The 72,089-nt window shown below is 40.5% G+C and overlaps 1 protein-coding gene across 3 annotated transcripts; it reads right to left on the bottom strand.

Annotated features, from left to right (window-relative positions):
- Positions 1–37,382: 37,382 nt before the first annotated feature.
- Positions 37,383–40,242, bottom strand: LOC148015875 (uncharacterized). 3 transcript variants are annotated; one of them, XM_087664160.1, is made up of 2 exons: positions 39,997–40,242; positions 37,383–39,901 (listed from the first exon to the last, which is right to left on the bottom strand). In XM_087664160.1, exon 2 carries the CDS (start codon positions 39,699–39,701, stop codon positions 37,590–37,592), a length of 2,112 nt encoding a protein of 703 aa, XP_087520286.1. In that variant the 5' UTR covers positions 39,702–39,901; positions 39,997–40,242; the 3' UTR covers positions 37,383–37,589. The 3 variants fall into 3 exon arrangements, with proteins under 3 accessions (XP_087520286.1, XP_087520287.1, XP_087520288.1); XM_087664161.1 differs by having other exon boundaries at positions 37,383–39,855; XM_087664162.1 differs by having other exon boundaries at positions 37,383–39,844.
- Between the last annotated feature and the right edge of the window lie 31,847 nt (positions 40,243–72,089).

Below are 72,089 nucleotides of genomic sequence, written 5' to 3'. Positions count from 1 at the left end.
AGGACGCACAAGCTAAAACTCAAACAATTCCCCACCCAAATTAGCTTATTGTACAACTAGAGTTTTCATATAAAATTGGATACACCTCAACACCTATGAGTCTTGTATTAGAGACCCTTCCTCTTGGAACTAGCAGCTAATATGATTGTTAATAGAAGTGAAGGCATCATCACATGTATTAGACACATAAATAAGACCTTCATCCTATTAGTTTGTGGTTAAGAAATGGTGGACCTAGGTCTTTTGGATGAGAGTATAGTTGAAGTGGTTGAGTCTTTGCTCTGCTCGTGGGAAGATTTTGAATTTATATCCATTAAATATTGCAATATTACCAAAGAGTTGATTGCAACTTAAAAGGAAAAGCTCTCAAGGGATGATTAATTACCTCTTGCAAATGTTGCCTACACAATGCTAGAGGACCTAGAGGATCTTGATTTCCTAGCAAAATCCAAGTCCAACTTCTTACAAAAATTGTTTATACTATGCGCATAGTGGGAAAGGGTTGATTTTAGCTAATGACCAATGCTAGAAAATATCATTCCATTAACCCAAATGAATATGACCCCACCTACATTGCCTCTGTCATTTTGAGTACTCACTTTGAATTAGAGTCACTATATATGGATTGGATTTTAAGCAAGGAAGAGCTTCACATATCTAATATAATAGGTTCAAACTGATGTTTTGACCTACATCACTCATGTTGGCATGTGCGTATATAATATAGATCACTACATGATGCTTGAGTATAGCCCTCACTTTTATGGGTGATTGCTTCAAAGATAGCTATGTATTGAGTGCAACAAGTGCATCCATGCATCCACCAAAAACTAGCAAGGGCAAGGAAACACTAAAATCTCCACTACCAATAGACATAAAAATTACTTCCCCCATTTTAACAACCATAGTAGGAGACAATGCCCAAAGCAAACTAGAAGGCAAGGTACATGAACTAGAAGTACAAGTACTTCCCTCATTCTAACAACCATAGTATGAAACAATGCCAAAACCAAACCAAAAGACATTATACACAAAATAGAAGCACAAGTTGCAACCTTGTCTCAAGTGAGGTCAGAGGAGGGCACCATTGTCAAATCTTCCAAAAGAGTGGCAAAGTCAAAGACGTGGAGTTAGACTAAAGAGTGCTAAAGGTGCCAAGGGTTAAAGGATCATCTCCCTAAATGCCTCTTCTCACAAAGGGTCTTGCATAAGATTTTGAAGACATGTTGAAGGGATTAGAAGACCAACATGACTAATAAGATGAAGAATAAAAAGTTTCCTTGGCTATGCTCAAAAGAGGAAAATATGACAATGCAACCTACAGAGAAAAAGTAATCAAGGATGCATGTAACCTAAAGAGGGAGTCGGTAGCACTAAAAGCAAAGGAGGATACTGGTAGGAAGTTCAAGGAGATGTAAGACAATACAAAGTGGAAAGAGAGAAAAAAATGCAACAAAAGATTTTAATATGCCAATGCCATCAAGGATAAAGGTTTCCTAAAAGAGGAATTGAATGCACAAGCAGGATTGAAAGAACAACTATAGGTAGAACTAGAGAAAGCAAGAAAGACCAAAGAAAGAAGTAGATCAAGGAAACAAAAGAATCATGGAACTAGATGGTGAAGTGCCAAAAGTTGTACACAATTATGAACTAATTCAAAAAACAACTAGTCTATGAAGTACAACAAAGGAAGGAATTGAGCCAAGGCTAGATGGAGAAATGGGGAGAAATGTGCAACCTTGGAAATCTTGACAAATAAGAAAAATAGGGGATTGAAGCAAGCAAAGAAAAATATTTGCTAACTAAAAGAAAAGAATGAGAATACCATCCCTGACTTGGCCATAAGGTTAGCTCAATTAGAGTGTGAATGAAACATGGAAAGGAGAGGGCAATAATGATTCAAGAGATAATGCAGATCTAGTGCCATAGTTTTGCCAAGTCCTTGATGAAAGCATTGGATCATGTTAAGGTAATTCAGCTGATGAGCTTAACAAGAAGCTACAACTCACTAGAAAAGCACTCAAGCAGAGTACCTCAACTAGAATATGGGATGACCAATGATGATTTGATGTTGCAGCTAAGGCAGACTCACAATAGAAGAGTTGAAGATGATAGGCATTATGATCATTGAAGAACCTCTAGCCTCACCACCATCCTTGGAAGTAGAAAAATGGAATCCAACAGATACCACAGTGGTGGTATACTATCGGTTTACGCGACAATCAAGATCCGAAAAATTTTAAAAAAAATTATTAAAATTTATTTCATACACGTTTCTAATGTTTTAGTTGGTCTTTGGGAGATCAAGGAGCAGTCGCAATAATCAATAAGAATTTGGAGCTTTGTGGAATGAAAATAGCAATTTATGGTAAAGGGGGAATAGGAAAATCAACAACTAGTTGCAACATATCAATAGCCTTGGCCAGGCGGGGAAAACGAGTATTACAAATTGGATGTGATCCTAAACACGATAGTACTTTTACACTTACTGGATTTTTAATACCTACAATTATAGATACTTTACAATCAAGAGATTATACCATAGGAGCCAACACCCATTGTAAGTGCTCAAGACAAACCCACTCCCTTGGATACAATGAGAAATGCCAGATAGAGAAGAAGGAAAAAAGTGGAAAGAATTAGGAGGAAGTTTGCAGCCTCACATCAACATGTGCTAGATGTGCCCTTTCCCCAAAGGAGAGAACCTAAGCTCACAAAGGTCACAACCATGGAGTATAGTAGTATGAGGACGCTAATTATTCGCATGATAAAGTATTTGAAGTACCCAAGATGGTATGTGACCCAACTAAGATGGAGGAGAAACATTCTAGATACCAACACATATTTGGATAACATTTTGTAGTATCACACCCTTGAAATGAGGGGATCCTACTTATATGCCTTACCCACATTGACTATAGTTTCTCTAACAACCCAAGGAAGGATAAAATACATTTAAAAAATTTATTATTGTTTACTTTGCAAAAATAAAAAGAAAAATAAAAAAAGAAAAGGGAAATAAAAGATAGCAAAGCTCTAATATAGTATAGGTGCAAACACAATTATGCCACATTTCTTGGGAACCTCAAGTTAGGTGCATCCTATGGCCTTAGTCATGATAGGCTCTACTTCTAACGCCTAGCCCATTCCCCAAATCACAATCTCAGGGCACGTCAATGGCAAGGCATCCTGGGTTTTGCTCTAGTAGACTTGTCATCTTGAGGATTACACTACACCTCTCTTTGCATTAACTGAGTCCTCAAGTGTGGGACAACACAACAATGATTGGAATTCAACCCATCTCCCAATTACACTGTTAACCCTCAAACAAACAAGGTGAAAAATCCAGAAAATCTAAAGCAGAAGACAAGGCCAAGGCAAAAGCAGAATGGAGGATGAAGACATGCCAAGAAAAATCGGGAAACACAAGAAGTGTGAAAAAGTCCTAAATCAAGGAGAGGCGCACAAGAAAAAGTGCAAGTCAATACTTTCGTAAAAGAGCGCAAGGCGCATCTTGATTCATTTTAAGAGTGTTGGGCTTTGACCCGTGCAAATTGTAAAGGTAGATGGGCAGTAGGAAGGAAGCTAGGAAGATAGGAGAACAATGGAAAAAAGAGCCTAGGCTATGGCCGGCCATGTATAAAGGCGATGACCGTCCAAAGGGGATTTAGGGCTTTGTATATAAGGTTCAAAAGATGAATGAGAGCTCATTCTTTGGTGTGTGGCAAAGTAGACTCTTCTTCTTCTTCTCCTCTTCTCTTCTCTTGCTTGCTTGAGAGTGCTTGAGGGTGGGAGAGTGAGTGAGGGAGTGAGTGTGCGAGAGAGAGGGATCTTGGAGGTGAAGCTCTCCACCATCTCCTCTCTTCTTCTTCTTCTATTCTCTTCTCTCGTCTCACGCTTGGCTATGGAGGATGAAGCTTGGAAGTGGAGGCTTGAGGATGCTTGAGCTTGCATCAAGAATCGTGGAGCTATTAGAGTGCTTGAGAGAGGAAGCAACTCAATCATGCATCAAGGTAAACTCACTACACTTGTAGAGAGGGATGGCATGTCGGCTATGTGAGAGGTAGCCATTAGTGCTTACTTGAAACGCTTGAACAATAAGCAATCCGTGGGCCTTAGTGGTTGTTGCCTCTACATTTGTTGTCGGGATCAACGGATTCAAGCTTGAGTGTTGCGTGCTTCAAATCGACAATCGAAGTGACGGTTTCATCCTCGAACTGGAGCTTGAGGTAGATAGGAGGTTTTGGGTTTTAATCCATGCTACAAGTAAGTATTTTTGGTTTTTGATGATTGGTTGAGTAGGAGAATTCAAATCAGTACCTTGCTTTTGATTTTTTTTGCATTTAGGCTAGGATAGGAAGGAGAAATCAGAGTGGGAAGCTTACAATTTATTGTTGTAAAACAGTCCTACAAATGGTAATAATAGGGCAAATGGGAAAAAGAGAGGGCTCAGATGTCTTGGAGTCGCAGGTGGAGTGATTGGGAGGGTTGAGGTGCTGACCAGCTAGGGTTTAAGGTCCTGGGTGACTAGGGAAAACCTCATTTGCACTCCTAGTTTTGAGAGAGAGAGAGAGAGAGAGAGAGAGAGAGAGAGAGAGAGAGAGCTTGCACGTCCAGGCCTATGTCAGATTGATTGGAGCATATCGGGGCTTTCAATGAGTCTAGATATAGGTTGCCCTTGGCCTACACTCTTGCTCTATTCCTAGAAGTCATTGTAGGTGCTAACAACATTCAAGTGAGGATTTTTGGAATAAACGTAATCGACACGCACTTTGGTCGGTGGAATTGGATGCTCCCCACATTATTCGATTCCTAGAATTGGACCAAAAGACCTGTCCAATTCCCAGAATCGGACCAACAAACCCGTCTGATTCCCAGAATCGAACCAACATACCCGTTTTGATTCCCAGAATCAGACTAACATACCTGTTTCAATTCCCAAAATTGGACTTGGACAAATCCACCTAGTCCGATCAGACACGCCTGTCCAATTTTGAAAATCGGACCAACTCCAAATCAGATTCACCACTTTCATCTGATTCTGAGAATCGAACAAGAAGAAATCAAACACCACTTCATCCGATTGGATGCTTGACCTGTCCGATTGCAACAATCAGACCACAGAATCGGACCAATTGACTAGTCTGATTGGACATACCTTCGAATCGGACCAAGCACCCTTGGCTGATTCTGAGAATTAGATATACCCCAATCATACCAACTCAAGCTATCCGATTGTGACAATTGGACCCAACCCTGTCCGATTCTTAGAATCGGACACTAGTAAATTGGACGTCCGATTTTCAAAATTGGACACAACATGAGAAGGAAAATCTGGAAATTTGACAAACCCCGGTTAACGAGAAGCATGACCCATGTAGGGATAACCCACCAAACGTCTCACAAGTAGTTACAAACCTAGAAATTGTGGCCGAACAGTCTAAAAGGGTGTCTAGTGTTGTGGGATGATTGCAAGACCCCAACTGGACTGTGAATGAGCCAAACGGGATAGCGTAGCAAACAAACCTGAGAAGCCGGTGAGAACAGCTAGGAACCAAACACATGACCCTATCAAGCCAACTCGTAGACAAGAGTGCTAGAGCTGCACACACTTTGTTTTCTCACTCACTCAGATTTCCATCACTCAAAGCACACTTGAAAAGAGCTAAAAGCCTGATTTCGCACAATGCACGGAAACAAGCACACACACATGCACACTCACAGAGTGAGGGTAAGTTTAGGAATGGTTGTAATTAACAAGAAACTCACCCAAACTTAAGAACTTGAAGAAACCTACTACTAGGAGGAGACCCAAAGACATAGATGGGTGATCGAATCCCCAAAAGTAGGAGCAAGCAAGGAACACAGGTGAAAAACTAAACGCACACTATTGTGGAACTGGATCTACCCGGCCTTATCAATTTGATCGATAACTTGGCACAACAGGAAGCCTTGAACATGAAAGAGGGTAGCTTAGGTTGTAGGAGCAACGAGAAGCTTGACCTAGGAAACTTTCATGAGGCTGTCCAACAATTAGTAAACAAATACGATGCTCAAACTCGACTAGAGTATCGTGGTAGACCTATAGAGGACATCATAATATATCTCGAGGAGGAGAGGAAGTTGGCATGTAGAGCTTTGCAAGGCCTAGCCATGTACAACCAAGATTAGCAAACTAGGAACTTACGCTAGAGCTTAGAAATGCAAGAGATCTAGAGAGTGCTAGCCCTAGCCGACAGAAATCAGCCAGAGAGCGAGAGAGCGCTAGAAGGAGACCTCACTCTAAGCAAGCTCCTGATGAAGTGGATACTAGATAACACGGCTACAGAACAAAGCACTGTAGCATTGGCAACATCATTGTTGACAAGGTTGGGAGTTAACCAAGGCTCTAAGAGCCAATCGAACATCTACATGGTAGCAAAGCAACTGGACAAATACTAAGCAATCGACAACCCATACAGCTTTGTGGAGTAGTTTGAGAAAGTCTGCGAGGCCAACAGCCTCACTGATCCTATTCAACACTCCCAAGCCTTCGGATTGTGCTTAGGCAACAAGGGTCGCGGACATGGTACACAAGTCTAGATGCTACAAAGCGTGCCAATTTCAATGGCTTGAAAAATCTCTTCATTAAGAGATTTTTCGAACCTGGGTACTCTGATAACTTGCTAGTGCAACTCATGAACCTCAAGCAAAGAGAGAAAGAGGACATTCGAGATTATGTAACCCATGTGAGGAGCCTCTTCCCAGTGGGCGAGAGACCAACCGAAAGAGTGGTATCCACGGTATTCATCAGCAGTATACATAGTGAAGATCTCTACAAACCCTTGGCCGGCAACTCGAGCTTGTAGCGAGACGCATTGGCAAGGATCTTTGAGGAAGCTATTAGAGTGGATGATCAGCTGAAAGCAAGAAGCTCTAGAGGCTTGAATTGAGAAGACTCCAGTACCAGGGGTTTCGAGAGGGCCTCAATGCCAAGTAAGAGAGCAGGCCCAAGTGTGTAGGACAAAGGGAAGGGTACTACTCAGGGCAAGAGCTAGCAGAGATTAGGATGGACAGAACCAAATTACAGGAGATGATGAGATGACCAACTCGCCCACATGTCCATTGTGTGCATTGTGGTGGGAACCACTTACCAACCGAGTGTCATGACTCTAAGTCATGACTTTGTGCTAGTTGTGGTAGGCTTGGCCATGTCACCATGCATTGTCAATTACCTCGGAGACTTCCATACATGCAGCCTTACAGTCAACCCTACCTTGCAAACAGGCCACCAAACTTCTTTGGAAGGGGAGTCCCATTGACTCTTGCGGCACCTAATGATGCTAAGCCACCCATCCCTGGGATGGAAATAAATCTTACAAGTATTCCTAGACCACCTGGACCCTATGTGACCCACCCACTGAGTGATACTCCAGTCCACTATGTGGACGAGCCTAGCAGTGATGAGCCTTATGTAAACCCATATGTGGACGAGCCTATGTGACCCACCCACTAAGTGATACTCCAGTCCACTATGTGGACGAGCCTAGCGGTGATGAGCCTTATGTAAACCCATATGTGTCGTACGATGAGGAAGGTAATGTAGTCATTATGGACTACCGACCAGTGCATGTGATGGCATTAGGGAGGGGGAGAGGCAGAGGCCTAGGAGCACAAACCCAAGAGGCGATCGTGTGTTGGAGTTGTGGTCACCCAAGACACATTTCTTCGCGCTGCCTCGAGAGGGAGCAAGCAAATAGAGATAAGACTGACCTAAGATGCACTGAGTGTGGAATCACTCCTCTCTTTTTCGATTGCCCTAAGCAGAGACCATCCTCTAGTTTGAGAAACGAACCATCAGTTTTGTTAGGGTTGTTTGGTGTCGAGACACTTGATGGGGAGGCCACTCCTATCCTATTACATGTCATGACCCACGCGTAGACAAAGCAGACCAACAAATCATTGCCAAGGCCTAGCAACCTTGATGCAACCTCAGTTGGAAAGAAGAGTCAGAGACGAAGAAAGAAAAGACCAGATGCTAAGGTCACCCTCAAAATCGGAAGTGCCACAACACTACCTATGTGGGGAGGAAAGGCATTGACGCAAAGGAAGAAATGTTGGCTCCACGGACGGCTAAAAGGGAAAGTGCTAAGGTCAAGGAGTACCCCAATCCAAAGCGCCAACTCGAAGCCATTGAGAAGGTGAAAGAATGGGTGAAGGAGGCCCAGGAGCACCTAAAAGACGTTGAGCCCATACTAGAAGCCGAGATCGATGATCTCTCAAGCATGAGTGCATCAATCTCTCTACCACGATCAAAATCAAGAGAGGTGATAACACCACAAGCTAGCAACCTCCTCAATACACTGGTGACCATCCCTATAACTCTAAGCTTGGGTGACCTACTTAGGCAGCTTCCAATGCTATGGCTAGATTTGAAACAGTGGGTCGAAGAACCAAATGAGCCAATTACCATAGACTTGCCTGAGCACAACGTAGAAACTCAAATACCGAGTCTAACACTACATTCCATGCCTAAATCCTTGCACATCAATGCTTTTTGGGAAGGCGCAAAAATGCATGCAGTATTGCCAGTCCTAGCTATGGGGGATGTCACAAGAAAGGGGATTGTAGACACATGGGGACAGGAGTGAGTGTGCTAAGCCATTCAATACTCCAGACTTGGGATAACCCATTAGTCAAGAGTGCTAGGTTCAACGTCACATTGGCTAACGAAACGAAGGTGAAACTGTTTGAAGTGTTGAAAAATTGGCTAGTGAATATTGCAGGAATCCAATTCTCGATTGACTTTATAGTCATGAAGGGAATGAACTACGACATCTCGCTAGGCCGACCCTGGATGTGCAACATGAGAGTCATAGAAGACTTGGAAAACAGTCTCATCTTCTTAGGCAATTGAACAGAGGCTGTAAGAGTGGAGATGGACACTTGGAAGACCACACCAGTCGACCTAGATGCCATCTCCACCATGTTGAACGGCAACAAATAGTAGACTAGGGATCCTATGGTGCCCTTACCAAGTATATCCCATGTCCTGAGAATGAGTGGGACTAGATGCATGTTATGCTACCATCGATCTATTGTTCTCAAACACTGAAGAGTATGAATACGTCATCAAGGCAACTGCTAAGTTCAAGGACACACCTTCAATGCCAATCTGCATGATGACCGGGAGCCTACGTGGAAGGCCGAATCATGTTGCATTCCGAGTCCCAAAAAATAGATGAGAGCTCCTGGAGATTCTAGGGTACTTGACTGACAAGTCGACTGGCAATCCAGCAACGAATCTTAAGCCGCTCCAAGACCGCTTGGAGGAGCCCAAATGGTGATGGTCCAAGATACATGATTTAAACTTGAGATACAGCTGGGCTCTAATCCTCGACCAACAAGAAGAGAATTGTCAGAACTAGGAGAACAAGGAGCGATCGAGCAAAGACAGCTCTGACAACAAATATGAGGACTACTTTTCCTTCAGTGATAAGAGCAAAAGGGAAATCGATACTCTAGAGTACAACACTGGGGGGCGTATAATTGAACAAATACAAGTAGACCCTAGACCACGTAAGCAGATTGCATTTAGAGTAGAGAAAAGAGTCTGATGCATGGAACTTGGTTGGAGCACACTGGTGCAATTGAATACGAGCACTGACTACGAGCAGGTAGGCCTAGCGCAACCGAGTGATGCACCATTGCTGCAAATGGATTCACCTTCGGAGCTACGACCACCAGGAGAGAGCCCCTCTTCTAGCAAAGATGGAGAGTTTGATTCTGAAGCTCAATTAGTGACCTTGAAATACCTTGGCCTCCCAAGACTGGACACACTAAGGGGAACCTACCCATCCACCTATGACGTCGAGGATAAGGGAGGAATGACAGATGCTAAGCAACAAAACATGGACATAAGAACAACGAAAACCACAAGACCTACCAAAACGATTCACCAAGTTCAAAAAGGGAGATAGGGTGGTGATCTTACTGGGAGCCAAATGATAGGGGCAAGCAAGCAAACCAATCGAGGGACCCGCCAAGGTCAAAGAGGTCACTTTAGCCAGGGAGGGGAAGACCCCATGACCTGTCTTTATAGCCGATGACTTGGCTGAGCAAGATGAAGCAAATCTCATTACTCTCTTGCGAGAGTATGTAGACATCTTTGCTTGGTCCCTAAAAGAGCTCAAAGGGGTAGACCCAAGTGTGGTGACTCACAACATACCCATGACACCTGATGCAACATCGGTCAACAAACAGTGACCATATCCCATGAATCCAAAGCATGCCCATGCAGTCAAGGAAGAAATCGACAAGCTAATGAGAGCAAGATTCATCTACGAAATTGAACACACGGACTGGGTTTCCCCCATAGTTATCGTATTAAAGAAGAATGGAAAGATTAGAGTGTGTGTCAATTACAAGAAGGTAAATGCATATACAAAGAGAGATAATTACCCACTGCCGTACACCAAGCACATGCTCGAGAGAGTGGTTGGCAAGGAGGCCTACAGTTTTTTGGATGGTTTCTCTGGATACAATCAGGTGCAAGTGCACCCTAACGATAGGCATAAGATTGCATTCGCCACTGAATGGGAAGTCTTTGCCTACATAGTCATGCCTTTTGGATTGACCAACACGCCAACCACTTTCCAATGACTGATGTATACAATATTCAAAGACATGCTGAGGAAGGAGTTAGAGGTTTTTGTGGATGACTTGTGTGTTCACTCTACTTGGCAAGAACACCCGAGCGGTCTTTGAACAATGTCAGCTATATCGCCTCCCATTGAATCCCTTGAAGTGCTAGTTCTAGGTGAAGCATGGAGGGTATCCTCTAGGACACATGGTGTCAAAGAATGGCATTGCCACAGATTTCTCGAAGATCAAGGCCATTGTCAATCTTCCACCCTCAACTGATTACAAGGGTGTTCATTGCTTTTTAGGACATATAGGGTATTATCGATAGTTTGTATTAAACTATGCATTGATTGCTAGACCTCTATACAAGCTATTGATTATATTTGAATGGACTGAGGAATGCCAATGCGCATATGAGGAACTAAAAAAGGCTCTAACCATAGTATCGATACTATAAGCCCTAGATTGGACACTCAAGTTTCACATGCACATCAACACTTCGAAATTCACCATAGGAGCTATGTTGTGCCAACCTGGTGAACATAACTTGGACTATCCAGTGAGCTTTGCTAACAGAAAACTCACTGAGACTGAAATGAATTACTCTACAAGAGAGAGAGGGCTTGGCCATGGTGTTTTTCGTAAATAAATTTTGACATTATCTCCTGGCTACGCCTTTTACTTTCTTTGTTGACCATCAAGCCTTGTTGTATCTGGTTAACAAATCATGCGCTACAGGACGCATTGCTAGATGGCTTCTTCTGCTTTTGGAGTTTGATTTCTCTCTGATGGTGTGTAAAGGGAAATAGCATTACATGGCTGACCATCTATCTTGCATCCCCACGAGAGAAGTGGTCGGACAAGGCATTGTGGAGGCGAGCTGCCAAACACGCATCTATTCTGCTTATCCAGCAAAAAAGATTTGTTTAGAGTTGACATGACGCCACAAATGTCATAGTTCAAGTGCTTGAACACGGACTACTAGAACGACCGATAGAAAAGGCCCGACTCAGGTAGCTCATCCTGAAAATCCAACCCTATCAGTTGATAATAGCTGGCCAGCTTTACAAGCTGGGGCAAGACGATTTACTGTGCAAATTCATGTGCGAGCATGAGATGCATGACGTGCTAACAAAGGCACACAGCAGAATTGTAGGAGGACATTTCTCTGGAGACACGACAGCCTGCAAGGTGTTGCAATCCCAGCTGTGGTGGCCCACCCTCTTCCGAGATGTGGCACAACTTGTGAAACACTGTGATGAGTGCCAAAGGACTAAAGTCAATTCATAAGGATCACATGGAGCTAACCCCAATTATCTCATGACAACCCTTCGAGAAATAGGAGATTGACTTTATCAGACCTATTAGTCCTGCAGCACAATATTCACAAGACAAATACATCATTATGGCTATCGATTATCTGCCAAATGGGCAAAAGTGTGAGCTACGAGAAAGAATGACGCCGCTTGGACCATTGCTAAGTTCCTATGGGACAAGTAATCTCATGATTTGGCTACCTCATCAAACTAGTTAGTGACCAAGACGACACACACTTCATCAACGAAGTGATAGCTCACCTCATGTCCTCCTTCCTAATCATCCATAAAAAATCCTCGCCTTATTACCACATGCAAACGGTCAATCCAAATCAACAAATAAAATCCTAGTAAACTTCTTGACCAAAGTCATCTCTACTTCACACAGTGATTGGGATAACAAGCTGATGGTAGCCTTGTGGGCCTATCGCACGGCTTACAAGACAGCCAAACCCCTTCAGATTTACATATGGTACAGAGACAGACCTTCCCTTGGAAATCTTCGTACCAAGCCTTAGGATAGCCCTTCAAGAAAGATGGATTGGGAAGGGGACATGGACAAAACACTTGATTGAACTTGAATGCTTAACGAAAAGTTGGCTTCTAGCCACCCATGTGCTCATATGCGAAAAGGAAAGACACAAAAGTTGGTTTGACAAGCATGTCAAGCAGCGTAGCTTTGAACAGGGTGACTTACTACTGCTATATTCAGTCAAAGGACATAAGAAAAAACTGAAGTTTCGCGGGCTAGGACCTTTTAAAATTCGAACCATTAGCCGAACTAGCAATGTAGAACTCGAAACCCTAGAGGGTGAGGGCATAGGCCACTTCAATGGTAGCCACATAAAGAAGTATTTCCCTCCACCCACCCATTACATGAGCCCCCAATGCTAGCAACCCTTGTCCACGTACGAGTAGCCACTATCACTAAGGTGGACGGTGAGGATAAGAAGCAGTACCACCAGCTTACCTACGCATGACGATTATTGCTAAACACACATGCATCATCAATGCATTGATCGATGAAGGAGCTAATTTTAATATCTTGACTCATGATCATTGGACCCAACCTGGCAACCCGCAGTTGTAGCCCACTAATGCTAATATCACCCCTTATGGAGGCCAACCCTACACACTATTAGGAAAGTGCAAAGTTGTAGTTTCTATCGAGTCTGAAAGCGTGCCAATAATCTTCTATGTGTTGCCCAATACTAAGAATGCATGCACGGAATCATTGTTAGGACGAACTTTCAAGAAGTAAGCTCATTGCAATGTCACCTATCAGTCACAGCATATACACCTAGCCATGGGCAACGTTCACATTGTTACAGCTTTCAGTAAGGGCAGCATGACTCTTTCCAAGACCGCGAAGCCACTGGTAGAGGAACCCACCATCAAGATTAAGGAGGGGGGTCGTGGCTCATCGCAACCTATCAAGCCTCGACACCAATAACCCACTGGAACCAACACTAAAGCCCACAAACCCTAGTTCAAATGGGTCCCTAAACACAGAATGTTGCCTAGGAATAGCAACCCATGGCCTTGCAAGGCTCATGATCCGCACCCAAAACCTAGGATGCCAAGACAAAACTATAAACACCAACGTACGGTCAAGCCGTAATGGGTCCCCAAAGCCTTATTGCAAGCGCAAGGCTACTATGTGGGTAACACCTAGATTTGGTTGCCTAAAACCAAAGCAAACAAAGACCCTACACAAACACCACCCTCAAGCTTGACCACACAAAGCATCGTACTAGAGACACTCACAACACAAGAGAATCAGGATGCTCAGTCCCCATAGAACCTCCAACGCCTAGCTTAGCAAGGTCTGAATCAATCTATTGTCTAAAATCGCAACCTGCTACTAAAAAAATGCCCAGTTCTAGTACCCCTCAAATCTTAAATGCATCTAGTAGCACGACAACTGCAGCTACCACGAAACCTATCGAACATGAGGCTAAGCTCCAATCTATAGAGCAAACCAAGCTACGACCATTAGCCTTCTAAACTCTCTAGTCCTATCAAGCCTCAACCACCCACTGGCCTTCGACCCTATTATGAGCGACGATCAATTATGTCCTTGGCTGCATACTTAGCTAGAAATATGAGGACAACTTGATTGCTTGCCTCCAATGCTTGGACGCTATTTTCAAGACCTTGACTAAAAGCTACGATTGACTAGACTTAGGCCTCTTGGAAGAACATATAGCAAGGGAAGTACGAACACTCCCTTGCTCTTGGGAGGAGACAGAATTTGTATTCATTAAGGCTTTTGAAGCAGCTCAAGAGTTAATTGCAACTAAGATATCCCAGGAGCAAGCAATCAAGCAACATCTCATTACGTCATATAGCAAGAATACAGTCATGGCCACAAACTAAGAAATCAAAAAGTTGAAACAGCTTACCGACCACGACTTCCTTACAGAAATGATATGCTTTATGCCTGCAATGGGAGCTAGAGGGATGCCACATAATGACCAACATTGAACAGGAACGTGCAATCAAGGCATCTGAATATGACCCAACCTATGTCGCTCCAACTTCCTATAGGGTGTTGTCTTCCATTCATAACCGACCCCTAGAAGAACACATTGAGGGACATCCTTATTTAAATTGCACCCTCACTAAGGAGGAGTTGCAGTTGCTAGTCGAGTGGACTCTAATGACTTCTTGCTTGACACCCTCACTTACATTACGCACGTAGGCATCCACCCTTTCGACATGGATAGCTATGATAAATTCGAGTATAATCCGAATTTCCACGCCTGGCTCATGCAAAGGTAAAGCACTAAGATTATGTGTTGAATGCCCTTCATCCTCTAACCCTTTAATCCTAGGAAGGATTCTTCTCAATTCAAAGAGGGGGGAGGTAAGGTGAATCAAACTAAGCACATAAGAAAAACCATAAAGGAAAATCACACATGAGGGACCTCAATGGTAGGACAAAGCAACTTGTGACTAAGGAATTGACAGTAAAATTTGAAATCAATAGACTACTGGGAGGAAAAAGTCTACTTCTGCACTCAAGCATTTAAGTTCACTAAGTATGTAGTTGTTTCCTATTGCTTGTAATTATTCTGAAAAACATTAATGGTGAATATGACTTCATGATAGGCACCCATCATGGCAGGCCAAGAAAAGGCTAGCAAATTGCCTTTTTTAGAGGAAGAACAAGCAAAATATGGACTTTTAGTGGAAACACGATCCTTCAACCAATTCAAGTTCTGGCATATCTTCAACCTAGAAGATGTGGTCATTGAAGAGCGGACCGTGAGACAGATCATCGAGCAATGCAATCTACAGAAATACGTGGAAGCAGTAAGCCAAGGGGTGGACTATTTCCATTGTGCAGAGTTCCTGAGGACTTTCCATAGGAACCGCGGCACCGTAACTGTGCATGAGTGTAATAAAGCATAAAATGCCTTAGTCTAGGATATGTTAGGGTTTGGTATAAAAGGTGGAGATGTAACATGTGAAGGATTTTTTTGGTCACTTTCAAAAATACAAGATTGAGGGATCCTTCCTCCCACCTATCATAGGGATGTGTACCTATGTCCACCATAGCAAGAGGTGAGTATCTTGTTGCAGCATTCATCTTTGATTCTCAGCCATTCATGGCAATATATTTTCATGCCTAGCCACCTTGACTATGGTTTCTTTGGCATATTTGGTATATTCTTGTATTTTCCAGTTATTTTGTTTGCTGTGAGAATTGCCTCTTTTACATTGGTATCAGAGCATGGATTTTGATCCATGGGAAGGGTCATTTTCATGGTGGATCTAGTCACATACTTGGTATAGGGTAACTGGGAGGACAAAGTTTGGTAACATGACTAGTTACAGTTCAAACCGTGACTAGCCATGGCTATCTGCATCAAGTTGTCACTATTTTGGAGGTTCATGGAGGCTTTATGGTAAAAATAGCAACTCGTGGTCAACTCATAGGTCATTTTTGGAGGGAGATTGGACTAACTAGAGTTAAACAAGGATTAGGGAGGAGTAAACATGTTTACTTTTTGTTAACCAAGGGTTTCTTCTTCTCTTCCCTCTTTCTCTCGAGCTTCCCTACAAGCTACCATGGAAATCTCTACTCATATCTCCTTCCAGGAACTTCCATCCATCAAATGGCAGCAGGATTTTTCTACAGGTCATGAGCTTTATGTAGAGTACCCATATGGTATATTTGGACTCCATTTGATGCTTGTTGTAGAGGAGTATGTCAATGCCGTTAATACCAGAAGCTTCACACGCTCTATGGGTACAGCTGCAGTTTTTGAAATGGCTGCAGAAACGCCTCCCATCAAGAAATCAACTGCAAAGCCATGAGGTCCCTTTTTCTCAAAAGGAGAAGAAATTAAGAAGGAGCTCAAATAGGGCTGCAACCATTGCTATTGTAGTTGCATTGTAACGGCACTTGGTACATCGCAAGTTTTGATTGAAGTAACACTTCTGAGGTATGCAAGATGCTGGTCTCAAAAGGAGTTCTTATAAATAGAAAACCCTGACAGTTTCTGACTCACAGAAGTAAGCAATCGATTAGACCTTTCTTCCATTGCTTCCTTGTCAACTGTTTGATGATCGGCACTTGGACAGCATTGAAGCTCCTACAGGCTATGGCGCTCCTTGCAAACTCGAGCATCTTTGGCTGCTTTTACGGCCAATAGTGCATTTGCATCTTCCTGACTTCCTTGTGCATTTTCTGTCCCACTCAAAAGTAGCAAAATGAGAAGCACTAGCTGGCTAATAGCCACCATAGACCACGAAAGGCACATCTCAAGCGTATCGTAAAAACCTGCCCTCATCTCCCCCTTCTTCCTATGCTTCTTCCAATTCCTTGCCCCCCCCCCCCTCCCCCCGTGTAGAGAAGGCAGCAAAAACTCCGATTGGCCAATCATCAAAACCCTGTGCTCCACTCAAAGGTTATGCCACTTCTTGGTCATGCCATTTGGGCTCTCAAATGCCCCCGCCACTTTCAAGCTCGCATGAACAAAATATTGCATCCTCTCTTATACAAAACAGTCCTAGTATTTTTTTATGACATTCTCATTTATAGCAAGTCCAAGGAGAAGCATTTGATGCATGTACGAGAGGCCTTTGACATATTAAGAAGACACATACTCTTTGCCAAAATGTCAAAGTGTTCTTTCATGGAAGAAGTGGAATATCTAGGTCACATTGTGGGAGAAAAAGGGATAAGAGTGGATCCTAACAAAGTGAAGTGTGTCAAAGAATGGCCTACATCGACTTCTTCTACCTCTTTGCAGGGATTCCTTGGATTATCAACATTTTATAGAAGATTCATCAAAGATTATGCTCATGTGGTGGCTCCTCTAACCGATAGGCTGAAGAAAGAGTCTTTCTTTTGGGACTCCATAGTCGTCAAGAGTTTTAATGAGCTGAAATCTCTCTTAATTTCAACACCTATTCTTGTTTGCCCAGATTTCTCTAAGGAATTCACTATATGCACGGATGCTAGTGGAAGAGGAGTTGGGGCTATTCTCTATCAAGACCATGGAGTTATAGCATATGAGAGTCGTAAGCTTGATGATAAGGAGCATCAACTACATGTCTATGAACAAGAGATGTTGGAAATTTTGCATGCTCTTAAAAAGTGGCATTATTATATATATGGCAGCCATTTCAAGGTTAAAAGCAACCACCGCATGCTAAAATATTTCCTTTTCTAACAAAATTTGTATCCTAAACAATGGAGGTGGCTAGCTACTCTTCAAAGCTATGATTTTGAAATATCCTATATGGCTGGAAAAGACAACATTGTAGCGGATGCTTTATCAAGAATGTGGGCATGCTCCATCTCTACAATTTCAATTGTGCATAAGGATTGGATCAATGATATTCAAGAAGAGTATTTTCTTGATGAGCAAGCATCAAAGATAATGAAGAAATTTTAGCAAGGAAAATGAGAAGAGTATTCCAATTTCAAATGACATAATGGTCTTCTATGGTATCGTGGTAGAGTCTACTTGACACCACAATCTTCTTTCAAAAACCATATTTTGCATGAGATGCACTCTTTGCCTTTAGCGGGACACCATGGGCTATTCAAAACCTTTGATAATATCCATAAGAGCTTCTATTGGAAGGGTATTTGGAGGGATGTTAAGGATTTTGTTATGCAATGTCTTCCATGCCAACAAAATAAGGACTCTTCTCTTCTACCCAGTGGCTTACTTCAGCCACTTCCTATTCCTCATGGTAAGTGGACTGATATTACCATGGATTTTATTGTGAGATTATCTACAATAAAGTATGGGTGGAATAGCATTTATGTGGTGGTAGACAGGTTGACTAAATCGGCCCATTTCATCCCTACCAAAGCTCAATTTACAGCAAAGCAAGTGGCTGAACAATTTATGGAATCTATCTTCAAGCTTCATGGAATGCCAATGAAGATTGTGTCCAATTGAGACACTAAGTTTATGGGCACTTTTGGAGGAGTTTATTCTCTTCAATGGGGACTCTATTGACTCTTAGTACAGCATACTATCCGCAAACTGATGGGCAAACAAAAAGAGTTAACAAATGGTTAGAGGTATACTTGCAGCACTTTTGCCATGACACACAAAATGCTTGGGACCATTGGCTTCACATTGCGAATTTTTGCTATAACAATACTTATCATATGAATATTGGAATGTCTCCTTTTGAAGCTCTATATGGTTACAAAGTGCAAGTACCCTTTGCCTTATTCCATGAAGATGTGAATCCACAAGCTCATGAGGAGTTAGAAAAGATGGAGGCTCTTATGAAGCAATGCAAGGACAACATTCGGAAAGCTCAAGAGAACATGAAAGCCTATGCGGGATGAGAAAAGAAGACATGTGGAGTTTGAGGAAGATGATTGGGTATTCTTGAAGGTTCCCAAGTCACGATATGCTTCTCTCAAAGGAGGGCACAATAAACTTGCTCATAGATTTTATGGTCCTTACCGCATTGTCAAATGAGTTGGGGATCTTTCATCAGCTTGATTTACCTTCAAGCACAAGAATTCATAATGCTTTTCATGTGTCTCAGCTTAAAAAGTATGTTGGTCCTCAAATCCAAGTTCTTGAAGAACTCCCTCCCTTGAATGATGATGGTTTGATTAACTATGAGCCCGAAAAGATTATTGGTAAGAGGGAAAAGGTTCTAAGGAACTGAATTCTTGTGGAACACCTTATCAAATGGAAAGGTTTGCCTGTTGAAGAATCTTCTTGGCAACAAGCATCATACTTGGAGCAATTTCCATGGCTTTTACAAGAGGACAGTTCATGAACAGAATAGTAAACAGCTTGCTGTAATAATTTCCTGTCAGAAAGTTAATTGCTTTATCTTCATCAAAATTTGATTTTGAAGGCATGATTGGATACTACATGTTGTTCCCTACATTTCTATATATAGCACATGGAAATCGGACATTTCTAGCTCAAGATATGGCCAATTTTGTATGCATCCTGTTTTGGATAGCATACAGCAGTGTGTTCCATTTACATGGTCATTTCTTCATCAAATTCTTGATTCTTCATCAACATAAGAGCTCTACTTCAGCATGATTCCATATGCTTCAAGCTATTCTTGTAATCATCCTTATAATTTGTTCCCAATTCAGCTTTGAGGACAAAGCTCTTCTAGGCCAAGATGACTTGTAATAAAGCATAAAATACCTTAGTCTAGGATATGTTAGGGTTTTGTATAAAAGGTGGAGATGTAACATGTGAAGGATCTTTTTGGCCATTTTCAAGAATACAAGATTGAGGGATCCTTCCTCCCACCTATCATAGGGGTGTGTACCTATGTCCACCACAGCAAGAGGTGAGTATCTTGTTGCAGCTTTCATATTTGATTCTTAGCCATTCATGGTAATACATTTTCATGCCTAGCCACCTTGGCTATGGTTTCTTTGGCATATTTGGTATATTCTTGTATTTTCCAGTTATTTTGTTTGCTATGAGAATTGCCTCTTTTACAATGAGGGAGAGGGAACTCATCAAGTGCAAATTGAATTGACCCCAGAGCTGGTGGAAAAGGCATTGGGCTTGGCAAACAAAGTAGAGAGGAAGACAAAAAGAGATGTATATGGCTTGCTAGGAACGGACAAGGTTAAAGTCTACACCAATGACATCATTAGCTTGGCAGATATCCCTAACCCCGAAATCTAACTCCAAGCCAAAATGTTGCACACGTTGTTTTCTAGTCAAAGATACAACACCATCATGAGCCGCATCAATGTCCCCCTTCTAGAGAGTGTTGCAGCAAGGTCGAAGGATGAAGTCAACCTCAAGGATTTTGTGAGGAAGACCATTGAGACCTCAGCAAAAGCCTTCGCAATGGGAGGATAGACTACCAGAGGAGAATCTCCCACCACCAAAGATAAAAGGAAAGCCTCGTCTTCAAAGCCTACAACCATTGGATTCGGAGGGGTCCTCACCACGATCATCAGGGAAGCCTTGGGACAAGGGCAGGAAGGAGGAGAAGGGGTAGATGAAACACCAAGCAGGTCACCACCTCACCAGGAATAGGAGGCGCAGTCTAGTGAAAGGACACTGAGTGAGGAAGAAGTAGACAGGGAACAACAAGAGTAAACTAGCCGAGGAAAGGCTAAGAAGACGAAGAAGAAAATTACACAAAGGGCCTAAAAAGGCTGAGGAGGAAAGAAAGAGAAAGCAGGAAGAGGAGGAGGAGTTGAGAAAAAAGGAGGAAGACAAAGCCCTCGCCACGTGCCTATCAAGTCCAGCATCAAGATCAAAGAGATTAATGTTATATAGACCGATTCTAATGATGACACTATACTTGAGCTTTTTTTCTTGATGTTTTATAGTTGATTGATGTCTCATATATCTATGGTTAGTGTTGGCTACTTGTTTCATGTCATCCCTCATCAAGAGTGGTTCCGCTCCTATCGTAGCATGACCGGATTTGTCAAATTGGATAATGATATGGCATTGGATATTGTTGGTATTGAAAATGTCCAGCTATAGTTTCCTTCAAATAATATTTTTACTTGTGCATGTTATGTGCCATGTTTTGGCTTTGATCTCAAAATCTTGCTTTCAACTAGACAATTGGATAATGTCAATTATGTTTGTATCTTTTGGTGATTCCTCATGAAAGCTTACCTATGGAAATCTTGTCTTGGTACAAGTTGACTATTAACCTCAGAACAAGAAAAAAGCAAAAAAAATGGAGAATTGCAAGTCGGAAGCTAAAAAAGGTAGCCCAAAATAAAATCAAACACAATGGAAGAAACAAGAAGGGAAATGGCCAAATGCACAAGGGCGGCTTCAAAAGCTAAGGCAAAGGCAAAAACACATTTTTAAATGCAAGGCACCCCTAAAAAATTTTGTAAAAGAGCTATAGACCCCCTCTTGTGCAAATTGTAAAGATAGATGGGCGGTAGGTAGGAAGCCAATGGGAAAGAGGGCCTAGGCCAACCATGTAAAAAAGGGGATTGGGAGATGACCATCCAAAAGGTATTTAGGGTTTTGTATATAAACTTAAAAAGTGAATGAGGAGCTCATTCTTTGGTGTGTGGCAAAGTGGAGTCATCTTCTTCTCTTCTCTTCTTGCTTTCTTGTGTGTACTTGAGAGAGGGAGTGTGAGAGTGTGAGACAGTGAGTGTGTGAGGATAAGGGATCTTGGAGGTGAAGCTCTCCATTATCTCCTCTCTTCTTCTCTTCTCTTGTCTCATGCGTGGCTATGGAAGATGGAGCTTGGATGTGGAGGCTTGAGGCTACTTGAGCTCACATCTCGAATTGTGGAGCTACCGGTGTGCTTGAGGGAGGAGGCAACTCGTTTGGGCATCGAGGTAAGTGCACTACACCTCGGTAGGATCAAAGGTGTGTGGGCTAGGTGAGAGATAGTCATAGGTGTTCGCTTGAAATGCTTGAACAATAAGCAGTCCATGGGTCTTGGTGGTTGAGCATGAGCTCACCTCTACATTTTAGTTTCATTGCTGAGACCAATGGATTCAAGCTTGAGCACTTGCGCATCTCAAATCGAGCAATGAAGTAAGGGTTTCATCCCCGAACCGAAGCTTGAGATAGGTAAGAGGTTTTGGGTTTTTAATCTTTGCAACAAGTAAGTATTTTGTTTTTTTTATGATTAGGCAAGTATGAGGAATCATTTTAGTGTTTTGCTTTCGATTTTTGTTGCATTTAGAGTAGGATAGAACCAAGAAATCAAAGGCAAAACCTTTAAGGTTTCTGATGTGAAACATGCCCAAATAGGGCACAAACAGGGAAAAAATGGGGAAAAAGAGTGCTTAGAGGAGTATTGGTCAACAATAACAATGTTGAGACACCATTGATCCACAACTAAGCAAAGCCTACAATCCTCTCCCCTTCTTCGGGATAGGCTATTAGGCCATACATGTTCTTTTCAAGCAAGTAATGCCAGAAGGGTCTTGGTGATTGTTTGACTTTACTAATCCCCTTTTCCTTGAAGAAGATTGATAATTGGCATATGATCATGGTTTGTGTTTAGGATCAACCAAGAAGGGTGGGACTAGGTCTAAGCATGGAGGTGATTCATTTCCAGTCCTATTTCCATTAAGGAAGAAGGTAACTCATCAATACAAGAGGGTAGCCCATGCTTTTGAGCAATTAGGGAGGGTGGTATTGGGTACTGGAGATGAGTCGCCGTAATTAGGATCACACAAAAATGGATTGCGTAGACTTTCTATCAAGCTTGATTATGAAGAAGGATTTGGACTTTTGGTTGTAACCCAAGTAGTTTGTCTTCCATCAATTGATAGGTGATCAAGCTCATCAACTACGTGTCCCAACTAAGAAGCACCTTATGAAAAAATATAGAAACAAAGAAGAGTTGGGATTTTGTGGATGATCCCTAGAAGTAAATAGATGATGATGATGATGGAGCTTTGTCATTCACATCAAGACCATAATGCCTCAACTACGCCTCCATTGAAGTAGTAGCTTGAAAAAGCATTAGAGGATCCCAAAATCTAGGGGTTTTGCACTATCATGAATCAATACATGACATGTAGTGTAGTTGAGAACAAACCAAAAACTCAATGATAGCATCAAGATACTCCTTAGAATAGCACAAACTTTTATATGTGGAGATATACTAGGGTATGAGTTGAGGAAACATGGAATGTATGAACATGACTAAAACACAATAAGTCAAATAAAAATGCAAAGATATGCAAATCTACAAAAATAGGGAAGAGGAATCTAATGAAATTGAATGAATGCTAAATGTAAATGAGTGAATGTACATAATTCTCAAGGGCAAAGTAGTCCAATAGCTAATGACTCTCGTGGGAGGACTGAGGAAGAGGTTGATATGTGTCATCCACTAAAGACAGATCTCAAGTGTAATAACTACTAGTCAAAGTTGAGGCTAATGAAGAATAGTATTGAAAATGCAAAAAACTACATGTTCTAGATGAAAAAATAGATTTTTTCCAAAAATATGTAAAAAAACTAAAAATCTAGCAACATGTAGTTGGAGTGATGTTATCGTAATGAGGGTGGTCCCTTTGCAATAGTTTAAAGGATGGTGATAGCAACTGGATTGTGTTAAATAGGTGCTCAAGAAATCAATGTCTTATATATTAACTAATGTCTACAAGAGGCAAAATCATCCTATGAGACAAAAATAAGTACATCTAAAACTCAAAGAACTACAATGTTTCCAAAGTAGTGTGTTGGGAATCAAAGTCCACATTTGCCTAGCCACCCACATTTATTCTATACTCAGTGTGCACACACCTATACCTTGCAGGTGGTGGAGGCCCATCACTATCACTTTAATATTTATTACTTTCTATGACAATAGAATAAGGGAAGGCAAGTCACACATGGTGACTATTGGAGTTTCCATATATGATCTTGCTCTCTCTTCTTACTCCAACCTCCATAGCTCTTACTTCTTGGTTCTACTTGTCCTCTCATTCTTCCTCACCCTTCCCACCTTTCAACTGGTATTAGAATGGGCATTCAAGGAACTTCACCAACATTCATTTCAGCTTGAGAAGAGATCTTCACTTGTAGCTTCTATGGTAGCCCCACTTTAGTCCATTTGAGGTAAAGCAAGCTTCACCTTCTTCTCAACTTATTTCAACCTGTTTCAAGGCCCTCCCAAGACTACCCAAGCATTGACAAGTGCCTCATTGAGGCCAACATCCCCTTAGGTTGCTGCTTATGTGATTGTGGTTATTTCTTGCTACTCTTATTCTTGACTTATAGCTCACATGTCAAGCTCTAGCTCTTGCTCAAGCCATTGGCAACCTTTTGGGCATCTTCCTCGATCTCTTAGACTCCACCTTGAGCATTATTTTAAGAGGTATAACTCAAGCATTGCTTCATAGTTGTTGATAGACTTGTTATTCACTATGTTGGGCATCAACTAGTCGATTATTTAATACTTCATTGATGATTATGGGGTAAGGTTTTGATGTAGGATGATTGATTGATGCTTGGGGAAGCCATTTGGATTTGTTAGAGTTCATATAGATCCACCACTTGAGATTTTATTGTTGTAATACCCTATGGGGAGCAAGCATACAACTTGAATGCTTGTGTATTTGATGTCTACATGGTACCCAAGGATGCGAAATGAGCATATGGATGCTTGCCACTTATGTACATGTATGGTTATGCTCTTGTTGATCTTTAAGCTTGGTTACATACCTATTTGTAGTGGCTACTTGGTTCACTGGTTTCTCAATTTACAAGCTTGAAGAAATATTGTCTATATATGCTCTTGGATGTACACTTGATGTACTTGGGCTATTTGGATGCTATGAGCTTTATGTATTGAGCTTACTTTGCTCCTTTAGACATTCTAGATTTTCTTCAATGGGAGTACTTTGGGATTTCCTTACAGAGTTTACTTCATTAGAGATTGTGGGAGTCTCTTGTTTATGTACATGCTCAATTGGTTTATCCATACAATGTCTTCGTAGACATTGCTTATTGTGGGGACTAATCTACTTTTGCTTTGGATACCCCATATTCATTCTTGTTAGTGGGTTGGTAATGGTGGATACATGCTTGTTAAGAACTTTGGTATGCATCTATGTACCTGATACCTTTGAATGTATAACAGTATTTGGTACTTGGTGGTTTATTCTCTTTCTTGACACTGCTACTTGCATTGTATATCTTGGTTGCTACTCCGATTTCCCTAGCAATGGAAGCTTGTCATTTTGAACTTTTTCCTACAGTTTCATACTCTTTTACTACAATTTTATGGACAACAATGCTGAAACTCAGTTTTGAGTCATTTTGTTGAGATCAAACACTTGATTTGAGCACTTTAGCGCATTCATTTTGTGGATAGCCATACATTGTATTGCACCCCACTTCTTGCATTCAATTTGGGGCCATTTTTGAAACTAATATACAATTATTATAGCATCCCATTTCCTCTTTGTTCAGTAACCATGATGATATCTACTTCAAGTGCTTCTAGGGATAGTGTTATTTTCAACATGGACAAGCTGGATGGCAATAACTTCAACTGTTGGAAGACCCAAATATGGCAAGTTTTGGTTCAAAAGAAGCAAATTAGGCCATTGAAAACTAAAGGGACAAAGCCCAAAGAGTATAATCTAGAGGAGGGATGATCTTGATGAGCTATGCAAGTCCACTATCACTTTTTCTTTATCAAAGCAAGTTTACTTTGATGTCATTGAGACTAAGGGTGGTGGCTGGTAGTTATAGAATATATATATATATATATATATATATGATAAGCAAATCCCTACTTCGCCATTTTATTGGCTTAAGAAACTCATGGATCTTCATATGAAGGAATGCATTGCTATGTCTTCTCCTTTAAATGAGTTTCATTTTATTTAGGATCAGCTTACTTTGTAAGGGATTTCCTTTGAGGGGAATGCCATGGCTATATACTTGCTTGTCACCCTCCTTGAGTCATGGGATAATTTCCACAACTACCATAAGTACTAAAGCTCCTACAGATGGTTTTAAACTCAAAGACGTAGAGGATGCCTTGCTTACTGAAAGTAAATAGAAAGAATATTGATGCAACTTGCACCTTTCATGCACTCATTGCTAAAGGCCCTAATGATGGCAAAAATGGTAATGATTATCATGGCAGAGATGCACATCAAGGTAGGTCAAAGTCTAGATGTTATGGCCAAGGTTGTATTAAATCTCTTGGCCCCAATTCATATCTTACATATCATCATTGTGGACAACAGGGTCATATTCAGCCACAATACCATAAAATACACCAAGATAGACATGATAAAGGCAAGGGAAAAGTGTAGGACAATGCTAAGACATCAAATAATCATAGCATCACAAAGTCTACTATCAAGATTGAGGAGATAAATACATTGAAGTACAATTTTGATGAGTACATTTTAGCTACTCCTTCAGCTCACATATGTTGCATGGCAAAGTGGTGGAACTAATATCACAAGCTACAAAAGAAAGAAAATGATCAAATCATCCCATAATGTCCCTCAAACTCTAGCAGAGTATGCTAGAGTGAGTAAAGTGAAAGTCTAAAGAAGAATTTTCAAGCATAAAGAAAACTTGGGCAAACTTCTAGAAGTAGAGCATGCAAATGGACATTCCTTTCAAAATATTGGAGTAATTTTCTGTTAGGGAGTTACACATAATTGTGTAAGTCTATCATGTGGGTTCAATAGGAGGAATTTTTAAATTCCCTTGTATATACACATTTTATATACATAAGGTGGTTATTTCAAGGAGATATTCAGATTTTGAACAAGAAAAGGGTGTGCTTTATTAATGAAGAATTTATAAATAAGGGGTTTTAAAAATAGATCTTAAATGCATGTGATCTATTCTTGATCATTTAAAAGCCCATCAATACTAAGGGTTTCTCCATTTGTTTCCATTATTTTAAACATTCCCTTTTTCTAATGCTATTGGCTCTATGTCTCCTCCTCATATGATACAAGCTTCATCCCCAAATAGGAGCTCCATGTAATAGTGTTAGTGTAACTATTATGTCAAATAGCCAAAGCTTTGTCTAGATCTCTTAGAATTGTATGTGTGTGCATTAGTTCTCCACAGGTCTAGTGTGGCATAGTCTCAAGTCAACCTATAATGGTCGTATTAAATATTGACTTTCCACATCTCCTAGTGTGGCATAGCCTGAATTCAACATCTTGTGCATTGGTTCTCCATAGCTCCAAAGTGTGGCATAACCTCAAGTTAACCTCATATTAAATATTGTCCCTACAAAAGTAAACCCATGTACACATCTTTGGACCCACTCCACCATCTCACCAACATGAGAGGCTAATCAAATCCACTGAGTGAAAGTGTCAAATGCCATAAGCTTGGTCTTCCTAAGGTCATTATAAGGTTTCTATCCTAGCAAAAGGTTCATCATAGGTTCTCTATCATGGCAAAAGGTATGTGAACATGTCATTGCAACCCGCTTAGAGTATTTAAGATGCTCCCAAGCTCCTATCATCCCTACATTGGATTGAATCATGGCATCATATCAACAAGTTGGAAATTTAATCCACAAGAATAGATATGTCTTTCATTCACTCTACTAAAAGATAGCCCAAACTATGACCATGTGGTCAAGAGTGAAATACCCTCTCTAAAACTTTGCTTGTCTATGTGCATGGTGTTTATGCGTCTCTACCTAGTTTCTTAGCTCATGCTTGAATACAAATACAAAAATATTTTCTAGCATACTCACTAACCATGATGGTATTATAGTTATTGAAAACCATAGGATTCCTAGATTTTAGGATTGGTAATATAATATTAGCTACCCAACTAGTAGGGAAGCCTTCCTAGAGGAACCTATTCGACAAGTGGGCTGGAAGTGATGGTAGGATATCCATGGGATGATCACATGTGAGAGGTGCTCTAATATCGCTCCATCATGGTCTTGTACCAACCATTCTATAGTTTATTCATGGCATCCCAAAGCATACCCATGATGAAGAAGGGTGATGATGTCAATATGCTCTCTAATGTCAAGGTAGAGGGGGCCACTAGGATACTTGGTAGAATGAGGTAGTATACATATTCCATGTCTTTGAAGAGATAATTATATGCCTCTCAAATTTTATGCTCTTGGAATGCCTTCCACATCACGTTGGTGTCCTATCCTAAAAAGAGTTTAAAAACTTATGTTCCAACTTGGGCAAGTGTGCTTACTTCCTCCTTCGAAATAGGTGGTAAAAGATACTACATGCCCAACCATGTGCATAAGTTTCTAGTACCTCCTCGCATTAGAGGCAAGCACAAGTTTCCTGACAAAGGAGGTTGCCTAAGTACTTGTACACCAAGGTAGCTTAAATGTGCCATGCCTTTGGCGAGGTAACATGGGTTTTGGTCTTAGGTCCAAATACATGGGTCTCAGCCATGTCTAGGAAGAAGTAACATGGGTCTTAGATGTCTAGGGAGCACTAACATGGGTCTCAACCACCTTATTGTCCTGTTCTAAGAATATCTTATAAAACCTATAGCTCACCTACCTATTGAATGAATGTCATTAGTTACCTAGGCTAGGCTAGTGATTGTCTTACTACTTAGCACTAGTGTGTAGTGTGTATACACTCACTATTCTCCTACAAAGTTAGAAACACCCCCCCCTTTTTCTTTTTTGCTTGAAAATATCGCAAGGTCTCTATCCTAGCAAAAGGTTCATTGTAGGTTCTCTATCATGGCAAAAGGTATGCACTATATGAACATGTCATTGCAACTCCTTTTGAGTATTTAAGATGCTCCCAAGCTCCTATCATCCCTATTTTGGCTTGGATCATGGCACCATATCAACAACTTGCAAACTTAATCCACAAGAATAGATCTATCTTCCATTCACTCTACATAAAGATGGCCCAAACTATGAGCATGTTGTCAAGAGTAAAATACCCTCTCTAAAACTTTGCTTGTCCATGTGCATAGTGTTTATGCATCTCTAGCTAGTTTCTCAGCTCATGCTTGAATACAAATAGAAAGATATTGGCTAGCATAGTCACTAACCATGATGGTATTGTAGTTATTGAAAACCATAGGATTTCCAGATTTTAGGATTGTAGGAAAGCCTTCCTAGAGGAGTCTAATTGACAAGTGGGCTAGAAGTGGTGGTAGGATCCACTCACTATTCTCCTCAAAGTTTGAAAAATCCCCCCCCCCCTTTTTTCTTTTTTTCTTGAAAATATTGCAAATCATTTCATTTTATATTATTAGGCCCTGGTCTTCCCTAAGTAGAAGGATTGGATTCATGATTGTTCTGCATCTTGAAGAAAATATAAGCACCTTGTTAAGTGCTTTCGCATGTTGCACATAAAGCTTATGTAGTGTTTCAACATCTAGATGAGTTTGAATCCAACCTTAGCTCTTTGACTTGAGCTTTTACTCGGGATTCAGTGCATGATGGGGTTTAGCCACACTATTAAGGTACGGGGGTGAATATGTAATGCTTAATAAAAAAGATGTACTTGTAAATAGGGGGATTTTACATTTTTTGCCAAGATTTAAACATACAAGTATATTGGGGACATCTAGGAATTATGATATTGAATTTTTTTTTTAAATCTTATGTAGAAACTTTGGAAAAGTACAACAAATTTGGGGGCCTTCTTGAGTAGTGTTAGGAGTATAACACTTTTAAATCAATACATGAAAATTAAGTGAGATTTTGGGCATATTCCTCACCATCGTTTTTTCCCACATCACTGACCCCAAAGGTATTTCTTTTTTGCACTAGCATCGCAGTTGGCCCCTCTATCCTACCTTAGGTCATATAATTTTGACGCATCAAAAGAGGGGAGGCGGATGGGAGTAGCAGGAAACGATTGTGCTGCAATTTAAGCATTTTGGCATAGCAAACATCTATCTTTCTCGGTTAGGCTCGCTCGGAGTTGGGCAATGCATGCAACGCACTTGCATGTACAATGAGACTAGTTTTGTGCTCTCCCGCTGGAGCCTGAACTCCCTGGGGGAGTGGTCTACTGGCAGCTAATCGCATCGTACGACACAACCCATATTCTTCAGACATCGAAAGAAGGCTTTACAAATCGCTAAGCCTTCAGCACTCCGAGATGAAAGCTGGGGCCTATGTGGCTCTTAATCCAAGGCTAGCCTTCTGGACTTGTCCTTTAATTTACAATCTGCTACGTTGGGTCTGAGATCGTCGTGGCTATTCTTATAATCACATCGTCGTGGCTATTCTTATAATCACACGTAGTACGTACATGCTTCTAATGGGCATCAACTAATAGGGGCTTGTTGGAGCACTATGGCACGCGGGAGTTTTACACGCTGCAAGAGATAGAGAAAGAGAGTACACATCAGATAAGAGAAGAACAAAAAATTTATTTAACTCCAAACAAGCTGATACAAAGATGGTCCTATCCAGTTGTGTGCTTCTAATGTGAAGCTTAGATGGTGATCTAGATAGAAGATAGGTAAAGAGCTTAAGGCTAGCTTGAATAACTCTGATTGGGTGAAAGGATGGATCATGAAAGATGTGAAGGTGTCTAACCTTTATAGCCTGTGAAGGAGATCATGATGATGGATGACCTTCCATATACACCTGTGTCAGTTGACCTTCATGTGCACATGTGTCTATTGACCTTCCATGTGCACACGTGTCTGTTGACTTTTCATGTGCACATGTGTCTATTAACCTTCCATGTATACCTCCACTAGTTGGCCAATGAATATTCCCTACCCTTAGCCAAGGGCTACTTCTGCGACCCTCGAACCCAAAATAGGGGTCCCTAATAACTTCCTTGCCCCACAACTCGATGAGATGTGCCTCAAGTTGCAACCAGATTTAACTACTCTATCTAACCCAAAGGTTAGACCTATAGCGATCACCTTTTGGCTATCCAGTCACATAGACCTCATCTAATACACCAGTCAAGACCCAAAAATTTCCACGCTCACACATGGCTTCTACTCATAATGAGGGCCTTACAACTTTGAGCACCATCAATCATTAGTGGCACCTTACAAGGGTATGGCAATGAGCATATCTAACACCCCTCCCCCCCCTCAATGTCCACGCCACAGGTAAACTAACTCCTTGGCTCAATGCCAAGTCTCTAAAGATGAACTTGAGGCAAAACCTTCAAGAGTACTTTGGTGAAGATATCTGCTCCATTCATCTCTATTGGATAGTAAACCATGTCCACTATCCCATTCTTGATCAAATCACGCACATGGTGATACTAGATCTCTATATGTTTTGTGTGTGGATGAAACACCGGATTCTTAGCAATGGCGATGCAACTCTGATTATCACACCTTAGCATAATCGGGTTTTCATCATGCACTCCCATATACCATATGATCCTCCTTAAGCATACTTATTCACATGCAGTAAAGCAGGCTGCCTTGTGCTCTGCTTCGATGTAGAAGACAATGCCACTATTGGTTGCTTCTTACTGATCCAAGAGAAATTTCTTGAACCTAAAGAAAAATAATAACGAGAAACTGACTTTCTAGAATCACTGTCTCCTACCCAATCTGAGTCACAATAACCCACAATAGAAGTATTGAAACTATATGTGATACCATAGTCAAGATTTCCCTTCAAGTATTTGAGCACTCACATCACAACCTTCCAATGACTCTCACAGGGTCTGTTTGAGAACCTGCTCAAAACTCCAACAACAAAACTAATATTTGGCCTAGTGTTGTACAAGTAGATCAAGCTACCAACAAACCTCATGTACTTCCCAATGTTTGCTAGTGTTGATATATCCTCAATGAATAACTTTGCATTGACCTCTACAGGTATAGCTATCTCTTTGCACAACCAAATGCTTTTAAGATCTCCCATGCATACTTCTTCTAAGAGATGAAGATCTTTCATGGCTCTTGTTAGACTTCAATCCCCAAATAGTAGTGCAACAAGCCCAAATCTGTCATTTCAAACTCGAAGCTTAAAGCATTTCAAGTTTGGTTGATCATATCTTCATAGTCACCTAATAAGAAGGTCATCCACATATATGACAATAACTAGAAAGTGTTCACCATCCCTTTAAACATACAAGTTAGCATCTAAGGCACATCTTTTGAAGTTTAAGATTAAAAAGAAGTTATCTATCCGTTGGTATCAAGCTCTAGGGACTTGTTTCAGCCCAACCATGTACATCTCCTCCTTGACGTCACCATTCAAGAATGTTGATTTGACATCCATTTGGTAAATTGGCAACTTATTGTGGGGGTGGCCATTGCAAGTACTGTGTGAATAATGGTCATTCTAGCAGTTGGAGCAAATGAATCTTGAAAATCAAAGTCTAGCTTTGTACTTTTCTAAGGTTCCATCAATCTTATACTTGACCTTCCTGACCCACTTGGTGCCAATAATATTTCTCTTTGGTAGCCAATCCACCAGCTCCCAAGTGACATTCGGCATTATGTTGTCATATTCAACTTGCATAGCTGCCTTCCAAGTTAGATTTGCAAGTACTTCTTCCGAGTTACTTGGCTCATTTACTTCTCTTATAATCTTAGCCATTAAGGCCATATTGATTATGTGAGCAGAAGCCCTTCTTTACTCTTCTATTCTCTAAGACCTCCTTGATCTATATGCCATCTCCTCAACATATGTGGACATAGGATTATTTTGGTCATAAAGCTGCTTCACCCATCACATGCAATGGCTTTTTCGATGGTGTGGTGTCAGGTTGGTGAATTTTCTCTTTATCATACGATGATGATTTTTCCTCCTCCTTAAGGATAGGGATAGCTCTTGGGACAATTTCATAGTAGACTACTTCTTCACTTGATAAAGAGGAAAAAATTACATTCTCCTCTTCTACTATATGCACTTGCTCCTTAAACACCACGTCACAGCTCGCTATGATCTTCTTTGTTTCTTGGTCATAAAATTTGTAAGCCTTTTACTCATTGCTATAACCTAAGAAAATACATTTCTACTTTTTGGTTTTAACTTGTTTCTTCTCTCATCAAGAATATGTTCATAACATTCACATCCAAAGTTCCAAAATGTGAGACAAATGGTTTCTTACCAGTGTAAGCTCCATGAGGTGTTTTTCACTTAAGAGACTTTGTGTAGCTCTGATTGAGAATGTAGAGTGCAATATTTACAACTTCGGCCTAAAAATAATTTGGTAATCCCTTCCCTTTTAGTATGCAACTTACCATCTCCATAATGGTGCGATTCTTGCATTCCACAACACCATTCTATTGAGGTGTATGAGGTGTCGTAAATTGATATTTGATCCCTTTGCTCTTGCAAAAGTTTTCAAACTCCTTTGAGTTGAACTCACCACCACCATCTGTTCTAAACTTTTTTACATTTTTTTATATTTCATTATGAACAAGTTTTAGCCATTTTTTAAACTCACCAAAAGCTCGAGCCTTATCACGAAGGAAGTACACCCACATCTTTACGATCAACATGAAATAAGATCCTCTCACGGCTTGTGTATGCATCTTACCGCATAAGTCAGCATGTACCAACTCTAGAGGAGCATTTGCTCTATTCTTACTTTCTTGTGGAAATGTCTTCCTTTCTTTGTTGCTTGCCCATCATACAAGCTTCACATGAATCCTTTAATTCAGTAAGTGTAGTAGGTGAGCAACCATACCTTGCTTATGCATCTCCTTCAAAACTACAAATGCAATGTGCCCAAACCTTTCATGCCAAAGCTTATTTGTGCCCACTCCAACACTAGTTGTAAGAGCACTTAGCTCATTTAGGTTGTTTCTCCTTTCTCCTTTGCTAACAACTTTGCTAGCATTGTCAATAATTTTTATACATGTCTTGTTGAATCTCACTTCATGACCAAGATCAGTTATGCCGGCAAACTGATAACAAATTTTTCCTAATTTTTGAAACATACAACACATTTGGAATCTTTTTTACTTCACGATTTGTAGTAACAAAGGAAATAGTACATGTTCCCATAACAGGACATTTTGTATCGTTTCCAACCATTACAATGATGGATTCTTGTAGAGGCTGCATAGAACTATATAGGCCTTTCTTATTAGTCATGTGACGGGATGCACCACTATCCAACATCCATGAACCAGTGGTAGATTCTTGTATCAATGAACACACTTCATTGATGTTCACCATGAATAACTCTAGCTCTACTTCAGTCGTGTTGGATGTCTCCTTCCCCTTACTTTTAAGAATGCTAATATTTTCGTTTGGCTTATTGACCACGACAATATGCAATTGCATATCCTTTTTTCTTACAGTAGAAACACTCTCCTTGAGATTTCTTCTTACCGCCCTTCTTGTTTTTATTACCATCATTTTTTGTGAAGGAACCTCCTTTGCCTTTTGCATTAGTGTTGCCTCTTACATTGGCAGAGAATGCAGCATCTCCACTGTTGCTTCCTTCCCAAGCTTTCAATCTCAACTCCTCCATTAATAATGCATAATGCTCCTCAAAAGTCAAAGCTTAAGGTCTCACCTGAGTATTAAGGGCAGTTACCAATCCATCAAACTTTGATGGATAGATTCGAAGACACCTCCGAGCTAGCTCCTCGCTAGTCTTTTGTATCCCAACGCCAGTCATCTGGTCGTGCAAATTCTTAATCCAAGTGATGAATGCTTCAACCATCTCTCCTTCAGAAAACTTCACTGCTAGTTAATTCTCCAAGTTTTGAATCTTTGTTTGATTTCATGTTTCGTATTGGCTTCTCAATACAATCCACACTTATGATGCCTTGGTTATATGTTGAATCAAAGTCAAAACACTATCAAAACACCTTGTAATTAAGACACATTGTGCATCTATGTTCCATTGTTTCCAAGCTCATAGAATATCTACATTTGGAGGAATCATCACACTCGAACTTGATGGATCAGGGGTCAGTTGTCGTTCTGGGCAGTCCCCAGCACTATCTCTAGGAGCTCATAAGAATCAAGGATTGTAGTGATTTTAAACATCCACAACGTATAGTTTGTACCATCTAACTTGCCTTCGCTAAAGGTTGATGGACAAATTCTCAATGTTTGAATAGCCGGTACAGCAGCACCACCTCCAAAACTTCTTCCTAATGCATCAAAACCGCTTGTGGAAGTCAACATCACTTCTCCTTACTATTGAATCCTTTGCCTTTCGCGTACTCTTCAATCCTTAATAGCTCCCTAAGCTCTGATACGATGTAAAAATTACACGACGTAGCGAATAGAATTTGAGCAAGAGATAGAGAAAGAGAGTACACAATAGATAAGATGAGAATTAAAATTTTCTTTAATTCCAAACAAACTAATACAAAGATGGCTTTGTCCACCCATACGCTTCCAATGTGAAGCTTAGATAGCGATCTAGACAGTAGATAGGTGAAGAGCTTAAGGCTAACTGGAATAACTCTGATTGGGTGAAAGCATGGATCATGAAAGTTATGAATGGATCTACCTTTTATAGCTCGTGAAGGAGGTCATGATGGATGACCTTTCATATGCACTTGTGTATGTCGACCTTCCATGTGTACCTCCACTAGTTAACCAAGAATATTCAAGGGAACCAAGAATATTTCCTACCCCTAGCCAAGGGCTACTTCCGTAGCCCTCGAACCCAGAATAGGGATCCCTAATAACTTACTTACCTCACAACTCGATGCAATGTGCCTGGAGTTGCTACCAACTTCATAGACCTCATCTGAGATACAAGTTGGGACGCACCAATGTTTACTTTGTCTAACCCAAAGGCTAGACCCGCAAGAGTCAGCCTTTGGCCATCTGATCACATAGACCTCATCTGAGATACAAGTTGGGATGCACCAATGTTTACTCTGTCTAACCCAAAGGCTAAACCCGCAAGAGTCAACTTTTGGCCATCTGATCACATAGACCTCATCTGAGATACAAGTCGGGACGCACCAATGTTCAAGCTCACCCATGGCTTCACCTTATAATGGGAGCCTTGTAACTTTGAGCACCATGGATCATTGGTGGCACCTTACGAGGGTAGAGCATTGAGCATATCTAACAACCTACAACTCTAGCTAATGCTCCTTAAATAATTTGCTATCTTCACATCAATTCCCTATTTCTCTTCTTGGTCTTTGGCACTCCATGCAAGTTAAAAGGGGCTGTGTAGTGACAATTACACTAAACCCATGTTATCGTGTCTCCAAATGAATACTAGATTAGATGAGTTGCCAAATGTACAATGTTTGCTAACAAGCTCCACTCCATTGAAGCAATTCTACCAAAAACAACAAAGCATATTCATCCTCAATCAAGACTGCTCTCAAAATAGGGCTCATATTTCACACACTATAAAAATCAGTAACCTATCTAGCAAACTTAACTAAGTGAGCTACTACACACTAAAATTTAACATAAGTAACACAAAATATAATGGCAAATGGCACTAGATTTTTGCCTCAATGTTGAAACACTCTCATATAACTCTTGAAATCACCCTTAGGCTTTGTCAAAGACCAAGCTCTCGTACTAATTGTAGCAGAGCAAAAAGCTACAAACAAAATAGACTAAAACAAGCTGAATGCAACACAGAACTCTGAACAATACATCCATGTCTCGCACACACCACTGTAGCCACACTGACAAAGCACCATGGCTCCAAATCTCACAACCATAATCGTCAAAACCCAAATCCCAAATAGCCTAACTATGTGAACCTATCCTCAACTACACAGAGGCAGACACACCAAAATGGGGAAGTTTAATCTAACCCTAGCCCTATTTAGAGCCACTAATCTCTTGGTTACTTTGGATGCATTGATGGCAGATGAATTTTTTAAGATGGTAGCTCTAGAATCTGGATCTGGATGTGAAGAAGAGAAGATTCTGATTCAGAATGTTTCCACAAATTTTGACTGGGTTCAATGCAAATTTATTGAGTTGTGCTGAAGTTTGATTATGATATCTCACATTCATTACCTCTCAGTCCGCCAGATGGATTGCAACTAACTCTAAGAACATAAACAGCAAATTGACAAAGTGCAAAAATATATCTTACTTTTCTCATTTTGGTTCTCTATCTATCTTTTCCTATTTGCTGGGAAACCTACTCTTGACAAGACTCTGAAAATATACTCTCTCGTTTGGAACAAGTAGCTAAGAAGGCAGTGGCTCGTCTTAGGTTGGTTGGGCTCTTCAATCAAGCAGCAGCAATTAAACAACACCACATTTACTCCCCCATCCCCTTCACTGTACAGATTTGGAAGAGATTCAAAAAATTATTTTAAAATCAATGTAAGGAAATTTTCAACCACTTGGTGCACACATTTTAAAGACAGCTGTGAAGCTGAATCACAACACATAAATAGATTCGATACGAAGGAACTGTCCTAACAGTTATTCTTAAGCAACAAAGCAGGCAGATCCCCTGGAGGTTAAAAACCAAGGGATTTAGCAGCTTCCTGCTGTAGATACAATAATACCAAAAGCACAAATCCTCGAGGGTACAAGAGAGAGAGATATCAGGTAACTCTAGAAACTGTATCAGCCTCCATGATATGCACAATACCCTCGATAGAAGAAATTGGCTTCTTTTGCCACTAAAATCTGCTTGACTTTGTTAATGAAAACCTAGCATACACAAAAGAAAAGACCTGCATTTCCACTTCAGGAGTCAGAGCCTCTCCTTAGATGCTGGCAACCAGTCTAGAATAACTCCAGAAGAATCATTGCTCTCTTCTTCAGATGCTCTCAGAAAAAGTGATCTCAACAAAATTTGAAAGCTTAACTAATGCCTGAATTTGGGAAGATAAGGTCTATTGGGACTGACGCAGGATCTAGCTGCCAGCATCCTGCTGGAGCTTGGGGTGCTTCTTCTCCTGTGAGCATGCGAGCAGGAACCTGATGAGAAAATCTAGTAAGCTCCAAGGCAGGTATGTCTGATGCGGCCTCTGTGCACTTGAAAATAGTTTTGTATCCATTCAGTTTGTCTAATCGAGCAACTCTTACACCAGTCTGTTCATTAAAATCAGTCAGCACTTCTACCATGTCATATTCAACTGGTTTAGCAGCTTTCATACAATCCAGACTCGGTTCCCAGTCCTTATAAAGTGCCCACACATCTCCAGTTCTTGGGTAAATCAGGATAGCTCCTTTAGGTCCCTTTTCCCACTTCACAATGTGTGAAAACATGTTCACACTGTCAAGTGTTTGAACCCTTGAACTCCTAAAATTGCTACCACATGTTAAGGAGAACCCCAAATCCTTCAGCTCTGCTTGATGTTTAGAAAGATTTCGCAGCTCAAGCCAGCTAATGTTCACTTCAAAAGGAGAGTGAGATAGGACATCTTTTACTCTGAAATAGTATCTAGGCATACCATCCTTATCATCATAGCCTGCCCAGACTTGACCTGTTTCAACATCTTTCTCCTCCCTGTCTTTGTCAAAATCATAAAAATCAGCATCCGGAACACTGAAATTTGCATTGTTGTCGTCTATTTTCTCATCAGCCTCGTCTGCTTGCTTCTCAGGCTGATCGCCAGTTCCATGCTCAGCTGGGACAGTTTCACCATCACTACAACCTTTCCCGGTCTTTGTCTGCCACTTGCCCTTCTCTTCAACATCCTTGTCATCTTTACAGCTGGCAGAAGAAACCCCGGTTTCTGCAATGTCATCTTTATCAAAATCCCCTCCTACTTTCCCTGATCTGTCATGATCCTCACTACTGGTCATGTCTGACTCTTGAAGATCATCTTCGTCATCATCGCTCTCATCCATTTTGTACCTTACGTTTCTTCTTGGACGTGAAGACCTGCGACAGCCTAGTTCATTATCTGTCTTGTCCACCTGCTGCTCATCTGATGCCAAATCATCCAAGGAGTTGCTGGAGTCATCATCATCACTACTACTATCTGAATGATACATTTTAGACCGGCGCTTTTTCTTCTCTGCCCGTTCCTTTTGTTTCTTCAATGTTTTTTCCAATGTTTCCTGAGCTTTTAAATCAGCTTTTGCTTTCTTCTTCTGCTCCTGTTTAGAATCCTTCTCATCATGTGCTTCATTGCCCCTTCTCCGCTTGCTCTTCTGTTCTGCCCCTGCTTTATCAGGGGCCTCCTGGTCACGTCTGATCTGATCTGCAGCTGATCCATCAGTTTTGTTAGCCTTGAAAAACGTTTCTGCTGCTGCTGCGAAAAAGTTAGGTGGAAAGGATTGAAAAGGGTTGTGACTAAAGCCTGGCTGTGGCTGTGGAAATTGAGGCGGCCATGTATGTGTATAGACCCCATTGCTTAGAATATCCCTTGCCTGAAAAGGAGCATGGCACTGCGGACACGCCATAGCAACACTTTCATAGATCCTCATAATCCGAAATCTACCTTGACAAGATGGGCATGCAGTCACAAAGCTAGAAGAAACATGCTGTGAGGATGCTTGCGAGTACTGCCGAGTTCCTTGGGGATGCTGCCGGCTCTGAGCTGTTTTATTCGTCCTTGCTACAGGTTTTGCCCTTTTGGAATCATGAACAGATCTCTGTTGTTTGTCCGACAAGATCTGTGACGCTTCTCCAACCAGCTTAAAAGCGGACTCTGCTCCTGGAAATTTATTCTTGTCCGGATGAAGAAGAAGGGCCAACCTTCTATACTGCTTTTTGACAAAGATGTCATCAGCCCTAGGATCCACCTGCAAAATGCCATACCAATCTACCTCGGTTCCATTGATCTTTTTCTGAGCTGCAATGTGGACATTCACAACAGCAAACATCTGTGCAAGATTATCGAGACCTGGGAACAGCTGCTGTGCTTTCTGAAGAAACTTGAGGGCACCACTATAATCATGGGCGGCAAGCTTCCTCTCTGCAATATCCCGTGCTCGTGTGGCTTCGTCTTTATTACATTCCATTTCGATCTGCCTCTGCCCCGGCGCCTCCCCTGTTGCATGCCAAGGATGCAAATTCCGCCGAGGCAAGACCACTCCCACACTACACAGGTCACCAACTGAAACCGCTACACCTGGAAAGCCATCCCATGAGGCAAGCCCATTTCCTGCAGAGGTACTGACAGAAAATGCCTGACTTTTTCTTGTCGGAGGGGACAGAAACCCTAATAAACAGTGTCGAATCGATTTGTTTCAACAGGAAAGCCTTATCCTGCGTATTTCATGCATGGAAGGGAGTAAAGGGGGAATGATTATATACCTGATATAATCCGCCCGCGCTAAAGGTTGCACCACTGCGAGGATGCGTGAGGGGGGAACGGGAAACGGAGGAAAAAGGAAAAGGAAATGCAAAACTTTAACGCAAAAGCCAATATGAAACTCCTCTCTGTTACCATCATACCTGCACTCAAGAAGTCGATTTTACAAAAGCGTTTTATAAACCCTGCAACCTTCTTGTTCCATATCGATAACATGCAATACAATTGAGCCAAACTCCGACGACACTTAACATGAAATGTCGACACAAACGAAAAGCTTTTTTAAACATGTGAAGTATGTTGCATACTGAATAATATACTTTCACGACATCCTTGGTGGTGCAACATTCCAACAAGGTAAAAAGTTCTTGGGAAAAAAAAATCTTTAAAAAAAGCCACATGTATATAGCTTTCTAAGGTTCCTAAAAGCTACCTTTTTTTTTTCAGTTATGTTGTTTTGGATGGACTTGAGCTTCTTTAGCATGGTTAAAACTTATATCTTCATTGCACACAACCCCCCCCCCCCCCCATTTGCTAAGGTCTTGTTCAAGCTTGATTGCTTATGGAGGACTCTCTTTTTTAAGTTCCAAATATAATAGCTAGTGTGATCAAGTTCATCAGCTTAAATTAATGCTCACCTAGCCTATTATCATGGATAAACTAATATTTGCTAGAAACTTTTAGAAAATTCTAGAGAGTTCTGAAAGAGAAGGTTCTAGAAGATTCCTTTGGATGATTCTAAAATAGTGCTTACATCAACATTGCTTATATCACTATCCATATCAAGAATGTTCATGTGGTCGATGATGTCATCATGCGTAGTCATCATATGCTTATTGATGTCTATATCAATGATGTCATCACACTTAGTCATCATACACTTATGACACTACTCATGTCATCGCATATGTCAAAGCTTCCTCGTAACCTCATTAACTCTAGTATAAATAGAGGAGGCTATGAGCCCTTTAGTCTTGCCGACACCAGTTGTGAGGCTCTTCTGAGGTCACTAGTTATAGTTCAAGCCTTGTATCTCCAACTCTTGTCTTATCTTGTATTCAATATATCCTTGTATCAAGATCTTGTCTTCTATGGGGAATCAAGCCTTGTTGTAAACATCATCGTATCAATCTCATACTGAGAAATATATTGTTCTATTCCATCTTCTCGCAATAAAGAATTAATTCTTCTTCTTCTTCTTCTTCTTCTTCTTCTTCTTCTTCTTCTTCTTCTTCTTCTTCTTCAAGTCATTCTCTTCTAAGTTGTGAGGTGACAATCCTTGTTCTTGCCAAGTACTTGTTGCCTTCATAATAGTTTGGTAAGACTTGCCTAGTTGTGATGGGTAGGGTGATGGAAGGTGTCATCACCACCTTGCAAAATATTCAAGAACAAATCCAAGAACTCTATGAGAGTAATGCACGATAACAAGTGGAGAACCCTAGGCCTTAGAGTTAACCATCTAAGACCTTCGAAATCAACTTCGAAAACTCTAGGAGATAAGTGTACATCAAGAAAACTCTTTGGCATCTTGCAACCACCCTCCAAGCTATATGAGAAAGAACCAAAGGTTATCATGCTTGAAAAGTTCAAGGTGACCAGATCAAAGTTCAAATGTCTTTTGCAGCAAGTGCAATCGTTCATCCACATGCAACTTGTGTGTTATCTTGATGGTGCTACTCAAGTGGGACTTATCAACACATTCCTCTCACGCACTTGGTTTGCACCCTTGCTTGAAAGGGGATTACCATTACTTCATGATTTTGAAGGCTTTGCTCAAGAGTTCTCTACTACCTTTGGAGATATTGTTAGAGTTAGAGTTGCTAAGATCAAATTAAGAAATATATGCAAAGGATCTCAACCTACATTAGTTTATGGATCTCATGCAAGACCATTGGGGCCAAAGTGTTCATGAGTGTAACCAAGAAAAATCCTAGTTTTATAACATAGGCATTGCCAACAAAGCCATTGATCAACACATGTATGGAAGCTCTCCCACTCCAATATCATGATTATCAATATGTGTTTGATTTTTAAAAAGTAGATATGCTTCTCATGCACTCACTTTATGATAGTGCCAATGAGCTTATTAATGAGAATCTAACAAAAGGTTTCATATGACACTCAAAAGTCTATGGAAAGAGCTCTTATATTATTTGTCAAAAAGAAGGGTGGCTCTCTGTCTATGTGTGTCGACTACAAAGGACTCAATGAGATAACCATCAAGAGTCATTATCCACTTCCCTTGATCCCAAAATCCTTGGAGTAACTTGGAAGAGCAAAGCTATTCACAAAGATTGATCTTTGTGGAGCTTATACCCTTGTCAAGATAGGGGGAGCAATGAGTCGAATATAGCTTTTTCACAAGAGGTATGGCCATGTTGAGTGCATTCTCATGCCATTTGGCCTCATAAATGCTCCAATATTCTTTCAATATTTAACAAATAATATATTTCATGAGTATCTAGATGACTTTGTGGTAATATGTTTAGATGAAATTCTAATATTTCTTAGAAATCAAGATGAGCACTAGCATCATGTGCGAATAAAGGGATTTGTATGCTAAATTGAAAAAGTGTTTTTTTCACCAACCACATGTAGAATGTCTTGGATACATTATTTCTCAATTGGAATTTCTACGGATGGAAAGAAAATGCACACCATCCTTGAATAGAAAACACCAAGAGACAATTTGAGATATGCAATGCTTATTTCCTTAAGATTATTCCAAAATCACTATGAACCTCACATGATTGATTTAAATGATCAATTTATATGAAACGTTGATGTAAGAAAGATTTTTCAAGCACTCAAGCAAGCCTTCATTATAGGCCCCATATTGATACATGTGGATCATTCTAAACCTTTCTTCTTGGAGATCGATATATCAAATTTTGCTCTTACTAGTGTTCTTTCCTAGACTCATGATGATGGTTGAATACATCTAGTCACCTTTCATTTAGCACTTGAAATAATTTATGAAATTCATGGTCATGAACTTTTGGCAATTATTGACTCTTTTCAAACATGGAGGCATCTTCTAGAAGAAGCACCCCACAAAATCACTATCTTTACAACCCATTAAGATCTGGATTACTTCATGAATTCTTGTGTTTTGAGTCAACTGCAAGCAAGATGGTGCATCTTCCTTTCTAGATTTGATTTTGTCATGCCATACAGACCAAGTAGTCAATGATAAGGAAAACTATATGCTTTGTCTTGATCTTACACCTAAGATGGGAGATATAATCATGGATAATAAGATTTTGCTATCTTAAAATCAGAATAATTCCAACTTTTTGCAATATCAAGCAAGGTTCCTGAAGTTCAAACTTCCTTCTACAAGTTAAGAAAGAAGTTTCCAAGGATCTGACCAAGAAGGGTGTACAAACATTGAAGACTTCTAAGAAGTTGAAGGCTTGCTCTATTATCAAGGGCTTCTATATATATTCCCTAAATCACTTAGGTTACACAGACTTCTCAAATGTAGAAATTAGTTACAAATTTTGAGATAGAGCCAAGGTCTCTCACCATCAACATCATGGATTACTCCACCCTTGCCTATCCTTATTCACCCTTGGCCATCTTTGTTAATGGACTTCATCACTTATCTACCTTCTTCAAAGGGGTTTGATTCTATTAGCATGGTGGTTGACAGATTTCACCAAGATAGAATACTTCATTTCTACCCACAAGACAATTATTGGCGAAGGTATGGCTGGACTTTCTTGAATATGTCTACCACTATCATGGGTTACCAAATGATAGTGTTTCAAATTGAGGACCATAATTCATGTCAAAGTTTTGAAGAAGTCTCCTCAAGATTTTAAGTGTCCAAACCAACCTCTCTCATTTGCTAGACTAAACACACAACAATCAAGACATTAGATAGATTTTATCCTTTCAAAAGCTACAGGTAGCTTTGGTGTGACAATCTCTCACCTTGTCTCTTCAACACTTCGCTTTAACTAACCATGTATTTTCCTCTCTATCCTAAGAAAGCAAGAACACAAGACTAGCCTCGAGGTGTAGTAAACTCACCAACTTACCTTCCCACATTATAATGTGAAATCTTGAAGACTTAAAGATGGTTCCATGACCCAAGAAACACAATTTGATGTTGTTGGTTCTCCACATCCACCAACTATTAGATACACTCAATGCCCCACCCTCATAAGGTGCCACCAACAATCCATGGTGCTTTAAGTTATAAGGCCCCCATTATGAGGAGAAGCCATGTATGAGCATGGACATTGGGTGGATCTTGACTTAGATATCAAATGAGGTCTATGTGATTGGATGGCAAAAAGGTGACCTTTGTGGATCTAGCCTTTGGGTTAGATAAAGTGTCTATATTAGTAGCAACTTGAGGCACAATGTATCTAGTTTTGGGGTGTGGGAGTTATGAGGGACCCTTATTTTAGGGTTTGGGGGATGCAAAAGTAGCCCCTGACTGAGGGGTCTTTAGGGTTGATGGGGATCTGAGGGTAGTGCCCCCAGCCTAATGATAAAGAGAATATTCCTTGGCCAACTAGAAAATATTCATAACACGGTTAGCTGACATGTTGACCGGACTATCTTCCTGGGCTATAAAAGGAAGGCCCCTCTAAAGCCATCATCCATCTATCTTTCACCTAGTCATAGTTCTTTTAACTACCCTTAAGCTCTTTGCCTATAATCTATCTGGATCGCCATCGAAGCTTCATAGTGGAAGTGCATGAGTGGACAGAGCCATCTTTGTATCAATTCATTTGAATGTCATTGTATCAATTTGTTTGAAATTAAAGCAACCTTTGTTCTTCTCATATTTGGTGTGTATTCTCTACTCCTTGCTTAGATTCTGTCCATCGTGTTATGTAATTTCTATACCAACAAGTTGAGAAGCTAGTAGAGAAGAAGAGAATAGTAAGATGATGATGAAGAGCTTCACCTTCCCTTAGTACCTTGCTCCACATACCTCTCACTCACCCTCTCTCAATCACTCTTAACAATGAAGGCAAGATGATAGAATAGAAGAAGAGAATAAAAACCTTCGATAGCTACACTGACAAAGCTTAGCAACATGGATGTAACAAAAGGGTAAATATAAGTAATACGTCTCATCCTTGCATAAACACAAATTGGGGTTAGGGTTAGGTCAGTTCTCTAGGATGGCACCCCATTTTCATTTTAGGGTTTCCGTCCCACTTTGCATATTAGGGTCTATGCCCTTGTGAATTAGGGTTTGTGCCTCTTTTTCTTTTTAGGGTTTCCATCACTGTGAATTAAGGTTTGTGCCCTCCTTTAAACACCCTACCCACTTAGTGGGATCTAGGCTAGTCAATCCTTGAAGGATGCTTACACCTTAGCAGAATTAGACCATGACCATACTAATATAATGACAATTACATGTGCTTCAACCCAAGTAACAATTGCGGGTGCGACAAATACAATTGCGAATGATAATACAAAATGTGCATGGGAGTGAGCTCGACTCTCACAAAATAATATATCCATGAATAGAATGTATCCATGAAGTACAACAATAATAAAAGTGCCCAAAAACAATACAATGAAGCACTCCAAAAATAATAATCCATCAACTTGTGGTTTGACCGTTCTTAGCAACACTAACAAAGCTTAGCAACATCCATGAATAGAATGTATCCATGAAGTACAACAATAATAAAAGTGCCCAAAAACAATACAATGAAGCACTCCAAAAATAATAATCCATCAACACTGACAAAGCTTAGCAACATGGATGTAACAAAAGGGTAAATATAAGTAATATGTCTCATCCTTGCATAGACACAAATTGGGGTTAGGGTTAGGTCAGTTCTCTAGGATGGCACCCCATTTTCATTTTAGGGTTTCCGTCCCACTTTGCATATTAGGGTCTATGCCCTTGTGAATTAGGGTTTGTGCCTCTTTTTCGTTTTAGGGTTTCCATCACTGTGAATTAAGGTTTGTGCCCTCCTTTAAACACCCTACCCACTTAGTGGGATCTAGGCTAGTCAATCCTTGAAGGATGCTTACACCTTAGCAGAATTAGACCATGACCATACTAATATAATGACAATTACATGTGCTTCAACCCAAGTAACAATTGCGGGTGCGACAAATACAAGTGCGAATGATAATACAAAATGTGCAGGGGAGTGAGCTCGACTCTCACAAAATAATATATCCATGAATAGAATGTATCCATGAAGTACAACAATAATAAAAGTGCCCAAAAACAATACAATGAAGCACTCCAAAAATAATAATCCATCAACTTGTGGTTTGACCGTTCTTTGACCTTATTTGATTTTAGCCTTCACAAAATATTGTTAACCTTATCCCCCTCCAAGACAAGTCCCATAGCACTCATGTTAAAGGTAGATGTGAAATGCTAGAACAATTGATGTAGCAGTTTTGAAGAAGGGATATTCTTGATAGGAGTAATACATGTGAAGAACTCTAGATGATGATGATGATGATGATGATATTCTTGCTACATGTGATATGAGTGATGTTGTTGGTATTATGATAGATGGCAATGATAACAATATTATCAATGACATGACTTTTAGAAGTTGGTGTTGGTGAAGAGATACTTGACTGATGATTCTTTGAATGGGATGGTCACCAAAAAGATAGAGAAGGTTGCAAAAGATGGAAGATTAGATATAGATATAGAAGGGAGTTCTCATGAGTCTCTACAAATAATTGTAGCTACAGAGTAAAACCTCACATGAAATCACTTCCTAGGGAGAGTGCTATTCTTCTATTCATGCAAAAGACATAGAATATTGTTGGTTTGGGAGATGGGTAGAACTCTAGGCAAGCCTGAAGTTTTGTCCTGCACTTGAGGACCCAAAACCATGAATAGGTTAGAGTGCAAATATTATATGAGTAGACATGTATACACAATCTAATACATAGTTAGAAGATGACTCTAAGGGTTCTTTTGTTGATGATGATAGATGATGAAGTAAGGATTCCTAAATGAAAAAAGATGGGAAGAATTGTCATTGTTGAGAAAAAAGAGAGCCATTGATGAAGATGTCAGAGAGACACCGTTGGTGAGATGAACAAAGAGGGAGTCCTATCCAACAACCTCTTGAAGGATATGGTTCACTATTAGATCAAACACAAGTAGAATGTGATGGAATTTCGATCCTTCAATCAAAGTATCTTTTGCAGCTTGCTTTAAGGTTATGTGATGCCACTAGGATGAAGGAAGTGGAAAGGGAAAAGGTGCCAGTCACTCAAGGAGACACATCTAACCAAGGCGAGTTGAGACTCCCTAGGTATGTAGGGCTAGGAGGTTGGAAACAAAGCTAACCAATGAGGGTCATTGGATGTATCCAACTTGAGGACCCCTAGGTGTTGTGCAGTGCATATATGTGTATATCTCTTTTTGTTTTCTTTTCTCTTCTCTTTTTTTTTTTTCTCACTTTCCTTCTTTGTTTTTCAATCTTTGTTGGTTTCCCTTTTTTTCTTCACTACAAGATATAGGCCTTATACCGACGTTAAAAGCGAGGAAAATGTTCATAAAGAAATTTGCCCCCGTCATCGTCGCAAAAAACGTCATTATTGGCGATGCCATAGAACAATTAGTATCAGCGTCGCTATTTGCGTTGGTATCAGCATTGCATTTTGCGACGCTGATACCAATGCAAATAGCGACGCTCATAACAACGCTGTGCGACGCATTTTACGACGCCGACGCATGTAGTAAATTTGCGACGCTAATAGCGACGGTAACAGGGAAAAACAAATTTGTGGTAGGGTAGAACACTATGTGCTTTATTTGGGCCATACAAAATAGTTTCAGTAATGTGTACAATGCTCGTGTAAATAAAGGCAAAGTGTACTTAAATCATAACATTGATTGCATAATGAAAGCGGCCGGTACAATCATGGCAAGATACTACTACTACATAGAAAATGTCTACACAGATCACGTGACCAAAAAAGAAAGGTATGTGAGCTCCAGGGATCCAAGGGTGAGCTATAGATCCTCGCCATCCAAAACCTCGTCCCGCCACAACAAAGGAGCATTGAACGGACTCTGCAAAAGAAGAAACAACTACACATCAGTCCACCATACAATAATGTATTATAATTAAACATAGTAATTACGGACAAGAAAGATGAGTGACTTACAGGGCCGCCGTATCCATACAATCGGTTGATCAATGCAGTGAGACCGTGCCTCTCTGCATATTGAGTCTCAAGGCCGGTGGGATCGTGATTTGTAATGGAGTGTTGCAAAGAAAACAAAATACAACAGTTAGAAACACAATTGTCAGTACAAAGGATATTACAAAAAAATAAGCAAGCAAAACAAAAGAAAAACTTACAAAGTCCTCCAAATATGTCCTGTGGCCGCCACTCCCAAGATGATGGACCACTCCAGCCTCTAGTCGTGCCCTTGCCACCTCGCATTGTTGTCTCCAATGTCCTGGAGAATCTGTAGCCTCCTCCCTGAGTTGGCGCTAGTCGTTTGTGTCTAGCCACTCAGGCTTTGAAGCCCCACTCTTGAGTGCCTTGCGTGTGTTCGATCGTCTATGTGACATGTATGCACGTATGCACTCCATCATCCAGCCTGTAGAAAACCTATTTGCTGCAGCTAGTACCAGAAACTCCTCATGCAAGGATGCTACTATGTAGTCCTTGCTCCCCTCTAGTATGTTCTTCCAATGATCCAAGACGTTGTGCCGAAAAACTTGTTGGCATAACTCTCTCATGCTAGCCATCACCCTCCTCCCATTATCATTCATGATTATGGCTCCTGACCTATCATCTACAAGGTAGGCATACCCCTCTGGGATATGCCTAAGATGGGTCCTCTCCCACCTACGACCACTCTCCTGGGCATATCCAGGAGACTCCTATACATTTGGTGTACCTATCGGGGTAGTATCTCTCAAAGTAGCACCCATAGGGGTGCCACCTGCAGATGGCGGAGTGACTGGAGTAGACATCCCCACTGGTGTGACAAATGCCGGAGGTGACGCAACTCCAACAAAACGAGGAGATGGAGACACTGCATCAGTATCTCCACACCAACCACCTGAGCCACGCTCTCCCGAACCACCAGGAGAGCGAGGAGTAGCACTTGTATCCCGAGCCAACTGCGGGCTCTCACTGCATCTGGATCTCCACAGCATCCCCCTGAACCACTCCCTCCATCTGGCCCAAGTCTGGAGCGTCGACCTCGTCTGCTAGAAACTGAAGCATCAGAGCGCGCCAAAGTAGATCTAATAGAGAGGCTTGAAGGTGTCCAAGACACCTCCTAGTCCGCCATATCTCTGAATCTTGCCATTTGATTTGGAGACATACGCATGAAGATCTCCTGTAGCTCCTTGTTGCTCATCCCTCGACTCATCCTGATGATCTAAATATCCACAAAGATCACCTGTATAGATAAAAAATGATGTTAGCATAATCAATATAAATCATACAAAGCACGGTAATATAAATCTTTAAAAAATGATCTTACTTAAAATGCATATCTTATGTACCCTTATAAGCGATTCGTCAAAGAATTGAGTAGGTGGATGCTCCAAGTATGAAGTACCTTATGGTCCCATGTCAATTTCCTAACACAACTCCACATACACTGGAAGGTCGATAGACATGTCACCACAAAAGGATGAGTCCACCTCGTTCTCAAAGAAATCTTGGACTCCTCTATTTCCATCATTGTTACCCGATGATGGCTCCTCTACATGCTTCAAGCTTTCGGTGGCCTCTACCCCTTGCAATATCGACCCCTCTATTTGTATATTGTCCTCATCTATGCTCGGAACATCGCTTTGATCATATACTCTCACACTTTCGAGAGCTAAAGGTATAACATACCACCATCAAGGTTGTCGGGGGTTTGGATAGAAAATTACCTGTTTACAATCACGTACAAGAGAGATTTAACTATTGTGACATGTACCATATCGTAATACAATTAAAAAACACATAAGTTCATGCACCTGTTCACAATGGGCCGGCAACACAAACGTGTCGCGTAAATCCGTCTATTTTTTTTGGAATCTATTTTGAGAAATTCATATAGACCTCGTCGAACTGTTGCTCCAGCTCCTTCAAGTACCACTTTGAACCATTGCACATCGAATAGGATCATGGAGAAGCTACAGTAATCCACCATGATAATACTTTGCAAGTTTCCAAAATACTCCATCTCATCTATAATCGTGTTTGGATCCGTTGCTCGTCGTCAGCTCTCTTGCTCAAACCTTGCCATGATACCACAATCTGTTGTGGAGCGCATTTTGTCAATACGCTCCATGCGGAAATGTTGTCTGCGTGACCACGTTGCACTATATATTTTGCACTGTATATTGAAACACTCAATTAGTTGTCGCATATAAAATATAGATATGACAAACCCTAAACACGTCATCACCTTTGGACTACATCCCCTCGAGAATTCCCACTCCTCGATTGAGACCTCCGCCCCTTCGCGAGACACATAAACTGCGGCATCTCCTCCATGCCCTCGGGATATTGAATTGGTCGATTGTGCATACTACATCGAAATTTAGATCGTACTTCCTCTCAATCTTTCCTAGCTTGCTGGTACCTAGCGAGCCACTCTCCATAGAGGCATGGTGCAACATACAAAAGCGATTTACTTTCTCCTCCATTGCAGCATCCATTCTTTTTTCTACCCCATTTTCAACCATTACATCTTCGGTCAGTCTATCATCGTCCTTCAGCAACCATAGCATATTGTTGTCTGAATCCACGGTTAGTAGCCATTGTGAAATATGCACTAGCACCTCAGACACCAACCAACCTTTAGCCATGCTACCTTCTAGCCGAGCTCGTTGTCGCACAAAGTCTTTTAGGGTTTTCATGAAGTGCTCCAAGAAGAACATCCATCGCGTATGGATAGGTCCAACAATCTCCACTTCATCTACAAGATGCACAAGAAGGTGGATTTGTATCATGAGCATGCTGGTAGGTAGGTATTTCTCAAAGAAACTGACCGTTTCCACTGCTCCCCGCCTCACGGATTCAATAGAGGACGTCTTAATCTCCTTCTTTGAGATCCATTGCACTAAAGTCGACAACCTATAAATCGCCCTATGTATTTCTGGAGTAAGGCATCTTGCAATCACGATCGGTAGTACAAACTGCCACAAATGAGAAAGCATTATGAACAATGATTACACTCCAAATAGCCAAATACGCAGGCCACTTACAATCCATTCGTAGTATAAACATGACATATCTTATGCCAATCATGGGATTTTAGCCCTGATAATTTGTCGTCTTTAGAAAATGCACGCCTGAGAGAACACATCATACCCGTCAGAGTGCGGATAGATTTGACTATTTGCTTCACAATGCGCTCTTCTTTAGTGGACAACACCCAAAGAGCACGAGGTAACTGCAAGTGACCATCAGCACTCGACTGCGGCCAAAGCGCCTCCATCTTGCCTACCTCCTTCAAATCCATTCGTGCCCCTACAATGTCTCTCTTTCCTGTGATGTGGTCCCATAGCAAGCTGCCCATGTTCTTGAAAATATACATGGGATCCAACAAGTGGTTGATCTGTACGTGGGTCCAATATGGCAACTCGTAGAAAACTAAGAACCGTCGCATTCTGTTTGGATGTGACTCCGTGTGGACCATTTTTAGCTCGTACTAGCTTTGGGCATTCATACGTGCTAGAGGTTGTCCAAGAAAACCTTCCCTGAGTTCATGACCCTCTGGCACAAGAAAGCGGCGTATCCTTGATATACCATCTTCTTCATGGTTTGTGACCTTTGGGAGTCTAACTATGGCCCACACAATGGACATGCATGATAATTTGAGGTAACCAGACCTGTCCCAACACCTCTATCTAGTGAATACAAACTTGAACGAGCTATTATAGATATTACCAATGAGAACAGAAGCCTATTTACCTGAGCACTCTCCAAATCCCAGAAAGTCATGCATGGTCCACATGAGAATGGCTCGAATATTGGCAAACCGTCGATCATCGCACTTGCTCATATCTTACACGATGACCCCCTCCTCCCACAAAATCTTAAGCTCATCGACTAATGGACGAAGATACACGTCCATATTTTTGACTTTGTAGCGGTTGGGAACAAGTAAGCTAAGGATGAGATGTCCTTTCTTTGTAGAAAGCCATGGAGGGATATTGTAGTTGACACGGACTATAGGCCACACACTATAAGAAGTTGAGCACAAAGCGAATGGGTTCACGACATCCATAGCAAGACCAAGTCGGAGATTCCTTGGCTCTCGGGCAAAGCCTGGAAAGGTAGAGTCAATGTGGCTCCATGCACGTGAATCCGCTGATATTCATTGAACTTCATATGTGGACCTATTCTACGCATGCCACATTGTCAAGCTTGCCATACGGGGACGTACGAAACATATGGTTTATGCGGGGGATAAGCGAAAAGTGTCTAAGAACTTTTTGAGGGATGGTTTGCCCTTGCAAGTCCTGTCGATACCTGTGAGCACCACACTTTGGACATGCCTCCATAGTCTCATATTCTCCTCGAAACAGTATGTAATCATTGATACATGCATGGATGTTGTTGTAGTCCATGCCAAGCTTTCGTAAAACATGTCACGCATCATCATGAGACTCAGGCATGGTATTTACAAGCGGTAATATATGATACTTCGATTACCTGAAAAAAAATCATAAAACACCTTGAAAAAACGCAAATGTTTTTAATAATAGTGCCGAAAAGAAATCAACAAAGTATACGTACAAGGTACTTGAACAACTCAGTCACACTCGCATCGCTCCACCCATATTTTGCTTGCACACTTAGGAGTGCAAGCAGTGTCTTCAGGCGAGATACTCGACACCCATCATATAATGGTATGGATGCTTGCTCTCTAAGCGGATCAGAAGTCTCGACATCCATGGGCATCAATGCATTAATCATTGCCTCTTTCTCAAGCTCCAAGATTGTAAGTAAGTGTGGAAGGCTGCCTGTCTCCTCTTGTATTGACGGTATAAATTGGTTACTACCTTCCAAGTAGTGGATTGGCTCAAGCATTCCATCCATCACACGCCCACGAACTCTTCTAACTGGTCACAAAGGGTGCACTTCTCCTTGGGACGAGACATCACCTCCCTAGATAGAAAATTTTCCAGCCACACCCAATGTTTTTGTATATGGTATTCAATTAGCTTGCGAATACAATGCATGATTGATATACACTTTTCTTACCGTTTGCTCAAAATCTGAGATCGCCTGATCAATGATCTCAGATTGAAACTCGTCGAAGTGTCATACATGTTCTATAGACAATCGATGTTTTCATCTAATTGCCAGCTTACATTGAGAGCAAGGACATGGGACACACTAATTAAGATACGCCTCATGATCTTGAACATCACGACCTTCATCGTTTTCCATTTGGTCTACGTTATGACAAACAATTTATTTTTGTTATCATTCTTTTTTTCTCTCTTAAATTGTTTGAGAAGGGATTTCTTCTCTTGTAACTCAGAAAAATTAACGTATGTAAAGTCTCCACCCACCCACAAATTAATGTATGTCGGAGTGTTTCCTGTCTCATGGTACTGCACCGGACCTCACCGGCCTTGCCACCACTCTCTCTTTGTTTTTTATCCATTCATTCTCTTCTCTCCTTCCATCTCTCTCTCTTTCTCTTTCTTTAGTATGTTGTATGTTTATTCCCTCTCTCTCGTTCCTTCTTCCTTTTTCTCTTCCGCTCCCTCTCTCATTTCCTTTAACAAAACATCTCTCTCTCTCTACTACTACCACTACCACTACCACCACTACTACAATAAACAAGAAAAGAAGAAAAAAAAACAACAACAACTACTACTACAACAAACAAGAAAAGAAGAAAAAACTACTACTACTACCACTACTACAACAATAACAACAAACAAGAAAACTAAACAACAATAAACAAGAAAAGAAAAAAAAAACAACAACAACAACAACAACAATAACAAACAAGAAAACCACCACCACCACCACCACCACTATTACTACTACGACTAGGACTACGACTACGATTATGACTACCACTACCACTACCACTACAATAAACAAGAAAAGAAGAAAAAACAACAACAACAACAACAACAACAACACCAACTACTGCTACTACTACTACTACTACAATAACAACAAACAAGAAAAAAGAAAAAAGAAAAAAAAAACAACAACAAAAACCAACAAGAAAACTAAACAACAATTAATAAGAAAAGAAAAAAAAATACTACTACTACTACAACCAAAAACAAGAAAACTACTATTACTACTACTACAATCACGACTACGATGACTACAACCACGACTACGACTACCACAATAACTCTCTCTCTCTCTCTACAACTACCGCTACAATAAATAAGAAAAGAAGAAAAAACAACAACAATAACAATAACTACTACTACAACAACAACAACAACAAACAGGAAAAGAAGAAAAAACTACTACTACTACCACTACTACAATAACAACAATAAACAAGAAAAGAAAAAAACTACTACTACTACAGCAACAACAAACAAGAAAACTAAACAACAATAAACAAGAAAAGAAAAAAAACTACTACCACTACAACAACAACAAATAAGAAAACTATTATTACTACTACTAGTACTACTACTACAATCACGACTACGATGACTATGACCACGACTACCACTACCACAACAACAACAAACAAAAAGAGAAGAAATTAAACAACAACTACTACTACTATCACTACCACTACCACTACTACTACTATCACTACCACAACAATAACAAACAAGAAAATAAGAAATTAAATAACAACTACCACTACCACAACAACAACAAACAAGAAAAAAAGAAAAGAAGAAATAAAACAACGACAATAATAACAACAACCTCTCCCTCCCTCCCTCCCTCTCCCTCTCTTTCTCTATTTCCCTATTATGTTTAATGTTTTCTCTCTTTCTCTCTCTCTCTCTCTCTCTCTCTCTCTCTCTCTCTCTCTCTCTCTCTCTCTCTCGTTCCTTCTTTCATTTTCTCTCTTCCTCTCCCTCTCTCATTTCCTCTCCCCCTCTCAATACAGATGATTTTTAACAAAAACAAGTAAAATAAAAGGAGAAAAAATAAAACAAAGCAAGAAGGAACAATGCACTCACCGCAAAGGTCTGAGGATGGATTCGGCGGCTCCTCTTCATGACAGCAGCTCCTCTTTGCCCTCCGTACACTTCCTCCTTTTCTTCGCAAATGGCGGTGGTGGTGGTGAGAAGCTTTCTTCTCTCTCTTTCTCTCCCTCTCCCTCTCAAATGCAAGATGGAGTTCGCTCTCCCTTTCGCTCTCTCTTTCGTTTGTTCACGCAAAATAACGCACTTGGGTTTCGACCCACATTTTTTCGTCTAAGCACTGTCGCTATTTGTGTTTGCAATGCAAATAGCGACGCAAATAGTGACGCCGCTATTTTGCGTCGAAAAGCACTGTCGCTATGCCTCCGTATCCTTGTAGTGCTTATTTCTTCTTTTTTAGCATAGTAGTCTTGTAGGACTCGGTATGTAGCCTTTTAGATTGAAATGGAAGGAGAAGAGATCAAAAGGTTGATTGAGAATAGTAAACCTGGCTCACAAGAAAGCTAGTGCACCAAATTGCATACAACAAAGATGAGAGACTAAGTCTAGACATTGAAAGCGCATTGGCATGTTGTTGATGAAGCTCTTGTTGAAGGAGAACCCATCTTATTATGAAGATTTGAATGCATGTTAATGAAGTAATTTGCAACTTCTCCCATAAAAGTAGATGACTAGTGGATGTTTGTAGGGAAAGTATATGATGGATGAAGAAATTGTGATGCTGATATTGAGGACTCTCTAATATCTTTGTCTTTTGTTAGAGTCTCTCATATGATCTTGTTGTAGGATATTGAATACCTTGGAATATTCAAAGAAAGATTCTATTATTGATGATGTTGGCTTCAAACATGAAGTGCATTGCATTGTTGTGTCACCTATAATTTCCTATGTTTAGTTGGTGAAACTATGAGAGTACCATGTAGTGAAAAAAGATAGAAAGAGTTGATGACAATTTTGCTAGTTTTTTGGAGGCTAAAAGGAGGTTCAAGTTTAGTAGGGTTGATTTGGAAGTGAGTCTGAGAAACCTCCTGTGGAGGGTTTAGTGATTCAGCTAGCTCAATTGGGTCTAACTAGTGAGGTGAGTTAGTAGGGACATCGATAGATGTGGGCCTAGGATCCGGAGTTTCAAGCACATTGCTTTTAGCCATTGTGTCAATATTAGTAGAAGATTTATGTACATTAGTTTGCTTCACATTATGTAGTAAAGATTCATTCTAGATGGTGATAGAAGTAGAAGAAAGGTAAGATTCTATGTTACTCAACCTTGGAATAAACCACTTGTAGAAGTTGGGATCATACTATAATGAAGCATGGCCATCAAGAAGTTGTGGGCCATGTGTGAGCTAGAAAATATATCTAATGAAATCAATCATCATGTTGCCTTATCCCAATCTACTTACAATGTGTAGCTCTTCCTCTAAAAGGAGTTTCTCACACAAGGGATCTTTTTTGGCAAGTTTAGAAATGTTGACACTGCTAACAGTCACAAGCACTCTCAGATATGTAGGTGCTATTTATGTTGGATAATGCAAGGAAGTCCAAAGTGTCTTTCGTTGCTTAAGAATAGTCATTAGATGATTGCCATACCTTACAACTAAACCTCGACTTAAATACCATATTCTTTCAAAGTCAATTTGACCTTTTGCTTTCCAGGCCAATGCTGCAACTTCCTCCTTGCTTACTTGACATTGCCCAAGGTGGAACACAGGAATCAAGTGATTCTTATCTTGCTATGCCTTAATCATTTTCTTAATTTTTTCTTCAATGACTATTGGATAACACCAATAAATTTGTTATTGCTTTGACCATGTCAGAGGCCTTTCTATGAGCTTCTCATCCTCAACAAGCTAAATTCCAATGTTGGTATGAATATGTGTATAAGTGAGCAAAGTCAATAGTGTTTCATCTAGTTCCCTATAACTCATAACCTTGGATTGATCCTTTTGTTACCCCATATTTTCAAAAGCCTCCATGAGAGATCTCTTAACTAGCTTTAAATGCATTGGAGTTTCTAGTTGAGAAGAATAAGATGCGTGAATCATTGGATTCATTATGCTATTTGGGCCAGAGTTAGTATTCTATTGTGAGGATGAATCACTAGAGGCTTGTTCCTTAGTTGAAGTGACAAGTTTGGTCACAGCTAAAGGCTATCATTGTGCGGGTTCCACCTTAGAATTAGAAGTAGTAATTTCTGATGTAGTGGGTTGGTTAATCTTGTTAGCCAAAGAAGACTGCGCACTAGGATACTTGGACAGATGGGAAGTAGTCTTGGTCTTGAAATTCCAAATTTGTTTGTGCTCATAGAGGGAGTTTGTCAATTGTTTGATGTTTTCTTGGTTATCCCTTGTGGATCCGTTTTCTAGGATTGAGTAACTATACTAGTTTGCTTTATTGGATTTCTTGCTTATACCTTGTGGATCCATTTTCTAAGATTGAGCAACTATACTAGTTTGCTTTTGTTGGATTTTCATTTTGAGCTTGGGTAGCAAAGATTCTTTATTTCTAGGATACTATAGCTATTTTGAAGGACCAACAACAAATAAGGATTGTTTCTTATCAAAATGTAAGTGTTTTATCTTCTTCTTCTTTGGACTGGTTGTTTCAGCATTGTTGGGGGTAAAGGCACATATGCCTAACCACATGTGTATTCATTTCATTTACAATACCCACATATCTATAAATTATAGGTGATGGGTGCTAATCATTGTCACTTCATTCTTTATTCTTTCAGTGACATTTGAATAAAGGAAGGATAATTACATATTGTGATTGTTGGAGTTCCCATATATGGGGTGTGTGTGTCTCTCACTTGCTCTCTTAATCCATCCACTATAGCTCTTACTTTGCTCCCATATATGGGGTGTGTGTGTCCCATATATTGTGATTGTTGGAGTTCCCATATATGGGGCGTGTGTCTCTCTCTCTTGCTCTCTTACTCCATCCCATATATGGGGTGTGTGTGTCTCTCTCTTGCTCTCTTACTCCATCCACTATAGCTCTTACTTTGCTCTTGCTTCCACTTGTGTGCTTCCACTAAGGCTCTACCTTTCAACCAGTATTAGAACCAACCATTTGAGGAGCTTCTTCATCCTTTGTGTCAGCTTAGATTTGAAGCTTCAACTCAAGATTTCATGGCAACCATCATTTTTTCCTCTCAAGGTATATGCATTGAGTCTTTTCTTCTTCTGGCTTGTTTCAGTTTACTCCAATTTTGTTAAGAAGCTTTCAAAGGCTTAATTGAACCTTGTTGAGTGCTTGTTGAGTTAAGGAGCAACCATTTGATCCATTTTGAGTTGATATAGAGCATGATATAGAAGTTGTGGATAGCTATGATAGCTTGACAGCACAATTATATTTTGGCCATAACTTTTGTATATGGTATTGGATTTAGGCATTCTATAGCTAGAAACAAAGAGCACAATGAGAGCTATAGATTTAAGGACTCGTAAAGTTGATTTTATGTAGTTTTTTTTCTCTATTTCACATAGAACAAAGTATTTCTAATTTGGATAGCAAACAATAAATTACATAATGCACGTTTGATATTTAGGGATGCTATTTTGGTACCTTGATGGTATAATTATGCTTTTGGGACTAATTTGAGCTTGAAATAGCTCAAATTTCACTATCATTTTAGTGTTGTAATAACAAGCTAGCAAGCATTTACTAGCAAAAATCTTATGCGTAATTTTCATTGATGCTTTACGGGATACTTAGTGGATGTACCACTACTTCAATTGTTACATATACTTCCCAATATGCTATGGCATGCTTTTGAGCTAAGATTTGGACCTCGTTACATTGAACTTGGTTGTGGTTACATGCCTTGGTTACTTTAGTGCCTTATGCAGCTTAAAGAATCTATTGGATTTTATGCTCCCTGCTTATGCTTAATGTATCTCTCATGTACTTGATGTTTTGAGCTTGCATTACTCATTTGACATTCAATTTTGTTCAAGTGGGAGTTATTTGTGCTAGTTTGGATGTTACATAGAGCTTTGGATTTATGTAGTTGAGCTTGAGCTTACTTTCACCGAGACTATGGGACACTTACTTCATGTACATACTCTCTTGATATGTATTGGATGCAGTTACCCTACAATGGGCTAATTTGATTACTTACTTTAGATATGGCACATATGTCTGTTAGTGTATTGTCACTAATATTCATATGCTTCTAGATTATGTATTGAGCTTTGCTCAATTGGTTATGCATTTGGTAGCTCTCTTCTCTTTACCCTAAGATCTCCTATGTGCATGCTATCTATGCCTACTACATGTATGATTACTGACACATTGTAGTTGTGATAACCTTCAATCTCTGTTGTTCCTGGTCTTTCTTTCTTGGTTACTCAAACCTGGTTGTTGGTATATTGCTATAATTTATTACAATAGCATGTTATTTCAGTTTTATGCATTCTATTTGAGGGTTGTCACTTGGATCTCATAGTTACTTGATTACAGTTAGTGGATAGCTTATCCTTTTGGTAGTTTCTCTTGCTTAGCCTTTGATTTGGTTGTGATTTTAGGGCTATTTTGCTATCATTTATAGTAGTCTATTTTTTTTAAGATTATGCTTTCATCTCTTACATTATGGTTGGTGGATTGAATGAAAATGGTATCTTTAATAGTGAGAAGTTGGATGCCACAAATTATAGCTATTAGAAGGTACAAATCTAGTAGGTTCTAGTGCAAAGATTATAGTTTAAGCCATTGAGACATGAGGGTATAAAGCCCGAACACTTTGATGTAGAGGATTGGGCTAAATTAGATAAGTTATGCAAATCTATAATCATTTTTTTACTCTCTAATATTATGGCATAAGATTCGTAATGTCTATGACAAGCAAAGCCTTGTCTCTTAAATGTATTGGTTGAATCGACTCATGGACCTTCGTGTGAAGGAGGGGACCTCCATGTCCGCCTACTTGAATGAATTTCATTCTATTTTTAGCCACTTGTCTTCTTAGGGAATTGAAATTAAGGACAATCTTCCTCCCTTATTCTTATTGGTTACATTGCTAGAGTCATGGGACACATTCCATATTGTTATGTGTGCAAATATGTATATAATGGGCTAAAATTGCAAGATATAGAGGGTGTGCTCTTGAATGAAGAGGTTAATAGAAATAATATTGATGCTTTCTGCATCTCTTATGTTTTAACAATAAAAGGTAACAAAATGGTAGGAGTAGTAATGACCATCGTGGAAGAGGCTCTCAAAAGTTTCGCCATGTATCTAAATTACATGGACAGTCTCACAATAAGTCCCATGGCCGTAAGTTTGCATTGACCACAATGTCATAAAATGCATGATGACAAGTGCAAAGAAAAGGGAAAGGATAAAGGGCAAGAAAAGAATAATGATCATAATATTGTCCTTAGCAATTCTAGTGTCAAGATTGAAGATATTAATGTTGTGTAGATTGATTGTAATGATGATTATATACTTGCATCTTCTTCTCTTGATGGTTCGCAATTGACTGATATCTTGTCTTCATATGCTCAGTGTTGGTTGCTTGATTTAGGGGCTTCATTTTGTGTCATCCCTCATCGAGAGTGAATTCACTCCTATTGCAACATGATATGATTTATTAGATTGGGTAATGGCTTGGTCTTAGATATTGTTGGTATTAGAGATCTTTAACTGCAGTTTTCTTCATGTAGCATGTTTACTCTACATGATGTATACCATGTTCTTGCTTTGACCAAAAATCTCCACTTTCGGTTGGACACTTGGATAATGTAGGTTATGTTGCACCTTTTGGTGATTCCTCATGGAATCTTGTCCTGATACAAGGTGCTAAGTCTAGCACTCTTTATCCCTTACTTGTATATGGGTCTATTGACAATGCTTTGGTAGTGGGTGCCATACCACATGTATTGTTATGGCACCATCGCCTTGGGTACACATCATAAAGGGAATGAAAATGCTTATCCATTTGTAGTATCTTCCGTCATTTGACTATAAGTGTTTTGATTCTTGTGTTTATTACCTTTATGAAAACAAGTAGACTCGTAACTTACATAAGAAATTTGGCATTATGCGCATGGGTGAGCCTTTAGCTCTTGTTCATTCTAATGTTTATGGACCTATGTCCTACAAGTTGTTACATGGTGTGAAGTATTTTGTTACTTTCAGTGATAATTACTCACATAAGGTCTAGGCATACTCCATAAAGCAAAAATTAAAAACTTTTAGCTACCTTTCAGTGTTGGCTTGCTTTTGTTGAGAACCAATCTAGGTATAGGCTAATGAAGTGCCTATGATTTGACAATGGGGGTGAGTATGTATCTAGATCTTTTGAGCAATTTTGTGATGAGAGAGGTATTAAGCATTAGTTGACCGCCCCAAACATCCCACCCTAGAATGATATGGCTAAGTGCATGAATAGGATGATTCAAGAGTGAGTTCATCATATGCTTAGCGAGGCAAGCTTACTACAACACTTTTGGATTGAGGCAGTTACTACTATCATACATTTGATTAATTGATTCCATGCACTACTTTTGATTATTAGGTTGCAAAGGAGCTATGGTCCAGAAAATCTCCATCATATGCTCAATTTCATGTATTTGGTTGTGAGGCTTTCTACCATGTTCCCAAGGATAAGTATAATAAGATGTATCCTAAGTTTGTGAAATGCATCTTTCTTGGTTATGGGGATGTAGGTGAGACACGATATCACTTATGGGATCAGTAGTCTCAAAAGGTCATTCGCAGCAATGATATTGTTTTCCATAAGTAGAAAATGCATAAGCAGTCTGAGTAGGTCATTGAGGTATGCATGGTGATATTTCAAGAGAAGCCTCTTATTACTATATAGCCAACTAGATAACTTGTAGTAGTCGATGCTCTAGTGGCCTAGGACCCTAATGTTAGATAGGATGTATAGGCCCCACAACTTGTTTTGTGACAGTCTACTAGAGATAGATGCTAGCTTGATTGGTTTGTGCTCTTTATGGATTATGTTATGGTGATAGATGCTAGAGCAATGCATCCTATAGCACAAGGTTTATTAACAAGATAGAGCAAGACTTGATGGTCAACAAAGAAAGTAAAAGGCATAGCCAATAGATAATGCCCAGATTTCTTTACATCAAACACCATGGCTAAACCTTCTCTCTCCATCATGGAATAGTTCATTTTGATGTCATGAGTTTTTTGCTAGCAAAACTCATTGGGTAGTCTAGATTGTGTTCACCAAGTTGGCACAACACCACTCCCATGGCAAACTTTGATGCATCAATGTGGACGTGGAAGGTTATGGTCCAACCTGGGGCTTGTAGTATTTGCACGATTGCCAAAGCCTTTTTCAACTCTTCATATGCACGTTGGCATTCCTCGGTCCATTTGAATATTATTAGCAGTTTGTGGAGTGGTCTAGCAATTAATACATAGTTCAACACAAATTGTCGATAGTATCATGTATGCCCTAGGGAGCATTGAAATCCCTTGTAATTAGTTGGTGGTGGAAGGTCAACATAATCTTAACTTTCAAGAGGTCAGTGAAAATGCCGTTCTTGGACACCATGTGCCCTAGGATGCATGCATGCCTCACCCAGAACTGGCACTTAAGGGGGCTCAATGAGAAATGATGCAATCTATATCATTCAAAGACTGCATAGAGTTTGTCTAGGTGTTCTTTCCAACTTGAGTGAACACATAGGTCATCAACAAACACTTCTAACTCCCGCTGAAGCATGTTGTTAAAGAGGGTACACATGAACCGTTGAAATGTAGCTAGTGTGTTTGTCAACTAAAGGGTATGCCTATGTAGGCAAAGACACCCCACTCGGTAGCAAATGCAGTCTTATGCATGTCATCAAGATGCACTTGCAGTTGATTGTAACCTAACAAATCATCCAAGTAACTGTAGGCTTCTTTGCTAGTAGCCACTCTCTTGAGCATATGCTCAGACAGCGGATAGTTGTCTCTCTTCGTAGTAGCATTGATTTTCTTATAATTAATACACACCCTAATTTTTTAATTCTTCTTGAGGATGATTGTAATCTGACAAAATGTCCAAGAAACTGTAGGCTTCTTTGCCAGCCACTCTCTCGAGCATATGCTCATTGTATGACAATAAATAGTTGTCTCTATTCGTAGTAGCGTTGAAGTTCTTATAATTAATGCACACACTGATTTTTTTGTTCTTCTTGAGGATGATTACAATGGGCGAAACCCAGTCCGTGTGCTCAATTTCATAGACAAATCCTACTCTTAAGAGTTTTTCTATCTCCTCCTTGACCACATGAGTATGCTTGGGATTCATTGGATATGGTCGCTACTTGACAAGCATTGCATTAGGCATCATGGGGATGTTATGAGTCACTATACTTGGATCCACTCCTTTTAGCTCGTTGAGTGACTAAGTGAAGATGTCTATGTACTCTCGTAGGAGAGAAATGAGGCTTGCTTCTTCCTACTCACTCAAGTTGTCGACTATAAAGACAAGTCAGGGCATCTCTCCTTAGCCAAATTAATCTCTTTCACTTTGGTAGGTCCTTCAATAGGCTTGCTTGCTCACCCTTATCATTTGGCTCCTAGCAATATCACTACCCTATCACCTTTCTTGAACTTTGTTAATTGTTTTGGTAGGTCTTGTGGTTTTCTTTGTTCTCTAGCTTTCGACTCCCTAGACTGCCTCTTCCTTTCCTCCAACTGTCAGTGTCTTGGGTGGACCAGTAGGTCTCCCTTGGTGCATTTTGTATTAGGAGGTCGAGGTATCTCGGGGTCATTGTCTGAGCTTACTTCCGACTCAGAATCAAACTCTCCATTTTCACTAGAAGAGGGAGTCTCTCCTAGTGATTGTGGCTCTGATGGTGATTCCATTCTCAATGGAGGCATGGCTCATGGTTGAACTAACCCTACTTGCTTATAGTCTATCACTCCTAAATGGTCTAGCCAAGTGCGATCACATTCGGTTTTGAAAACTTTCTTTCGATTCTAAATGCATTAGTGCTTTGCAGCTTTGAGTCTACTTTGGTATGCTCAATTACTCGACCATCCGTGTTGTATTCTATTGTGTCGGTCTCCTCTTTGCTATCTTCGTTTACAGAATAGCAGTTTTCGTACTCATCGTCTGAACTGTCCTCATCTAATTGCTGTCATCTCCTAAGCCACGATGCTCTGTTTCTTTCTCATTGGTGACTAAGGTCCAATTGTACATTAATTTCAGATCGTGCACCTTGGTCCACCTCCACTTGGGTTTGTCCACAACATCCTTGAGGGGTTTGAGATTAGCGGTCGGGTTGTGAGCTAACTTATCTATCAAGTGCTCTAATATCTCATGGAACTCTTGCTTGTTGTTTGGGATATGTAATGTGATAGGGGTGGACTGCTCACTAGGGCTTCTAGCCATCATGCATAGTGGCACTAAGGGTTTGTCCTTGGGCTAATAGATTGCATTAGCAGCTTGTTCGTATTCCTCATTGTCCAAGAATGGCAGATTGATCATGGCTAGCATGTGCATCCAATCATGCTCATTCTTAGGGCAGGGGATATACTTTGTTAATGGCCCATAAGATTTTCTAACATGAGTATCACCCTTTAGCATAGCTGAGATGGTGTCGAGGTCGACTAGCGTAGTCTTCCAAGTGTCCATCTCTACCCTCACTGCTTTTTTCGATTGCCTAAGAAGATTAGACCATTGCCCGATCTTCTATGACTTGTGCATTCCACATCCAGGGTCAGCCTAGCAGTATATCGTAGTTGATTCCCTTCATGATGATGGAATCTACTGAGAACTGGACTCCTTCGATCTTCATGATGATGGAATCTACTGAGAACTGGACTCTTGCGATCTTCAATGGCCAAATTTTTAGCACTTCAAATGGTTTAACCTTCATTCCATTGACTAGTGTGACATTCAAACCTAACGTTCTCAATAGGTGGATCATCCAAAGCCTAGAGCACCGTGTGACTAAGCACATTGACTTCTGCCCCCATGTCTACGATTCCTTTCCTTGTAGTGTCTCCTAGTGCTAGGAGTGGCAAGACCGCATACATCTCCATGCCTTCCCAAAAAGTGTTGACATGTAAGGACTTGGGCATTGAGTACAACTTCAAGCTTGGTATCTATGTCACTACGTTGTAGTCATGCAAGTTAGTTGCCTCTTGTTGCTAAAGCGTCCCTTCCACCCACTATTTCAACTCTTGCCAATAGCGTCAGATGTTGCCTAAGCAGGTCTTCTAAGCTCAAAGTTACTGGGGTGGTTACTAGCATCATAAGAAGATTTCCAATTACTTGCTTATCTCCTGATTCTACGCTCCTTGGCCAATGGTCCTAGCTAGCTTGTTGGCCAGTGGCATTCAAGCTCTCTCTATTTGGCATTGGTTGAGGTGCAGTGGTATCTCTCGACTTTGGTCGTGTAGGTGAAATAGGTGTGCTCACACTAGTGAGATCATCGATTTCATCCTCCAAGATAGACTCAAAATCCTTTAAGTTTTCCTAGGCTTCTCTCATCCACTTCTTGACTTTATCTATGGCTTCAAGTTGGCGCTTTGGATTGGTGGGGTACTCCCCAACCTTAGCACTCCCTTTTTTCATAGTCTTCAGAGTGGATGTTTCTGCCTCTACATCCGTGACATTCTTCCTTTGGGTAGTGTTGTGGCACTTTCACTTTTAAACGTGGCCTTTGCTTCACTTTTCTTCTTTTTTTGCCTACGGCCTTTCTTTTCTATTGAGGTTGCATCTATGTTGCTAGGCCCTGGTAGTGATATGTCAGTCCGCTTCGTCTGTGCTCAGGTCATAACATGCAACAAGATGGGCGTAGCCTCTTTGTCGAGTGTTTTAACTCTGAACAACCCCAATGGTACTAATGGCACGATTACTAAGCTAGAGGATGATTTTCGTCTAGGAAAATTGGAAAATAAGGGGGTGATTCCATACTTTGTGCATCTGAGGTTAGCCTTTTCTATGTTGGCTTGCTCCCTCTCAGGGTAGCGTGAGGACATGTGCCCTGGGTGACCACAAGTTCAACAAGAAATTGGCTCTTGGGTCTGCCCTCCTAGGCCTCTACCTCTACCTCTGCCTAACACCATCACCAACATTGGTCGATAGTCCATAAGGATTGGATTGCCCTCTTTGTTGTATGAGATGTAAGGGTTTACATATGCCTCTTTGTCATTTGGCTTCTCCACATAGTGGGCTTGGTGAGTGGGTTACAAAAGGTCTGGGCAACCTATGTATGCCTATGGGAATAACTTCCATCTTAGGGATGGATGGTTTTGCATTATTAGGTATTAGAAGAGCCAATGGGACTCCCCTACCAAAGAAATTTGGTGGCCTACTCCCTAGGTACGACTGGTTGTAAGGGTGTGAGTATGGAAGTCTCCTTAGAAGTCTATAATGCATGGCATCATGACTAAACCTATCACAATTGGTGCAAGTTTGAGACCATGGGTGTTGACACTCTACTACGAGGTGGTTTTCGTGGCAATGCACACATTGGACATGTGGGCGCATAGGTCTCCTTACCATCTCTTGTAGTCTAGCTAGCTTCTTCATTTCTGCTAGCTCTTGACTCTAGTAAATGATTTTCCCTTTATCTTGGCACTTGGGACCTGACCATTCACTAATGTTGTGGCCCTTTCTGAGGATCTAGGATTAGCTTTGTCTTGATTGGAACTCCGGGAGATTCTCTCCTTGAGATGGTTGTCCACTCGTATGACCTCTTGAAAGACCCTAGCTAGTGTGTCTCTTTGCAAGCTCGAGTTTCTTGCCAAGGCCTTGTAGAGTTCCTCACTGTGTATTCTGTTGATAAAGGCTATGGATACCACTCTCTTCATTAGTTGGGATTCTCTTATAGAGACTCTGCAAAGTGGATAACGTAGTCCCTAATGTCCTCTTTGTCCTTTTGCTTGACATTCATCAATCGAACTATGAGATTGTTAGAGTACTCAGCCTCAAGAAGAGATTCTTGAGGTTATTGAAGTTTTTGCACTCTGTAGCATCCAAGCTTGTGTACCATGTCCTACCCTTATTGCCTAGGCATAGGTCGAAAGCTTATGAGTGCTGAGCAAGATCGGTGAGGCCATTAGCCTTGTAGACCTACTCAAATTGCTCTACGAAAGTATGTAGGTCATTTCTCAATTGGTATTTGTCTAGCTACTTTGCAACTACAGGGATCTTCGATTGGCTCTTGGAACCTTGGTGGGTGAGTCCTAATCCTGCAAGCAATGAGGTTGCTAAGGCTTTTGCACTCTTTGCTTTGCAGACATATTGTCAATGAGCTGCTTTGTAAGAAGCTCACTCAACATTATGTTTGCTCGTAGTGCTCTCTTTCTCTCTCTCTACATTAGTCCCTGTTCAATTCTTTGGACTCACATCTCTATGTCTTGCCGCAATCTCCTAGCTTGCTACTTCTGGTTGTAGGTTGCAATGCTCTATAGTGCCTTACGTGCTAATTTTCTCTCCTCCTCGAGGATTGCGATGATATCCTCTGATGACCCACCATGGTAGTCCATTTGGGTTTGGAGATCATATTTACTCACCATTTGCTAGATTTCAATTGGGAAATCTCCCAAGTCGAGCTCGTCACTTTCGTGAGTCACACTAGTTCCTGCCATGTTAATGGCCTCTTGCTCCATCAAGTTGTTGCTGCGATTAGTCAAGTCGAGCAGTGTTGCATTTCCAATGGTGTCGATCATTCTGCATTTGGTTTTCCATGTCGGGTCTCTCTCTTAGTCCTATAGATCAGGATTCTTAGTAGCTCATCTAAGTCTAAGGGTCATCTCCTATTGGTGGGTTTGTTCCGCTTATTATGTTTGAGTGTGTTTCCCTCTTTATTACAAACAACCCTCAACTTAAGTATACTCCAAGTGTGCACGATGTTCTTTCTGTGCACTGTGTGAGATCAGGCTTTTAGTTTTTTAAGTGCACTTGAAGTGTCAAAAATAGTGTGGGGTGCAAATGCAAGATGACTGATGCAACTCTCTCACTCCCTTCTACATTCTCGACCAAGTATGGCTCTAGGCTCAGTTGCTGGCTGCTCTCAATGGTCTCTAGGGTCTCTACTATGTCTTTTAACTTGGTCAAATTATAATCGGGGTCTAAGGGTCAGTTTGAGTCTTTAAGCAGGCTAGACAGCTATAACGAGTCAACTACCCTTGCTTCTAGGTCTATAGGTCACACTGCACGCAGTTAAGAGGCTCCACAAGTTGTCTGATGTGTTTGAAAGGCTATCGGAAGGTTTTCCTATCACAGAAGGTACTTTGCTTTGCTTGAGATGTGTTGGATCTCTCAATTTTCACTTCTAGCTTTTGGTCTGATTTGACAAGGTCTGATTCTCAATGTCCAAATCTCAGAATTGGACATCCAGGCATGGGTGATCTAATTTTTTTTTTGCCCAAATTTGATGTGTTTGATTTCAGGTGGTCCGATTTTGGGCATCCAATTTTTGTGAGTCCAAGTGTCCGATGGTCGGATAGTTTGAATCAGATGAGCTATGCGTCTAATCGGATAGTTACAAGGGGTCCGAATCCTATTGGTGGTTTGCATCCAATGGGACGGTTTGAATAGTGTCCAAGCATCTAATTGTCGAGAATCAAACCGTTTGATGATCCAAGATTAGACGCTCAAGTCCGATTCTAGGAATCAAACTTTGATGACCTAGTTCGATTCCGATGGTGCAACAACTGCAAGGGAAAATTTTTGATTCCTAGTGTTGATTTATGTCACATAAGGTCAAATACACCTCTAGAATGCAAGAATGGACAAGGGGCCATGTTCGTATATACCTGGAATGGTCAAAAAACTCCCACACAAGCCGATTGATCCGCGGCAAGTCCTAGGTATCTCTCTTCTCTCTCTCTCCCTCTCCCTCTCTTTCTCTCTCTGTGTTTGTGTGTGCATATTGAAGTTAAGAATGAGCCTTCAATCACCCTTCCTTGGGTCTTAAACCTTCGTTCCAATACCCAGTGTTGCCTTGTCAATGGATTTCAACCCCCTTTTTCCCCTATTTTGGGCTTGTTTACAATAGCAAACCCTAAAGCGATTCACTTTGATCTCTTGATCCTATCATACTCTAGATGCAACAAAAATCAAAACTCAAATACTAAAATGATTTATCCTACTTGCCGAATCATCAAAACCAAAAATACTTACTTGCATTGAAGATTAAACTTCAAAATCTCCTACCTATATCAAGTACCAATTCAGGGATGAAACCCTACTTTAACGCTCCATTTGAAGCACGCTAGTGCTCAAGCTTGAATTTGTGGTCCTGCCAATGGAACCAAAATGTAGTGGGAGCTCTCGCTTGACCGCCAAGACCCACGGACTGCTTATTGTTTCAAGCATTTCAAGCAAGATCTAATGGCTATATCTCACCTAGCCAATGCACTTCTGATCCTTTGGGTGTATGAGCTTACCTTGATGACCAAATGAGTGGTCTCCTCCCTTGAGCACTCCAGTGGCTCCATGATCCTAGTTGCAAGCTCAAGCAACCTCAAGCCTCCTCCTTCGAGCTCCATCCTCCATAGCTGCGTGCGAGACAAGAAAAGAGAAGAGAAGAAGAGAGGAGAAGATGGAGAGCTTCTCCTCCCCAATCCCTCACCCTCACACACTCATTCCCTCACACTCTCACACTCCGTCTCTCAACACAAGCACACACAAGCAAGAATGAGAGAAGAGAAGAGAAGAAGAAGAAGCCACTCTAGTCTCACACCAAAGAATGAGCTTCTCATTCACTTTTTGAGTTTATATACAAATCCTAAATCCCTTGGGCACCCATTCCCTTTTTACAAGACCGGCCATCTTGCCAAGGTCCTCTTTTCCTATTCCCTTCTAGTTACCTTATCCCTTCACCTATGCTCATTTAGATTTTACAATTTGCATAGGAGGGAGTCTGACCCTCTTTTACAAAATTTTAGTGGCGCATTTGCATTTTAAGATACACCTTTGCATTTCACTTGAAATTTTGTGCTTTTGGCCCGGCCTTTCCTCTCTTATTTGTTCGTCGGGCTGTCTTTTTTCGCATTATTCCATATTTTTGAATTTTCTTTTTCCCATTTTGCATCGGGGTTAACACTCCACTTGCAGTTTCTCTGACCCCCATGCAAGAAGACTTTGATCCTGATGAGCTTCCTACAATGTTCATTTGGAAGAATCACTCACAAACACAAGGATCTTGTTGTCATGCTTCTATTCCCTCTCTTGTACATGCTCCTACGCATGATGTTTTAGTTAATTCCCTTACCTCTTCTCTATCCTATCCAAATTTTTTTACTGCACAAATGGAAGGTCAAGTGGATTCACAAATCCCTTCATTATTACAAACAATGCTAGCTGGACCTATGGTTTTGTAAATGATGATTACCAATGTCTAGTCTACATTGGAAACAACAATCACTTCCTAACTCCAATATACCTTTATATGAGTCTGTATATCCCTATATGATAAAGCGTATTCTCTAAAAAGCAAACTAAGTAAAGATTTGGAGGACTTAGCCTTAGAAAGAGTTAGCATGAGTGATATTCACAAACAAATGACTGATGCTATGGCTTGAATGCATTCCTAGAGGGGCACTATTCATTTGTTGATGGATAAATCAATTGTTGCAAAGGATATTCAAGCCTCACTTATAAAATAGCATGATTCTATCCTATGTGGAATCAGTCCTTTAACTTCTAAACTTGGTGCTTATGAGGGTGAGTTGTAGAATTCCAAGGAAATTGTTGAGCCACAACAAGAGACAATTGAGGACTTACAACACAAAGTGACTAAAATTTATGTCCCTCCCCTTGCTCTAGTGGTCTCTTTTGTTACATCTTCTATAGAGGAGCTTGAGGACCTAAAGTAGCAAGAAAAATTGTGTGATGCTTTCTTTTCCAAGCTCGAATGCCTTTAGCACCAAATGGACTATTTGCATGAAGGCTTTGGTTAGTATGCTAATCTAATGTCACCCCTACCTTATGGATCAAATACCATTAGCAATGATTGGCCCTATATATATCCTTGAGTACTGTTGACTTGTAACTACCAGAAGATGGATGATATAACATTTAGTTAATTGTTCTACTTAAATCACTTTTTGATCGTGCTATAGATGATCTGATTTGCCATGGGACATGCTTACTATCATTCATGTATATTAAAGGAGACTTGCAGATCCTTGATGAGGAGGATATAAATCTTTATGTGGGGGATATTATTTTACAAGTAACCTTTTATGTTTATTCTATGGAGCTTAGTGTTTCAGATGGTTTGTAGACTATGTCCAGAAGACTTCTTGGCATAAGGATCTTGATTGGCATCCACCTTTGGAGGAGGGTGTGATGGTCCACCGTTATTGACATAATATTTTCTACAAGTCTAATATCCAACCTTTGCACTCAAAAGTTATTTTCTATATTGCTGAGAATTCCTTATTCACACAAATGTCTTCTTTTAGGCATTCCATTATCAATCTTTTGTTTATCCATTTGATCCTATTGATCTTCTTTCCTATCAAAAGATTTCCTAGTGCCTCCCTATTTATATCTCCCTCCCTAATACGATCCCTATGATAATCTTTAACCCTACCATATCTCCTCCTATCCATGTATTTACCACACTTGTCCATTCATTTTTGAACCCATTGTCACTCTTACTCCTAATCCTCTTGTTGCTTTGCTTATTTCATGCACCTTTTCCATTGAATCTCTTCATATATTTTTGTTTTCTTTCCCTCCTTTTCTTGTTACTTAACTTTCCAATCTTTATGATTGATCATATCTCCCTCTCCATTATTTGACTCTTATTCCATCACCCCACCCATTGATTATATAAATCTTCCTCCCCCATCACTTATGGATACCAGTGGGTCCGATAATGATATACTCTGTTGTCTTAGTAGTAGTGGACCTTATAGGATTCAATAATAGGACTAGTTTTTAATTGGCCTATCATTTTAGGATCTTGGAAGAATTCATCCATATGTTCAAATTCTTATCTCTAGTTTTCTCAAAAACATATACCCATATCTTTGTGTAACTTGCTGCACATTTCTGTTGGTGCTTG

This window comes from Lygodium microphyllum, chromosome 23 (genome assembly GCF_053477565.2).
Source record: "Lygodium microphyllum isolate KBCC chromosome 23, Lygodium_microphyllum_v1.1.10, whole genome shotgun sequence".
NCBI classification, from domain to species: Eukaryota; Viridiplantae; Streptophyta; class Polypodiopsida; order Schizaeales; family Lygodiaceae; genus Lygodium; species Lygodium microphyllum.
Note: the sequence above shows the minus strand (reverse complement) of the source record. Positions and strands in the feature narration are given on the sequence as shown.

What these genes read in the sequence shown, in the direction of transcription:
- LOC148015875 (XM_087664160.1), bottom strand. Translation starts at nt 39,701, where the DNA reads ATGGAATGTAATAAAGACGAAGCCACACGAGCACGGGATATTGCAGAG.